General features: G+C 35.5%; 6 protein-coding genes across 11 annotated transcripts; 2 read left to right on the forward strand and 4 right to left on the reverse strand.

The window, feature by feature from the left end:
• Positions 1-443: 443 nt before the first annotated feature.
• On the reverse strand, positions 444-1577 carry LOC126698498 (uncharacterized). Its single transcript, XM_050395771.1, has one exon. The coding sequence runs from the start codon at positions 1575-1577 to the stop codon at positions 444-446; it is 1134 nt and encodes a 377-aa protein (XP_050251728.1).
• A 7864-nt stretch (positions 1578-9441) lies between these two features.
• On the forward strand, positions 9442-19973 carry LOC126713559 (very-long-chain aldehyde decarbonylase GL1-9-like). Of its 2 annotated transcripts, none has more exons than XM_050413316.1 (3): positions 9442-9684; positions 9882-10233; positions 19012-19973. In XM_050413316.1, the coding sequence occupies exons 2-3, from the start codon at positions 10003-10005 to the stop codon at positions 19552-19554; spliced, it is 774 nt and encodes a 257-aa protein (XP_050269273.1). In that variant the 5' UTR covers positions 9442-9684; positions 9882-10002; the 3' UTR covers positions 19555-19973. The 2 variants fall into 2 exon arrangements, with proteins under 2 accessions (XP_050269273.1, XP_050269274.1); XM_050413317.1 differs by having other exon boundaries at positions 9465-9688.
• A 12450-nt stretch (positions 19974-32423) lies between these two features.
• Positions 32424-35572, forward strand: LOC126713560 (co-chaperone protein p23-1-like). Of its 2 annotated transcripts, XM_050413318.1 has the most exons (7): positions 32452-32595; positions 34152-34256; positions 34370-34556; positions 34639-34804; positions 34921-34958; positions 35044-35101; positions 35229-35572. In XM_050413318.1, exons 2-7 carry the CDS (start codon positions 34237-34239, stop codon positions 35336-35338), a joined length of 579 nt encoding a protein of 192 aa, XP_050269275.1. In that variant the 5' UTR covers positions 32452-32595; positions 34152-34236; the 3' UTR covers positions 35339-35572. The 2 variants fall into 2 exon arrangements, with proteins under 2 accessions (XP_050269276.1, XP_050269275.1); XM_050413319.1 differs by lacking the exon at positions 34152-34256 and having other exon boundaries at positions 32424-32595.
• Positions 35573-40100: 4528 nt separating this feature from the next.
• LOC126713561 (pentatricopeptide repeat-containing protein At1g34160) lies at positions 40101-42593 on the reverse strand. The gene has a single exon (XM_050413320.1). The coding sequence runs from the start codon at positions 42450-42452 to the stop codon at positions 40719-40721; it is 1734 nt and encodes a 577-aa protein (XP_050269277.1). The 5' UTR covers positions 42453-42593; the 3' UTR covers positions 40101-40718.
• Positions 42594-44687: 2094 nt separating this feature from the next.
• Positions 44688-49949, reverse strand: LOC126713563 (probable F-actin-capping protein subunit beta). The gene is made up of 8 exons (XM_050413321.1): positions 49605-49949; positions 47805-47875; positions 46886-46999; positions 46580-46662; positions 46428-46501; positions 46160-46279; positions 45282-45377; positions 44688-45053 (listed from the first exon to the last, which is right to left on the reverse strand). Exons 1-8 carry the CDS (start codon positions 49731-49733, stop codon positions 44973-44975), a joined length of 768 nt encoding a protein of 255 aa, XP_050269278.1. The 5' UTR covers positions 49734-49949; the 3' UTR covers positions 44688-44972.
• Positions 49950-52379: 2430 nt separating this feature from the next.
• Positions 52380-66344, reverse strand: LOC126713564 (uncharacterized). 4 transcript variants are annotated; one of them, XM_050413323.1, is made up of 15 exons: positions 66190-66344; positions 65972-66031; positions 65685-65805; positions 64528-64600; positions 63922-63967; positions 62562-62672; positions 60541-60622; positions 58669-58765; positions 56338-56398; positions 56103-56233; positions 54874-54991; positions 53984-54107; positions 53663-53779; positions 53463-53537; positions 52380-52690 (listed from the first exon to the last, which is right to left on the reverse strand). In XM_050413323.1, the coding sequence occupies exons 1-15, from the start codon at positions 66259-66261 to the stop codon at positions 52647-52649; spliced, it is 1332 nt and encodes a 443-aa protein (XP_050269280.1). In that variant the 5' UTR covers positions 66262-66344; the 3' UTR covers positions 52380-52646. The 4 variants fall into 4 exon arrangements, with proteins under 4 accessions (XP_050269280.1, XP_050269282.1, XP_050269283.1 ...); XM_050413325.1 differs by lacking the exon at positions 52380-52690 and adding an exon at positions 52732-53336 and having other exon boundaries at positions 65685-65816; positions 66190-66257; XM_050413322.1 differs by lacking the exon at positions 52380-52690 and adding an exon at positions 52735-53336.
• Positions 66345-71318: the final 4974 nt, after the last annotated feature.

Genomic DNA, 71318 nt, shown 5'->3' on the forward strand with positions numbered 1-71318 from the left:
TCCACTTCCACCACTTCTGAACCGGCTTGCACTAGTAACCTAATTTAACCCTTCGGGGCAACAAGTTTTCCATCAAAACCCACCAGAGGCGAATCGTAAGCTGTCAAATCTTCAGGTTTCAAGTGCAATCCTTTGTATAGGTCAGGATACATGACTTCTACACAACTACCTTGATCCACCATTACCCTCTTCACATCATACCCCCCTATCCGAAGGGTGACTACTAAAGCATCACCATGTGGTTGGATAGTTCCGATCTTGTCTTCATTCGAGAAACTCATTGAAGGTCGGATCTCTAATCTAGCTCTCTTCGGCTAGGAGTTTGGGTTCTCAGCTGACGACTTGGCCACAGACATCACCCTAGCAGGTTGAGAGCCAGTCCTTCCAGGTGCAGCAAATATAACATTAATCGTGCCCAATGGGGGCCTTGAAGAAGCATTCCTCTAGCCTTGTGACCTTGACTGGTCTCCCTGTCCATTGGGTCGGTATAGAAATTGTTGTAGCTTCCCCTCCTTAACCAATTGTTCCAGATGGTTCCACAATGTTCGACAATCTTCAGTGGTATATCCTCGGTCCTGATGATACTGGCAATGGAGGCTTTGATTACGCCTTAAAGGATCTCCACTCATCTTGTTTGGCCATTTAAAATACGGCTTGTTCTTGATCTTCTCCAAAACTTGATGCACTGGTTCTTGAAACACGGTGTTTACTACTTGTGGGGCTGCAAATCCAGATTGTCCGGCAAAATCTCGTCGGGGTTTGTTATTGTTGTAACATTCCGACCTGAAATCCCTCCTCTCCTGAGGGATAACCTTGCCTTTCCCCTTATCTTGCAGCTGGTCCTCCTTAACCTTCTTATACTTGTCAATTTGATCCATTAATTGACGAATACTGGTGATAGGTTTCCCCGTCAAAGGCTTCCTTAGACCGTGCCCTACAGGCAAGCCAAGCTTGAAAGTACTGATGGTCACGTCCTTAAAATCACCTTCTATCTCATTGAACATCTCCCAATATCGGTCCGAGTATGTTTTTAGAGTTTCACCCTCTCTCATGGATAGAGATAGCAAAGAAGCCAAAAGCCGAGGCACTCTACTGCACGTAATAAAACGGGACCCGAACGTTTGGGTGAGTTCCTTAAAGGAACTGATGGATCCTGCCCTCAGACCATCAAACCACATCATCGCCACAGGCCCCAAACTGGACGGAAAAACCTTGCACATCAAGACTTTGTTCTTAGAATGTACCGTCATTTTTTGATTAAAGTGGCTAACATGTTCAACAGGGTCTGTTCTGCCATTATACAAGGTGAAAGTGGGTTGAGTGAACCGCCGAGGAAATCTTCCTTCCTCAATCTTGTGGGTGAAGGGTGATTTAGAAACTTGGTTAAGCGTTTTATTCATAGCATCATTTACCAGGCCTCTCAAAGATAAATTGTTGTTTTTGCGACTACAGCAGTAATCTTCGTCATACGAGAAAGATTCACTGGAGGGGAGTTCTTGACCTTTGCCTATAGTCTTAATCCTCCTCATCATCAGAAGAGTAGTCAGAATTTGAGGGAGCTCGCCTTTTGCGCTCATGGTGTAAGCTTCTCTTTAGGTGATCAATCTCCTTCTGCATGTTTCTGGCATTTTCCTCATGAGAGATATGATTTTTACCTCGAGACTGACTCTTGCTAGTGTGTGTAGTGCGCACACTTCCCTCCCGGTCTCTCTTTCACTCAAGTTCGTGGAAATGATCTTGATGTTGAGAGCCCATAAATTCTGCTGGATTTGGACCTAATCCTACCATCATTGAGCGTCTGATTCACTATCGCACCAGTAGTTCCCACAAACGGCACCAATTGTAAGGACCCGACTTGAGTTCCTAGCCCAACACGTGGACGGACTTTGGCCTAAGAGGCCCAAAATAATGAATTTGTAGAGGAATGGGTTGAAAAACTGGGTTTTAGTTGATCAAACAACGATATAGATAGACTTGATGACAAAAGGATAAAAATGGACTATTATGAAATGAAGAAAGCACGTCCTCTGCGAAATCTGAGGACAATAGTTCTAATATAATGTTCTTAGAAAGTGTTACAAATTTGATTGTAGATCGCTACAGTATTTCTTCTCTTAAATTTTCAATCCCCCTTTCTTGTTCTTTTTCGTCTTCTTTTATACTCCCTTCCCTTTTCACCTCCACCGTCCACCTGTATGCTAGATGGTTAGGACTGATACTTGTCCCATCAGCCATTCTCATAAGTCCTCAAGTAGTAGTTATAAGGCTGAAATATACTGTTCAGGTATCACTTCTACATTAATGCGGCCAGGGGATTAGCTGCAGTGCATTTAATGCGGAGGCAGTAGCTTTCTCCCCAGATATTTTGGGGCTCATCCTTATCTTATATCTCTGTAGTGCTTGTCCGCCCCAAATGAATTTCAGGGATTGTCATCTTTGTTGTCAATCCATTTTCCAGGACCTCGGCCAAGTTCGGCCGAGGAAGTTTTCATCCTTGGCACACTTTCTGGAGCCTTTAGGACCAAACCCCTCCTTTTATTCATCAGCGCAATCTCCTCTGACGAAGATATCTCATCCTCGAGCGGATCTTTGTTCTCGGCTTGGGCTATAGGCCCAATATATGAATAAATAATGCACTTTTGGGCCTAAGGACCCTACACTTTCATTTGGTGAGGTGAAGCAAAGACATATGCAATAGCAGTAACCTTAAATTTCAATTATTACAAGCTTTTTTATCTTGTAAAAAACGGTTAAAGAAAGTTTGGTGGTTCATGTACATCAATAACTTTTTAAAAACATGAAAAACCATAAAATAAAATAAAATTTTCACAAAGTAAAGGAGAAGAAAATAACAGAAGAATAGTTCATACCTCTACTCGGCTTTAAAATATATATATATAAATATATTGGGGTTTGCACTGCTTTTATAGTGTTCATGATTAACCACGTAAATTTGGAGATAAATTATCAACGTTTGAGTTTGAGATTAAGTTGAACTTGTTAGAAAGATAGAGTTTTGTTCTTTGTTAAATTTGGACTAAACAAAAATAATCTTATTTAAAAAAATGATATTGATGTCTACCAAGCATCTTAATTACTACGTTGTTTGTATAAAAAGTTGCAATAGAATTCTTCTATTATCCAAAGAAGTTGAACTTTATCCTTAGTTGATGATTTTTATATTTATCCAAATAAAGCCACGTTTAGGATAATCTTAATATAGGATTTTATTCAAGTTTTTTATTTTTTATTTTTATCAATGTTTGAGTTTGAGTTTGAGTTTAACTTGGACTTGTTAGAAAGATAGAGTTTCACTTTTTGTTAAGTTTGGACTAAACAAAAATAATTTTTTTAAAAAAAATGATAATGATGAGTTTGAGTTTAAATTGGACTTGTTAGAAAGAATGAAAGATAGAGTTTACAAAAATAATATTATTTAAAAAAATGATAATGATTTATGGTACACCCTTCCTTAGGTCAAGTGCTTATAAAACAAGGGTAGGAGGCATCTTTCCCTGATATGGGATTGAACAAATTCGTGAGGGTGGCATCGGCTCCTCGGCCCATTCCCAAAGCAAACAATACTTGATTGGGGAAAGATTCGTTCTTCCCACAATTTATTTTTTATATTTTAAATATTGTGCTGATGTGAAAAATTGTGAGAATTTCAGAGGTTTCGGTTATATATATAAATATATATATTATACCTTCTAACTGTGCCTAAAATTCAATTAGACTTTTAGCTTAGGTCTAAATAAATAAAGTCCAAGCATTCATAAATAAATAAATAAAGTTTAAAGGACTAAATTAAACGAAAGTAAAGTTACAATATTTTGAATTAAATTTGTTTGTTTCTATAAAAAAAAAAAAAAATCAAAATGAAAGGGTGCAATTTGTAATTTAGCCATATTTTTATTTTGGAGAAGATGGGGGCCGAGTAGCATCAATGGTAGTACTACTTTTACCTTTTAAAATACATAAATTAAACTTTTTCCTAAATGCAAAAACACCATTTGTGTTTAAATTAGTTGAAAAAACATCTCCTAAGGTTTAAGTCAGTAGCAAAAACACCTCCTAAAGTTTAAGGTCCCGTTTGGTAACAATGTTTAAACAACGAAAACTATTGTTTAAACACCATAACACGTATTTTTACATACTTTTTCATCCACGCATATTTCCACAAAACTTAAACAACGTTACTAGAAATTTCTTATCAAACGGGCCCTAAGTCTCTCTTAAAACTCCCAGAGGTTTTCTTATTTGCCAAATTAACACTATGAGATAACTTTCATTAGCTATCATGGACAAAAATATCACAGGACCAATGGCTCGAATCAATTGGCAAGTCTTCTTAATGTGATCGTGTAATGATCACATGATATTTTCATCCATTAGAGCTAATGAAAGTTAGTCTCATTGGTCAATTTGGCAGATTTGAAAATCTCGGGAAGTTATAAGGAATAACTAAAACTTTAAGAAGTGCTTTTGCAATTGACTTAAACCTCATAGGGTTGTTTTTTTCATTTTAGCATCAAAGTTTGGATAAATTACAAATTACATTCTTTAATTATGTCCAAAATTCAATTCAATTGTGTAATTTTTATTTTATTTATCTCTGCCTTATAACTTTTACTTTTATTCAATATAATCTTGTTGTCTATTGGGTCACATTGTGTCCTTATGTGTCTTAAAAACGACTTGATTTTGGTATTTATTGAGTTTCTTAAAGTAAAAAAAAAAAAATTATTTTTTCTAAAAAATAATAAAACAAATTGATGGAATAACCAAAAAAAAAAACTTTTCCAATAAAAAAAAAAAAATCCACTATGATTCCTTTCAATTTAGCCAAAACCCAACATCATCAACACACATATTTTTCACTCTTTCTCCCCTTATGACTCGCTATTCTCGAGGGTCTACCACAATGCAGCCATAATAGGTAGCTAGACTTAAAGTTTCTTAAAGTTTTCGACAAGTTGTAAAATGATTTCTGGTGTCGGTATCGTATTTTATCCAATCTCGATTTACATATAAAAATTTCAATTTAAGCATTAAAGATTTCAAAACTTTGCATTTTTACCTTTAAAAATAAATAATTACATGAAATAAATTAATTTGTCCTGATCGGATGTTGGATAAATTAATTTGATAGTTTATGAGCCCAAAATCCCAAAATTACATCACTTTGCCCAACTTTGACCAATTTTGACTAAGTTTATCAACAGTCAAATTAGCCCAAAATTCACCCAATCCCAAATTCCATCTTATTTTAATCAATTTTAGGAATGGATGATCCAAAAAGTTGGTACTTTCATGAAATAGAATCAATTATCTATGTCTTAGAACAAACAATTAGTCAATATCATCTTTGGATTGAAAGATATTGCATGTACAAGAGTGACGAAAAATCACCTATGCAAATTTATGCGCTGAACCACCCTACTTTTCACTGGAATATCTTTGTGACCACATCACCAAATGATATAAAGTTGGAATCTTTGGAATGTAGAATGCAAGATTTTTCCAACGGAAACAAGAACACAAAATCGGAGTTCTAAGGGGCCTCTAAACAAGTGCTCAAACATAGGACCTAAAAATAGAAAAAATAGGTCTAAAAGATATTGTAACATAGTAGAAAGTAGAAATTTAGGGATGGGAACTTGACCTATCCCCACCATGCGCCTAGCTCATGGTGGGGATGCATAAACCTCATCCATTATTTTCTTTAAATTCTCTCCCCTCTCCCATTTACTAGAGAGTCATATATGCATATACACTTAGACTCTAATCCTCTCTTCCTCTCTGCCATATTAGAAAAATAATCCTTCATTAAATTTCCATTTTTCTTGAGTAAGTCTCTTAATTACTTCATTAGTCTTAGTACTCTTTTATTAAATAATGTCATGCCTTGCTTTGGTACTGTAATTAGCATGTATAGATGAATATGATTGTATGATTAACATGTTATTTCTATTATTCCACTCTTAGAGTAATGTATTAATTAAATACTTTGTTCATATGTGCTTACATGTTTCCACATGTAGCTATATGCATACATATGCAAACCCATGCATATCCATTTTGAATTGAGCATTAGCATTGGGGGTTTACACCCCCTAGTTGCTATTTTATTGCTATTTTTTTTTAGCGACTATGAATAGTGAGTTCTCAAATATACAACCTACTATTCATGGGTTGTAAACATAAAAAAAAAAAATATATATATATATATATATATTAGAGAAAGAGAGAAAGACAAAGAGGAAGAGAGTAAAGAGAGATGAAAGATAGAAACAATTTTTTTTTTTTTAATTATTTGATTGTGTAGTTTATATTATTTTATTAGGCAATATGAAAAATAAGAACTGAGATGTTGGGTGTATTATTAAATAAGTTGGTAAAATAGATAAAGTAGTGTTTGAGGATGTAAAATAGGTATTTTTTTACATCCTCGGATGTGAATGCTTAGATCTATACCTCCACATGCTTCTTTGTATGATTTATTTAGATGATTTTGAGTACAAAAATGATGATTTAAGTATGTAATTAGTTTCTTGCCCATTGGGTTATGCATGTATTAGTAGATTTAGCTTGAAATACAAGTTAACATGCTTATATAATGACGGGAATGAGATAGTTTAATACTTGAATGATGGTGGTTGTGTCTATATTCATCTTTTCTTATACAAAAAATTAATTAATCTCTTTACATATTGAAAGATTCATGGGTATGGAGTTAGTTAATGCGTAAATAGTTGCTTGATAGTGAATAAAATTGTCCATGTTTTGTATATATGATTAGCTTATATATTAAATTCATTGGATTTGATATTGAGAGCATTTACCATCCATGTATTTTTTTTAAAAAAAATATTCATTTTACACTCTAAAAAGTTACTTTATTTATTTTAACATACCATTTTACAATTCACCAAATATCTCATTTTTTATTTTTACATACAATCCAATAAAATAAATATAAAACTAACCAATTTCTCTCTCCTCTCCAATCTCTCTTCTCTCTCTTCTTCTTTGATCTTGTCCCTCTTCCTCTTTGTCTCTGTCTTTTTCTCAACCACCCACCACCCAAACCAAAATCAACCCAACCACTGAAACTTAGCCACCACCACCAACCAAAATTGAAACCACCACTAACAACCAAAGTAACCACCAAAACCAGCCACACTTCCAACCATAACAACCATAATTGCCACCACCACACCATAATCAAGAATGACCACCAAAACCACAAACCCACTAGAATCTGCCACAAACTCGTCCACCACCCACCACAAACCTATTAGACTCCTCCATACAAACATAATAACTAACCCATGCAGCACCCACCACCCAAACCCAAACTGAAGACAATCCAGCTGGTTTCCACCACTCCCACGTTGTTCTCCACCATAGAGGTGCCGATGCCTAGGTTTGAGAGAGAGAGAGAGAGAGAGATACAAGTTTACAACACATGAACAGTAACTTCTAATGCCCTAAGATGTGTAGCTATATATTAAACTTGTTATGTATATAATAAATGAGTCATGAGTATGTGATTTAGTCCTTGATTTTTATATAATTGATTGAGGGTTTTGCCAAGCCCCAAAAATAGAAGAAAAAAGGGTTTGTGGACCTATAAAAGTACCCAGGTTAACAAAATATGATAAGCCCAAACCTTGAATAAAGAATGGCAAGCCCAAGAATGGGTAAATCCTTAAATAAAGGAATGATAAGCCCAAGGATATATAAATAAATCCTTATATAAGGATATAACAGACCAAAGCAAATAAGAAAATGAAGGGTTTGCGACAATATGGCCTATGAAGAACCAGGTCCCACCACAAAATCCCCAAAAAGAGGAGATAAAAGACAAGATGACTCGAAAGTTGGCCCCGCAAAAGCTAAAAAGCTAGCACGATAAGCTTGAGGGCTTGAGACTCAACCACAAAATCCAAAAAGGGAGGTGTCAGCCTTGATGTGTGAAGGAGGTCCAACTTTTGAGGATCAGACACGGTGGCTTAGCCGTTAGGGAGCCCAAAATAGCTAACAAACCAACAACTTTACCAAATGAATTCCCTCCATAAGGCATCTATACCATTAAGAAGAAAATCTCAAAATTGCTAAGTCAATGCCATTTCTATTGGATTAGGGCCAACAAATGCCACTCCACCTTGTCCTCACAATTTTGCAAAATGGACCCCACTCACAAGTATCACACTACTAGCCGTCTCAAAGGAAAACACCAAAGAGGGACCAAGGGTGCTTTCAATGAGCCCTAATGCCAAAAATGGCAAAAGTGGTTAGGAAGCAACAGAACTAGGGAGTGCAAAAATTTAACCTCTGTCACACATTCTCAAGTATAAATAGGGCACAAGGCCCAAGGAAAGGGATATGACAAGAGGAAGGGAGTGCATTACTCAAAAGAGAAGAAAGAGAGAGTAAGATAGGAGTGAAAATAGTAGGCAAAGCAAACCCCTTAAGTAGAAAATAGAGGGTTTTGTGGAATAAATTAGCCCACTCCTTTTACTGTGAACACATTGATCCTAGATCCCAAATTTAGTCATAAGTTTGTGAAAGTTGGGGTCTGTGGGCTTTGTGACTCACTCCCTTTTGTTCTCTTGTAATGACCAGATATCTGTTCGAATAAGATAATAGAACTAATGTATTATCCAACATTCCTCCATCACTTGCACTTTACCTGTATCATTCTTTGTTTGTTTAGGAGTATTTTGTACTTGCGTGTAGATTTTTTTTTTTTTTTTTTGGCTGAATGTGATTTGGTATTATGGAGTCCTTTCATCCACAGTAAAACCAAGTGCAACTCACCCATATTTCTTTCTAGGCATTAGGGAAGATAACTCAATCTTCACTATTGGACTTGGGTTAGTCAGATCCCTTATTTGACTAGTCAACTTGTTCAGTTGGATTTGTGACATAATATAAACTTTAGGGTGCGACTTGTGTCCAGTGGAAACTTCCATTGGACATAAGCCCTTCCCTAAACTGTAACCTTTTGTTTTAAATGGATGTTAATGATTTATTGAAGAATTCTACAAGGTAGAATATCCTAAGAATTTTAAAAAATTTTGATTCTTGTTGAATGATTTAAATTATATATATTTATTAACTTTTTCTATTTTTCACTTCCAAGTGCAATACTTTTAAAGCCTCCACAGATGTATGTAAAAGAGCATGATAAACTAGTCTAATTACAATGAGTTTATAAATTGAGGTGTGAGGTGTCCCCAATCACGTAAAGGCAATTCAAATATTCAGTTATAAAATTCACTTATTACATTCATTCAGTTCGTAAGCTTTATACATATAGTAACAGTTGGAATAATTTTACCATTTTCCACGTCAGAAACACTTTATGCAAGTTTCAAACGTGTGTAACGGGGAATCAATAAAGATCATCTGAGCTGGAAATATCTCTACACATATTTAATCACCACAAAAACAAAATAAATTAATAAAAAAAGAAAAGAAAAAGAGCAAAATGATTTTCTTTTCTCCCAAACGAAGATCGGTTTTCATTTTCTCATACAAATAAATCATTTGAAAAAAAAAAAAATTACAAACAAGCATTTCCAATTGTTGATCCGATTAAGCTCTAGATCTGAATCCGAATCCCAACTTTTATCTCAACGGAAAAATTTCAGAGAATACGGCATTTTGATCTCGGTAAGTCTTTGAATTATTTTGTTTTGTTTTTTTGGTAAAAAATAAAATAAAATAAAATAATTTGTGCGGGTATTGTTTGGTTGCTGAGAAAATGCTAGGAAATGAAAAGAAAATCAAAACTTGAATTTCAGGTTCCACATTACAACAAAGTGTCATTATACGTAAGATTTAAAATCACAATTTATATTCTCTTACAGGGTGTAGAACAAGAACATAGAAATTCTAGATCTTGAGGTGTAATGCGGGTTCAGAATTCGAATTCCTTGAGTTAAATTTTGAAGCTGAAAGAAATTGATATTATAATTTCCGAGCATAGCCATGGTTTTTTGGGAAGGGTATGTGAGCGACGAAGCAATGGGGACTTTTGCCCCAATTGTGGTGTACTGGTTGTACGCAGGGTTCTATCAGCTGCTGCCTCCATTGGAGAATTTCCGGTTGCATACTAGAAAGGAGGAGGATGAGAAGAATTCTGTGCCGCTTTCTGCTGTTGTTAAGGGTGTCTTGCTTCAGCAGCTCGTGCAAGCCACCGTTGCGCAGGCGCTCTTCTTGGTTGGTTTTTCAGCTCAATTCTATTAATTTTGTGTTAATTTGTTGCCATTTGTTTCAAAATTTGGTTGCTTTTTTTTAAAAAAAGGCTTAGTATATGTGTGATTTCATGTTTAATATTGGTTTCCTTTTACATCATGCTGCTAAACTAAGAGACGAGAGCATTTTGCTTGAGCTAAAATATAGGTTTACTTCTGTTCTGAGGAGCTTGGGTTTTATTGAGTGGTCAAGTAATGTGATTTCATCTCTGGAAAGTTTTAAAGTTATGCTTCACTTTGAAAATATAGTATTTTAAAATACTGCATAATGTGCTCCCCTTGCTCCTCCCATTGTGTTCTAATAAGACATCAACTTATTAAATAATGAAGAGAGAAGAGTTAACTACTGACATGTCTTGGGATGCCATGATAACATTTCCTGTCAAAAGAGCAAGGATAACAAAACAACATTAGAGGCATTATGATCCGAGTTCAAAGCTCTGAATTTGTAGACTGCATAGGATATAGAATAAGTGGAAAAGATAAACCATGTTTGTGGAAGAAGGTTTCAAAGCTGTACTGCAAATGAAATGATGAGAAGAAATTTTAACGAGGTCTTAAAAACCTTGTGAGTGTTTATGGGATAATCATGTTGAGCTTTTCAGTGCTAGATATGATCATCACACCTACTTTGGCAGCACGTGATTTTTTACCCTGTTTGCCAATCAGATTCTTTTTGAAACTAGAGAGAAAGAGGACTGGATCACCAGGGAAGCCGGGGAGGGCGGGGGGGGGGGGGGGGGGTGTATAAAAAAACATATGTAAGGAAGTGAAATAGGATGTACAAGGAAAATAATGATGATAATTTAATCATCCACATCATTTTCATCCTCCCCATACCCTCAAGCAACCTTAGAGTATAAGCTGAAGCTTTAGCTGTGTCAAATTGAATTTCTCAGTCTCCCCAAGTTTTCCAATGCTTAATTTAATGAATAATCAACTTTGAGTTTCTGATCCATGTTGCATAGTTTGCTTTGAGTATTGCTCAATCATTACACCCAATTTTTACTGCATTACCCAATATGGCATTAATATAACTCGTAGTGTCTGTCTTTATAGTACATGTTGTCCACATCGAACCTTTATAATTGAAAATTACTTATTATAGGTCTTCCCATCAGCCTTAAAATCTGCTTTTGGATGCCTAGTTTTTCCATCTCTTGCATTGACCAATTTGGCTTTTCTTGGGATCAGACTTGTTCTTGTGGTAAAGGATAAGGCTGAGATTTCCCTGAGATGATGTCCTCTTCAGGGGGCACTTTCTATTGGAATATCAGATTTATTTGACCGGTTCAAGATTGGGAGTTAGAATCAGTTGCCTCCTTTATGGATCGTATAAGTATGCTGTTTCTTTGAGAAGAAATGAGGTGGATAAAATATATTGGAAATTTTCTCCTCAGGGTGTTTCTAATGTTTGCTTTTATTACAAGGCTTTACAGTCAATCACCTGTCCTTTCCCATGGAAATCTTTGTGGAAACCAAAGGTGCTTACTAAGGTTAGCTTTTTTATTTGGACAGCAGCTTTACAGAAAATTTTAACTGTTGATAATTTAAGGAGACGAAAACTGGTGGTGGTGGATTGGTGTTACATGTGTAAGAGGAATGTGGGACTATGGATCACTTACTTCGACATTGCATAATAGCTTAAGAGTTATGAAATATGGTGTGTTTCCTTTTTGGGTTTCACTGGGTCATGCTACGTAGTGTGGTGGAATTTATAACAAGTTGGTCACGGAAGTTTCACAGACCCAAAACTAAGGTGTGACATAGGACAACTAGAACAAAACTGAAACAATAATAAAATAAAGAGATATGACCTAGGAGTCAGCATCTAGGCCTTGCTTGGAGTCAGCACCAAGCGGGAAAACCACTAGGAGTCAGCACTTAGGGTAGACCTGGAGTTAACACTAGACCAAAGAAAGACTAAATGGCCATTTTTTCATTCATCAAAATATCAACTAACTCTCAAGGAGTACAATAGGTTGCTTATAAAGGATTGCTAAATCCTAGTTCTAATTGGCTAGGAAACCCTAATTGCCTTATTAAAAAAATAACCTTACTTCCAAATTAAAATACTAATAGCCCAATAAACTAATAAAACCTAAAACATAAAAATACAATTGACTTGCAAACATAAATAATACTAAATAATAATCTTCTTGCGTCTCCCTCATCAAGGTGCTTTGGAGTGTGATCCCTCATTGTCTTATGTGGATCGTATGGAGGGAAAGGAAAAGGAATAATCATACTTTTGAAGAGGATGAAAGGTCGATTCATGAGTTGTAGCACTTCTTCTTTCAGACTTTGTTTGAATGGGCAAATGCTTTGGATGTTGTTAATTTCATTTCTCTTCCTGATATGATGGATTTTTGTACTTTCATTCCTGTTTAGTTTTTTTTTTTTTTTTTTTTTTTTGCCTTTTAGCACAATGCCTGTGTGCCTTGTTTTATTTTTTTTCCTTATATTGATTTTCAATGAAGTTTATAACTTATCAAAAACAAAAGGGTTCGTTCCATCTTTTGTAGAAATTGAATGACGTGTGGGCGCTAGCAGTGTTGGAGGCATAGAAACTGAACTTGGACTTACTTTAGAGATCCTATGTTCTCACTAATAGAAATTCCAATAGCTTTCATGTTCAGAACAGCAGCCTAGATGTTATCTAGATTCTAGAGTTGCTTCAATCTTCCCTTATATTTGGCAACGGTAGACTGAATAGTTTGTAGTTCTTCTTTCATACAGTCAACGTCATTATGTTGGTCTCAGTATCTTGAGGGAAGCGTCAAAGATGGAATTTAGTTTAATGTGTGGCACCATTGACTTTGATGAACATTCTATCAAATGGTTGATAGGAAACAAAATTTCGCTAGGAATTTGTAATAGGATCATTCATTTTGGTATTGGCTGAGGTAGGAAAATGCTGGATAATTTGGTAAATAATGCGTTTAAGATTTGAGATGTGTAAAAAGGATTTTAATGGCTTTTGGGTAAAATTTGCGTAGAGTAGATCAAGGTTAAAAGTTGTGAAAAAAAATTGCATAAAGGTGTAAAAAAGATTGATGAAATTCCAGCTTTGATTGTTTGATGGAGGCATAGAATCAAAGGTTTGAAAGATGGCATCACTGTAGTTTGAAGTGGTTGAAAGAAAATGCAGATGGTTTAACAGATGAAGAGGAAAAGAGTAAGCGTAATTAGCAGAAGACAGAGCACGTACAATATGAAACACTAAAACGAAGCTTCAAGCTATCAGTTTCAGTTTCATGGCACAATCTAATAAGATAATTCATCCCAATTATAGATTGGGTAACACTAAGAAAAAAACTAATGCTATTACTTAAACCACATAAATCCTACTCATAATTAAAACACCATTTTTGGAAAACTTAAATGAAAACTACTTATTGACTCAACTAACTACAATGAACCCTTACTGATCAAAAAAAAAAAAAAAAAAAACTACAATGAACCCTTCATCTTGGAGTAAATATGCACCTTCTTTTCCATAGGCATTTTGATTGGAATTGGCCTGTATCTTAGTTTGGGCTTAGATATTGAGTCTATCTGACTGTAATACATCATTATATGTAAAGTTATGAGTCTTGTAGGAATGGTCGTCTTTATGATGTAGGACAAAAAGAACAGAAACCAGATCAAATTTGCAATTCCTGTATAGATTTGACACAGGTTTGTCCCAAGCCCAACCAAGTTGTTTTTGAAGTCCAGCAAATAAAGCCCATTATTTTGAATGAATTAAGAAGATGAATGAGTTATTTTGGTTTCCCCATACCTGGTATCAAGATTGGATTTTGAGAAATTTGGGTTAGGATTCTGGATTTTAAGGGTTTATAGGTGACAAATCTATGTTCATTACTTATCAAAAAAAAAAAAAAAAAAAAAAAAAAAACAAAAGAGTGACAAATCAATGTGTGGTTGCAATGTAAGTTGCTGGAAATTTAAAAACGGAAAAGAAAAAGAATATTCCTCTAGGCATCACACCTAGAATTTCAAGAACTTTGTATCCTATAAACCTCAAATAACTCTCCATAGTTTTTTGACAATTTAGAAAACGTATTATTCTTCTCTTGAGTCTTGAATAGAAAGCATTACGTTCATATAAATATGTGACTAATATAAGAGTTGGACTCCTAGGGCTTTTATTAGTGAGCCCAAACTGAAAACTAAACTCAAATAAAACCAAAATAAGATTCAATGGACTATTAGAAAAGCCCATCTCCAGAAACTATAAAACTACAAATTTACCCTGAACACTTAAAATTAAATAAAAGTATAAGAAATCTGACCAGAACAGCGAAATTGTTCATCTATAATGCCCAAAAACATAATAAAATATAAAAATCACCATCCACTAGCAAGCCTATTCAAGTTCCCAAGTACGATTATCCAAACAAAAAGTTGTTCCCAAGTACCTAGGCATCGTTTGACATGTGCTAAATTTTTTTTGCTAATTCAATAGTTGGAGGTGAGGGGATTACGTTTCTGTTAGAAACAGCAAGAGGTGTCGATTGAGTTATGAGGCTCTTGTCGACATGTGCTTAATTAATGCTTGCAAATTAGATTTAGCTTTTGGACGCCTCTTATACGTTTTTATTGGTTGCTGCCGTGGTCCTCCACCACTTTACACCAGGCATCATTTTTTTTTGATAAGTAACGTAAAAAATTTTATTAAAAAAACCAGTGGCACAAATCAAGAACCTAGATTACAATGATCATTAAGATTGGGGAAAGAAAAACAAGAATAAGAAGGCAAAACTAAACTCCACTCAAGGAGAGTACGGAAAAAGAAAAACTTAATGTCAAGAATAGATTGTTCACAATCCTTGAAGCATCTAGCATTCCACTCCTGCCATAAGCACCAAAACAAAAAATGCAACACAAACCTCCATAAACCTATATTTCGATGCCTACCAAACTTCCCTTGCCAAGAAGCTAACAACTCACTAACTTTATACGGCATAACCCAATGTATACCAAACAAACAAAATACCATAGACCACAACTCATATGCTATAGGACAATGAAGAAGAAGATGATTCCCCGATTCCCCACACCTTTTACACATAAATCACCACTCTAACACTGCAATATGCCTCTTCCAAAGATTATCCGCAGTTAAGATCTTATCTAAAGGTGGGAAAGATTATCCGTGGTTGTGGAGATACGGGCATGAAGTTACTCATCTTTGGCAGAGAGTTATATCCACTAAATATAGGGAGGGTCAACAAGGTTGGAGTACTAAAATTTGTAGAAGAACTTATGGGTGTGGTTTGTGGTGTAGTATTAATGAAGGGTGGGAAAGCTTTTCTAAGCATTGTTCCTTTGTTGTGGGTGATGGTACTCGGATTCGTTTCTGGCATGATAGATGGGTTGGGGTTGATCCCCTTAAAATCCTCTACCCTGAGTTATATGTGATTTCATCTGATAAAGAAGCTTGTATTTCTGATGTTGTGAGTCATCAAGAGGGGGATGATGTTAGATTTTGGAACTTGAGATTTTATAGGGATTTCGAAGACTGGGAGCTTGCTGCTTCTTTTTCTCTTCTTGATTTTATTCAAGCTCATCTTCCACGTGGAGTAGGCAGCGATTTTTTGTGTTGGGGTCTTAATGGAAATGGTAAGTTTGATACTCGTTCCTTTTACAATGAGTTAAGGGCAACTCCCAACTCATCTTACCTTGGAAGAGCATTTGGAAAGCAAAGGTTCCCAAAAGGGTGGCTTTTTTTCTATGGACGGCAGCTCATGATTGCATTCTTACATTGGATAATCTTATGCTTAGAGGTCACCCTTTGGCAAATCGGTGTTGTATGTGTCGGTGCAGTGGGGAATCTGTGGATCATCTCCTTATTCACTGTCATGTGGCGAATTCTTTATGGGTTTTTATGCTTCAGGCTTTCGATATTCAATGGGTCTTGCCTAGCTCTATGGCGGAATTATTATTTTGTTGGAATCATTGGCTTGGGAAACATGATTCAGATATTTGGAATTTAATTCTAGGATGTTTGATGTGGACTTTATGGATGGAGCGTAATCGTCGGTCCTTTGAAGATTTTGAGAAGTCTTTGGTTGAGTTAATAGGCCTGTGCCAGAGAAGTCTTTTTGATTGGTCTCGGTGTTGGGGTTTTACAGAATGTTCTTCTTTTGTTCAGTTTTTTTTTTCTTCTCTTAGTTTAGTTTCTTGATTGTTTTCTGTTGTGTTCTGTTTTGTGCTTTGCTGTGTTCATTCTCATGAACACGTTGTATGTTTCTTTTCCATTTTCATCAATAATAATTCTTATATTACCTATAAGAAAAAAAGATCTTACCTAAGACATCATTTACACCAGGCATCGTTGCATCATTTGATTGCAGTTAATGCAATTTGAGCTTTCATAGTATCTAGCAGGATGCATTTGTGACAATGTAGGATCATTATATTCCTAGGCTTAAAGCCTAAGCATGGGTTTGAACATCTACCTTGCTTGATTGCCTTAAAAGGAAGGTTACTATTAAGTTATTGAGATAAAGGCTGCATAAGACAATTTTATTACTTATTTTAAAAGAAAAAAATGATGGACAAGAAGAGCTGGGAGAAGAACTAAAAAGAGGGGGCTTGAAGTGAATTCAAACTTAGAACCATCTGATGACCTGCTATAATTTTAAAATTTTGCCACATATACAGTTAAATTTGGGTTTTGGTCACAGGATTCATGTAACTTAATCTTACTGGTTTGGATTGCATTATGGTCCGGAAGTGCCATTTTGTCACATATGGGATTTTTTTTGGGATAAATTACAATGCTTTCTCATTAGTAGTGGTCTAAATGGACATGTCAATCAAGGAAGTAACATAGTCTATGACTTTAAATGGAATAGAATGGAGAAAAAGAATACATTTGGCTGACCCTAACTAATCCTGTTGAGGATCCTTAGCCGACCTCAAAAATTTGGGACTACAAGCTTTGTTGTTGTTGTTGTATAAATTATAATGCTTTCTCCTTACTTGATAGGATCTATCTTCCTCCAGACTAACCAGCACTCTAAGTTTCTCCAACAAATTTGATTTCTTCAACCTCACATCTCCAAATACCTCTTGTTCTTTTTTGCCTATAAACATTGGATTTCTTATTTACCCATCATACGTGGTTCCAGTAGAGAAATAAACTTTTGCCAAGCCACCCTCCACTCTTTTACAAATATATCACTATTCACCAACTTCTCCTATGAGTACCCTAAAATTGTTCAAATTAATTGATGATGCATGTGCTAGTATCATAGTATGTGCCTTGACTTGTATGTAATGACAACTTTTTGCATGGTTGCATCAGTTATCAATTCTACTAGATTTATGCTTTGTTTGTGTAGGCGGAAAACATTTTCTCTATTTCTAGTGTTAGGGACTGAATTGGAAAACAAGCCCAATGGAGCAGATAATATTTTCAGAAATGTTACATACTCAACAAAACCATCCCAAATAAACTCCACACCACAAAAAACTCTCCCAATGGTGACTTTTCTTTGTTTGTCTCCCCTCTCCCCCCACAGACCAACTGTTGCCACGTTGACTAATTGTTGTCTTTTTGAACAATATTTTTTGCTTAAATTAGTTGAATTTTTGCTTTATTTTTGTTGTTGCATAGATTAATTTAGGATCAAATTTCCCATTCGAGGCAGCAAAAAGAAAAGAAAAAAAAAAATCCTATTTGGGGTCTGTTTCATGAAAGAAAGATTTTGTCATATCATTTTTGGAATTACAAGAATTTTTAATGATTATCAATGCAAGTCAAATGAGAGAAGATGTTTTCTGACTCATTTTCAGGGTCACAACCTAACATGGGAAAAGAAGTCAGTTTTCTGGAAAATGTTTTCTCGAAAACACACCATTTTTCAGAAAATATTTTTGTCAAAACAAACAGAGTGTATTATTAAGTAATTAAAGGTTCGCATAAATCTGTCTGGATTACAAGTTATGCTTTTACTGCCTCATTATTCTCCTCAACCATGCTAAAGGATATGATCACATCTGTTTCAGTATGGACACAAGTTCACAAGCAAATTTTTTTTTCCTGTCTTTCATATCTAAGCCAATGACCTTTAGGTCAAATGATATTTCTTGGTGTTTCCAACAGAGACATCCAGGGTCTGAATCTCCCTCCCACACTTAAAAGGGAACACACACACACACATATATATATGCACACACACACAACCCCATTGAATGTCATCTTTTTGCAGATTGTAAGAAGATGTTAACTTCTTTACCCCCTTACATTTGAATGTATCTTACCAGTATAGTGCTATGGATGAAAGGTTTGATATGCTCTTATTGTTGACATGGCATTGTGGAGATCACACAGATTGCTTGATCTACTTTTTGCTTTTGCTTCATCTTTGGAAAATTTACTAAACTCAAATTGTGGATATTGTATTAAAGAAAACACTATCAATTGATTCAATTTAAGAAACCTCATAAAAATTTCATCCCTTTATGCTTTTTGGATGATTTATTGAGTAGCATTATTATTTATGTGAGCCTGCCTGCTGAGTAATCAGCGAATTTGTCAGAATTATACAACTAGATACCAACCAAATCATGTTGATAAATATGTGGCTGATAAATCATATTAAGAAGTTGAGAGCTGGTAACTTCACATTTTGGTATATCAAATCAACTGCTAGTGAAAACATTATTTTTTCCTTTTTGGTTCCTTTACTGTTTAAGTTCGACTAATGTTCTTGCATTGGTGCTACAGCTGACCTCGAAGGCTAATGCATCAGGGATCACGATTCAGCCCTCCATTCCTGTGCAAATTGTGCAGATTGTTGTTGCAATGTTTGTCATGGACTCTTGGCAGTACTTTGTGCATCGCTACATGCATCATAACAAGTTTCTGTACCGCCACATCCACTCTCAGCATCACAGGCTGGTTGTCCCCTATGCAATTGGGGCCCTTTACAATCATCCGCTTGAAGGACTCTTGCTGGACACTTTTGGTGGGGCAATCTCTTTCCTCGTCTCAGGGATGACTGCACGAACAGCTGTTTTTTTCTTCTGCTTTGCTGTTATTAAAACTGTTGATGATCACTGTGGTCTTTGGTTGCCTGGCAATATTTTCCATATTGTCTTCCAGAACAACAGTGCTTATCATGACATCCATCATCAACTCCAAGGACTTAAGTACAACTACTCTCAACCTTTCTTTCCCATATGGGATAAACTTCTTGGAACGCACATGCCATACAATCTAGTAAAGCGACCTGAAGGGGGTTTTGAGGCAAGGGCAATGAAAGACTAGAAGTTCACTAACAATTTTCTCAGTGTATTACTTTAACCTCACTCAGACAGGAATGATTTTTGGTTGAGGATGAGCCATGTGTTGGGAAGCTGAAAGAATTATTAGAGGCTACATTGTAGGCATCCAGTCGGAGATAATTTGATTTCATTCCTCTTTTGATTGCTCAACACTATTTTCAGTCGGTTCTTGTAGCACCACCAATCTATTATGAATTCTAATTGTGTTATTCTATGTTGTCTATTATGTAGCATATTTGCTTCCTTTGTCATGGACTGTTAGGATATTCAGGACTATTGAGATTGGTGTACTTGCCATGTATGTTGCTTTAGATAGCTAGAAATTGTTTGCAAAATAAGGAATTTGTAATTTGGAATGCTTTAATGATTTGAATTCAGGCTATCATGCCCTGGTTGTTCCAATTCGCCTTGTGCGTCTTCTTTTAATTGATGACCATGCTGAATAGAATTTATTCCATTTCATCTCATTTTTGTATTCCTTGTTGCCTTCTTCTGATTAAAGCTAGTAGACAAATTAGCCCTGTCGAACTGTTTTTTAATTTTTTTTGAATGACTGTTTATGTTTAAAATAGGAGAGATTAAACATCAATTTCTATTAACCATATAAAAAGAGTCAAGAGCCTTCGGAAAAGTGTTTTTGGTTTAATCAAGTTTTGTAGTTTTGTTGAGCCAAAACAGTGAGTTTTGAAGGAGAAGATGAGAAGTTTAAACGGTAAAGGCTGTTGTGTTTAGAAACTGCTCCATGTCAAAGGAAAATTATTGAATACTCCGAAAGTATCATAAATGCATATTCTTCCTTCTCATATGAATTGTGGGTCTTACCATAAATTTAATTAGTGAGATCTATAGTTATGTGAGAGGGGGAAATATGCATTTATTATACTCCGAGAGTACTCAATAATTACTCCATATCAAAATGCTAGTTTAAATGTGTTGAAAAAATTAATCTAAAATCCTAAGACCACATAAAACACCACAACTTATGCAACAACTGTCTACATGGCAGACTGTGAATGGTGGATAAAAAGTGATGGATCTATGTGAAAGTGATAGACTATCAGTCATATTCGGTAGGGTAGTTGTGGTAAAAATTGTAGTATCTTATGTGGTACTAGAATTACTTAAATTTAATTAGAACGAGTATTATGTCTTCCAATAAAGTAATTGAAATTCGAAAGTGAGTCCCCTACCCAAGGACACTTGTCACCTTAGACAAAAGACTAGGTGGGCAATTGATGGGGAATATTTATGACATAGCATTTTGTAGACACCTAATTCTTTGCCTCCCATTTAACCTCACTTGCATTGCATTCCATATAATCACCATCTCATGTCTCCAAGACAAGATTGTAATTTTGATTCTTTGAACTCCAAATAATTTTCATAAAACAAATCTAGAGATCATAACGATCAAAGCAATAGTCCATGAGCATTAATCGGACCATTGAATTAAAAAAATATCAAAGTAACAAGTTTTAACAGTAAAATGCACTAGCATTAAACCAGTCCCGGCCATAAGCGATTATAATCTCTTAATTCTAATTGGTTTAAACAATGTGTCATATTCCTATTGGCTGAGGATAGAATTTATGGTAAGGTTGCATGCATCCAATTTAATCCAAAATCAAAGTATTTATTGATTCCTGACAAAATAGGTAGAAATTGATTAATTAGACAATTAATTAATCAATTAAACCTATTTGAAATTAATTTGCTAACCTTAAGGACCAAGAAAATCAGGAAATGAAGTCAAAATTCGGAAGAATCAGCTCCCATTTGAAAATGGAAATAGATAGACCCAAATAGGAAAAGATCCAGGGAGGATCTAGACCAAGTGCCAATTGGCACTTGGACTAGAATCCTCAAATCTCCTTCCTTTTATGCTTTAGCTTGCTCCCTATTCTATTTGACCTTGATTACTATGTTTTTCCTTCAAAAAACCTAATTTTCTAGGAATCCCACATTGTTTGGAGACTAAACCCTAGCTCCCATACATTTAGTATAAATACCCCCTTCCACCATCAGGCCTAAAACACACCAAGTATCCCAGAAACTCTTAGAGCTTCTTAGTAAATTGAGATCTCTCTCTCTCTCTCTCTCTCTCTCTCTCTCTCTCTCTCGTTAGTAGTAGGAAGGTGCATTTGGTGTCTTGGACCTACTGGTCTCAATTTACTATAAGGGATGGTTTGGACCTCCTAGTCTCAAGCTACCAACTTCTTGCTTACAAACCCCTCTAGAAGTATTGTCTAGCTCATAGTGTGTTGCATGCAGGTAAGGTTTCTTAAACTTCTCTTTATTTTTATGTCTTAGCTTTTTAGATCCAAGCATGTTCAATTTCTAGGTTTTTCACATGTTCTTGTTTGTTAGCATGTTAGATCTAAGGTGTTCATGGCCTTGCATGAATTAGATTTTTTTTTTTTCAATTTCAAATAAACAATTTACATGTTCTTAGATTAGGGTTTTCAATTCAATCACATTGTTCTTGTGCTCTTAGATCAGGGTTTTTCTAGTATCAATAACATGTTCATATGCTCCTAGATTAGGATTTGTCACACATCACACACATATTCACAATCTCTTTCAATATCCAATATATGCATGCCTAGAATAGGGTTTCATCATGTTTTTGGATGTTTAACCTTTCAATCATGCATTTTGCATGGTATAAACTCTTGAATGATATGATATGATCATTAGCCATTATAGTCTAGAAGACTGGTTTCACCAAGCAGGTTAGGTGCCTAACACTTGTTGGAAATATATCATAGAATAAACAAGTTTAATATGATAAATACTATCTCAAGTATTTTATCTAGAATGCAAATTAGCAAGAACATATATATATATATATATATATATATGTGTGTGTGTGTGTGTGTGTGTGTAAATATAGGAACAATCTCACAGTGCTATAGAATCACGCTGCAAAAGCATTGTCCTTAAAGGTTGATTCGTGTCACTCGGAGTAAAACTCAATGCGACTAATTCTCTTAGCCAAACAACCCCCCCAAGATTAGAGTACTATAGCATCAACCTTCAAGGTGGACGCACTTTCACTCACGAAGGTTCAAGAATAATCTTCTAATATTGCATTTCCTTAATACAATTAAAATTGTAGAAAAATATGTGGGAGAGTAAGAGATTAGAAATGGTGTATTTGGAAATGTAGAGCAATAGAAAACGCCTTTTAGGAATAGTGTAATGATAGGTATTATATAGGCTATTTATGACAATAATGGTGTAGGGACAATTCCCGCAACGAACCGCAATAGTGTTGGGTTCGCGCATGAATGGGCCCATACAATATCATTTGTAGAGAGTGGGTTCGAAAGGCTAGGCCTTGGCTACCCAGCGGTGGGTTTTGGTGGTGTTCATATGTGATTAAAGTGTCTTCACCCTTGGAGTCTTTCTCCTGGAGGTGGACTGGGAGACCCTTCCTTCTTCGCCAGTCTTCCCAGCCCCCCTTTCTAGATTACTTATTTTTTCTTTTATACTAGCCTGCATTCACGTTCCTTCGTCCATGTGTAGGGTTAACATTTCCAACACTGATACTTGTCCCGTCAGTCCAAGACAAAAATCGTAGGGAGTGGTTGATAAAGCTAAAGCATACGGCTCTGTTGGGTGCAGAGCTAGGTATGGGGCAGGTAGTAAAGGCAGCCTTTCCTAGATATTTTAGATTTTCTTTCAAGTTTGTCCCTATACCGTTTTTGCCCTTCTTCTTGGTGGAGCTTTGGGTCAGCCGAGGACTGCACTGTCCTCGGCTGCTTCTCCGGGCCAATTTGTGCTTCACGTTATTGAATTTTGATTGTAACCCTCTTCGGCTTGGGCCATAGGGCTCCCCATGAATAAATGGGCTCGGCCCATAAATTGCTGGGCCCCACAATAGCCCCTCAAAACCCTGCTGTCCGACTTCCTGGTTGGAGAGGGGGGTTTTGATAATACCGAGCCTTTATTATGGCTCATTTAATTCAGCCCTTGACTGACGCTGGCGACTCTTCACCTGCCCAGGGAATGTACCGGTTTACAAGATGTTCCCCTTGATTTGCGCACGATGCGTTTATGCCGTTTGGTTATCTGAAGCGCGTCTTTAATATCTTCCCTTTACGAGACCTCCCAGGTTCAACGGTTTTTGATGGCGTGGGGGAATGAAACAGGCGTATTCATGTTTGCAGATTTCCTTGGAGATCTGAACTCATTAAGTACTCTTTTTTTCGTCCCCTATATAAAGAGAAGAAACAAGAGTTGTTTCTCCCACAAATGAATCCCTTTACTCCCCCCCAAAATTTGAAACCCTTAGATTCCTTCCGGAGTTTACTTTTATTCCCCGGTTACACCTTAACCTAAAATACACTCGCCGTGGTAATAAGTAATGAAAAAACTACTCCCCTCCCAGAAACACCATATTCCAACGAAGCTCGAAATGGCTCGATCAGGGCAAGGATGGCGGAGACTCAAGATCTGTCTCGCCTTTCTTTCAGCCAAAATCCGAAGCAGGGACTCGTCACGTCACATTTTTGGCGTGCCTGAGCCGAGGACACACATCATCAGTACTACTCGCTCTCTCATGAGCATATCTAATATGGCACCAGTGTGTTAGGAGTCAGGACTGGGGCAGGGACTAAGTGCCCCTGCTTCTTCCTCTCTTCGTTCACTAGCGCCTCCTTTTGCCTCTCTTTCTTCCTTCTCACCTTTTCCCTCTTCTTCTCCTCCTTCTTTTACTCATGTCCTCCATCTTCCTCATTCATCTCCTCCATCTTCCTCATGTCCTCCATCTTCTTCATTCATCTCCTCCATCTTCTTCATTCATCTCCTCCATCTTCCTCATTCATCTCCTCCATCCTCTTCTTCCTTCTCCTTCATCTTTTTCTAAAGAAGGTTCTTCTCTTAATATGAGCAATACTGAGGCAGAAATTGGAGAGACTTTAAAGACGAGTTTAAAAGACACCTGACTGTTTACTTATCCGTATTACGGATGTTATTGTTGCTTCGGCAGTTCACCTTTTGTATAGGCTTGTTTAAGCCCTTCTTTGTACGTTGTAATAATTTTTCATATTAATAAAAATTGTGATTATTTTGCTTCGCATGTTCTGTTTCTATGTTTTTACAAGTTTACAAGCGCTGCTCGGCCCAATAATATAGCATTTGAACCAATGACAACTAAGGCCAAAATACTTGCTAATAAAAAGATGTCACCAAAACTTTAATAGAATTATTTGACACAGCAATGCCTATCTGTGAATAACGATACTTACCCAAAACAATGCCGAGATTAGAATTGGATGCTCTATGCGGTGTAGGAGATAATCATCCGAAGACATATCCCTCACAAGAATGAACAGTCCCCATAGGCTACCAAATAGTGGGGCGTCTCGCCATCCTCCTAACACTTTTATCGGCCTTAACATTTTACAGTACTTGATCCGAGGGCTTTCCCCATCCGAGTAATGGGCGTCCCAATAGGTTTGAGTCCGAGGACTTCGCAACGCCTTGGTTCTGTCCAAATCTTAGTTTTATCATCTAGGTAGTTGGTTTCCCCAGAGGCTTGGGTCCGAGGACCATACAAGGCCTTAGTTCTGTCCAAAACTTGTATTCTCTTTGTAAGTAGTTGGTTTCCACAGAGGCTTGGGTCCGAGGACCATCTCCTTTTTCTCAGGTATTTCGCGAGGTGCCGAGTAGGAGGTTGTCCTCGGCAACGACTGTTCCTCGGCGTGGGCCATTGTCCCTGGGCCCCCATGCAGAACGGGTCTGGGCCGCGAATTCACTAGGCCCACAACTTATAGGGTATTTCTGTAGTCTTTGGTCACGTGGTACTTTTTGGCGTCCCAGTGTTCGAGGTGCACCTTCCCGAGACTCCTTTAATCCCATGGTTGCAGGTGGCGTTGGAGATTGAGCCAGAGCCATCTTGTCTGTAGCGTTCCTTGGGATGCTGCGTGAATTAAATGCCACCACCTTATCTCTTTAAATAAATAGGAGAGAAAGTTGCTTCACCTACGCACCAATTCTTCAGTTTCCTCCCAAATCACAACTCCCATATCTAGTGCTATCCCCCTTTAGCATAACATGTTTGAGGCGAGGGTTGGGGAGAAGAAACTCTCTCCGCCACAAAGGCGCCGTGTCCTCCTGAGACTCAGAATAGTGAGGTATGGGCAAAGAAAGCATAAATTCAAGAGAATACTCCGCTTCGACAGAGGGGAAAGGATGTTTCTCCCTCTTCTAGTCAAAATCCGAAGCAGGTTCTGTTCATGCCAGAATTTTGGTGTGTCAGAAGAAAGATCCTCCGCCATCATCGTCTCTGCCCTGTCGCAGGCAAATTTTTGGTGAAGGCTTCTCAACTTCCGGCTCCCTGCACCTTTCCTTCAGCGGTGTGAGGCTCAAGTTGGGTTTCTTTTGCTGCCTGAGTTATGGGCATGTAAAAGCATTGAGGAAGAACAAGGTTTTGGAGCAGTAGCCAACCTCTCCTCTGATCCACTTCCTCGGCTTTATCTTATTCTCTTGTATCTTTCTTTCTTTTTAGTTATGTAGTGAGCTCTGACATAAGCTGATTCCAGCTTTTCATTGTACGCTGTACTGTTTCTTTGTTTTAGTAAAAATGGAAATTTACTTACTTGTTTTGAATACTGCTCTTTTGGCAACACCACTTTGTGAATGGGTGTGCTCCATGTGTTTGTTTCTCCTCGGCGATATTTAAAGCAAGAACCCGAGATAAGGGTTGGACGTTCTGTAATAAGTGCGAGAATACTGTTTGAGAACGACAAATTCTAAATAATTCATCCGAGGGGGTGACCGAGCATTGAATGACTTCGCTTATGCTTTTGGAAACATGTTGCTCCATTCCGTACTAGTCCCTTTGTTGTTAAGGATCCGAGGGCAAACTAGAGAATCCATGTAGTTCAGGAATTAACCCAATTGTTAATGGAGAGTTTTCCTCGGGGAGATCCTAAGGTCCACGTAACGTAGTTTTTCCTTTTAAGTGGTTGGTTTCCCCAAAGGCTTGGGTCCGAGGACCATACAAGGCCTTGGTTCTGTCCAAAACTTGTATTCTCTTTGTAAGTAGTTGGTTTCCCCAGAGGCTTGGGTCCGAGGACCATACAAGGCCTTGGTTCTGTCCAAAACTTGTATTCTCTTTTTAAGTAGTTGGTTTCCCCAGAGGCATGGGTCCGAGGACCATACAAGGCCTTGGTTCTGTCCAAAACTTGTATTCTCTTTGTAAGTAGTTGGTTTCCCCAGAGGCTTGGGTCCGAGGACCATACAAGGCCTTGGTTCTGTCCAAAACTTGTATTATCTTTTTAAGTAGTTGATTTCCCCAGAGGCATGGGTCCGAGGACCATACAAGGCCTTGGTTTTGTCCAAAACTTGTATTCTCTTTTTAAGTAGTTGGTTTCCCCAGAGGCTTGGGTCCGAAGACCATACAAGGCCTTGGTTCTGTCCAAAACTTGTATTCTCTTTGCAAGTAGTTGGTTTCCCCAGAGGCTTGGGTCCGAGGACCATACAAGGCCTTGGTTCTGTCCAAAACTTGTATTCTCTTTGTAAGTAGTTGGTTTCCCCAAAGGCTTGGGTCCGAGGACCATACAAGGCCTTGGTTCTGTCCAAAACTTGTATTCTCTTTTTAAGTAGTTGGTTTCCCCAGAGGCTTGGGTCCGAGGACCATACAAGGCCTTGGTTCTGTCCAAAACTTGTATTCTCTTTGTAAGTAGTTGGTTTCCCCAGAGGCTTGGGTCCGAGGACCATACAAGGCCTTGGTTCTGTCCAAAACTTGTATTCTCTTTGCAAGTAGTTGGTTTCCCCAGAGGCTTGGGTCCGAGGACCATACAAGGCCTTGGTTCTGTCCAAAACTTGTATTCTCTTTGCAAGTAGTTGGTTTCCCCAGAGGCTTGGGTCCGAGGACCATACAAGACCTTGGTTCTATCCAAAACTTGTATTCTCTTTTTAAGTAGTTGGTTTCCCCAGAGGCTTGGGTCCGAGGACCATATAAGGCCTTGGTTCTGTTCAAAACTTGTATTCTCTTTTTAAGTAGTTGGTTTCCCCAGAGGCTTGGGTCCGAGGACCATACAAGGCCTTGGTTCTGTCCAAAACTTGTATTCTCTTTGCAAGTAGTTGGTTTCCCCAGAGGCTTGGGTCCGAGGACCATACAAGGCCTTGGTTCTGTCCAAAACTTGTATTCTCTTTGTAAGTAGTTGGTTTCCCCAGAGGCTTGGGTCCGAGGACCATACAAGGCCTTGGTTCTGTCCAAAACTTGTATTCTGTTTCTTAATTTATCTACTTCCTAAAGGTTAGCTCCTCGAATAAGGTGGGGGAAATTAGCTTGATGTTTAAAGCCCCTAGACTTGCCATGCCACTAGCATTACGAGGCGTAGCCCCTAGTAGGAAATTGTGTCGGAATAACAACAATGTGTCGCCGGTCGTAAAGGCATCGTCGTAGACCCTTGTTCGACAGAACTCAACTCCACCGCCGCTCGAGCTAAGGCGCAAGCCTTTCCCACAGACGGCGCCAATTGTAGGGACAATTCCCGCAACGAATCGCAATAGTGTTGGGTTCGCGCATGAATGGGCTCATACAATATGATTTGTAGAGAGTGGGTTCGAAAGGCTAGGCCTTGGCTACCCAGCGGTGGGTTTTGGTGGTGTTCATATGTGATTAAAGTGTCTTCACCCTTGGAGTCTTTCTCCTGGAGGTGGACTGGGAGGCCCTTCCTTCTTCGCCAGTCTTCCCAGCCCCCCTTTCTAGATTACTTATTTTTTCTTTTATACTAGCCTGCATTCACGTTCCTTCGTCCACGTGTAGGGTTAACATTTCCAACACTGATACTTGTCCCGTCAGTCCAAGACAAAAATCGTAAGGAGTGGTTGATAAAGCTAAAGCATACGGCTCTGTTGGGTGCAGAGCTAGGTATGGGGCAGGTAGTAAGGGCAGCCTTTCCTAGATATTTTAGATTTTCTTTCAAGTTTGTCCCTATACCGTTTTTGCCCTTCTTCTTGGTGGAGCTTTGGGTCAGCCGAGGACTGCATTGTCCTCGGCTGCTTCTCCGGGCCAATTTGTGCTTCACGTTATTGAATTTGGATTGTAACCCTCTTCGGCTTGGGCCATAGGGCTCCCCATGAATAAATGGGCTCGGCCCATAAATTGCTGGGCCCCACAAATGGTTTATAGTTATTGATTACTAATAACCCATAAAATCCCAACGGCTATATAATCTATATAATTCATTATTGCCTAACGGTTATTTTACTTATAAATCCCCAACAGCTAGAAAATAAATAATAATAAAAGTGTTTGGAACACACATCCACACCAACAACACCTGCGCAATCCGGTAACCTAGCCTTCGAACTTAGATCAAAGGTTAGTAGATTAGACTTATCCTTGTAATCTTCTCTTTCTAGACTGTAAGTAGGAATCAAAAGATTGTGCTTTTGTTTTAGATTGTATCTAGGACCAAAACAATTTAAAATTTTGTTATTATCAAAGATATGTACTTTCTATCGAATAATCAATAACAATGGTGTATTTTTTCAATTCTTTTAGTTTCTTATTTTCTTTATTAAAGTAATTGGAAACTCTATTATAAAACTCTTGATTTAGGAGGAATAATAATAACAGTAGAACCTCTCCATTGTCTCTTGAGAGGCAATTATAAGAGTCCACTCCATTCGTGTGGGAAAGTGCCAACGACCACTGAAAAGGTTTTGGGAGGCGCGATCTCTCACACATTTCACATTACCCTATATTAAAAGGATGGTGTGGTAGGTTGGACCGATAAATCGCTTAGTTTGACCACAACCTCAAATGGAAAGACATTTTTATTACCTCCATGTTTTATGCCACAAAACCTCTATTTGGGGATAACTTTGGAATTAAAGGGAAGATATTGGGTGAAACCAAGTCCCAGAAATCTCAGAATAATCCCTTTTCCATTTGCAACATAAATAACGATATCTCCAACCCTTAAAAGTATTGACATATTCTCAGTTTTTAAGGCACTTTTCCTTCAATCATATCTTCTCTCTCTCTCTCTCTCTCTCTCTCTCTCTCTCTCTCTCTCTCTCTCTCTCTCTCTCTCTCTCTCTCTCTCTCTCTCTCTCTCTCTCTCTCTCTCTTGAAGGTGTTCACAGATCGAGTCTAACCCATGATCGACTGTATTATTAGTTGGGATTCATTATTTATTATTTTTCATAACCACTACCTAAAGTTTGTAATGTTGTTTTTTCTTAGGTCATTCGCTATATAATATATATATATATATATATATTTTTAAATTTTCTTGGAGAGACTTTGTTCCCTCTATACTCCTTTATATTTATTTATATATTGTAATAAAATTCTGTCTAATTTTATTTTTAGGCAAATCACACTTTTCTATCTTAAGCTATTATCTAGATTTCACTTAACATTTCACTTAACCCTATGAACTATTGAAATGAAAGATTGACTCCTAAAGTTATAATTCTATTTTAATGTCCTAGAAATCTCATAATAATCCCTTCTCTATCTTTAACATAAATAATGGTATCACCAGCCCTTAAAGGTACAAACATATTCTCAGTTTTTTAAGGCACTTTTCCCCTCGTCATGTTTTTTTTTTTGTTTTTTCTTGAATGTGTTCACGGACCGAGTTACGAAGGTTAAGTGTAATTGGGGTTATAATTAATAAGGGTCCATCACGTTTCAATACTTTATGCTTTATGGGTTTAAGTGTAATCAAGTCATTATTTAGGATGAAAAAATTGTAACTTACCTTTCATTTTTAAGACTAGAATTGGGTCATAATTTAGGCTTTGTTTGGGAGTTCATAAGGAAATAGAATGGAATGGAATGAAATGATCATAAGGGAATGAAAAAGAATGGAATAGAATAGAATGTATTTAAACAAGGGAAAAGAATGGAAAAGAACATAATGTAATGGAATTAAGTAATCTTGATTGGATGTTTTAAAATAAAGGAATGGAAATGATTAACCCTATGAACTATTGAAATGAGTGATTGACTCCTAAAGTTATAATTCTATTTTAATGTCCTAGAAATCTCATAATAATCCCTTCTCTATCTTTAACATAGATAATGGTATCACCAGCCCTTAAAGGTATGAACATATTCTCAGTTTTTTAAGGCACTTTTCCCCTCGTCATGTTTTTTTTGTTTTTTCTTGAATGTGTTCACAGACCGAGTTACGAAGGTTAAGTGTAATCGGGGTTATAATTAATAAGGGTCCATCACGTTTCAATACTTTATGCTTTATGGGATTAAGTGTAATCAAGTCATTATTTAGGATGAAAAAAATTGTAACTTACCTTTCATTTTTAAGATTGGAATTGGGTCATAATTTAGGCTTTGTTTGGGAGTTCATAAGGAAATAGAATGGAATGATCATAAGGGAATGAAAAAGAATGGAATGGAATAGAATGTATTTAAACAAGGGAAAAGAATGGAAAAGAACATAATGTAATGGAATTAAGTAACCTTGATTGGATGTTTTAAAATAAAGGAATGGAAATGAATGGAATGTAAGTAATTTTGTTTGGAAGTAACATAGAGGCTTTGTTTGGGAGTTCATAAAGGAATGGAATGGAATGATCATAAGGGAATGAAAAGGAATAGAATTTATTTAAACAAGAGAAAAGAATGAAAAAGAATGAAATGGAATGAAATGAAATTCAAGTAACTTTTTTTATTTATTTGTGGAATTAAAGTAACCTTGATTAGATGTTTTAAAATAAAGGAATGGAAATGAATGGAATGTAAGTAATCTTTTTTGGGAGTAATATAGAGGGAATGAAATGAAATCATATTATGACAATATTACTATTAGACTCCTATTTCAAAATAAAGGTTTGAATATATAAGGATATTTTGGGAGTTTTAGTAAAAAATTCATTAAATCTAATTTCATTCCCTTTCATTCCTCCCAATTTCGGGGGAATGAAAAATTGAGGTTTTAAGAGAATAGATTGGAATGAGTATTCCCTTTTACCCATTGCATTTCCTCCTACTTAAACTCTCAAACAAGAGAATAAACTTTTCATTCTCTCCATTAAAACTCCTAAACAAAGAAATGGAAGAATATTCTAAAATTATTTTTTTCATTCATTTCCATTTCATTCCATTCTCTTCTCCCAAAAGAGGCCAGAAGGAATGGAATAAAATCATTTTATGACAATATTACTATTAGACTTCTTTTTTAAAATAAAATGTTAAATATATAGGGCTATTTTGGGAGTTTTAATAAAAAATTCATTAAATCTAATTCTATTCCCTCTCATTCCTTCTAATTTTGGGGGAATAAAAATTTGAGATCTTAAGGGAATAGAGAGAAATGAGTGTTCCCTCTTACTCATTACATTCCCTCCCACTTAAATTCCCAAACAAGATAATAAACTTTCCTCTATTAAACCTCTCAATTAAGGAAATAGAAGAATACTATAAAATTATTCTTTTCATTCTATTCCAATCCCTCCTCCCAAACGAGAACTTAGAATGAAAAAAATTGTAATTTGCCAATCATTTTTAAAATGGGGGCTCTATATATCTATGAATAATGTTATAGACACAAACTATTTTACAACATTTTTATAAATTGCTGATGTGGCTTTAGTAATTTTTAAATAATTATTGATAAACATAAATGTGATGTTAGTAGCGGACCCATATTAAAACTAATAATAACTTGCCACATCAATAATTTATAAAAATATTGTGAAATAATTTGTGACTGTAGCATTATTCTATATCTATTTACCTTTCACCATTCACCATTTCACCAAGCAACTCACCAAAAATCTCTTCGCGGCGCCTAGAGCCGAATAGAAGCATCCAGAACACATTTAGACCGCACTTAAAACTTAAAAATGAGATTAAAAAAAAAATTAAAACTAATTAATTAAAACTAAAATCACTCTAAAACCCTTTATATATACTCCGCACATCAATCCTACGTTTTCTTCTATTCCGCATTTCCTCTGTTTCTCTCTCTCTCTCTCTCGCTGTTTGTCTCTTCGTGTGTCACTGTAACCTTAAAGCCGTTAAGATGAGGTATGTTTCTTCACGCTCTATGCAATCGTTTAATCTGTAGCATTTTTATTCATCATTTAAAAAAAATATATATATATATTAAGGTTATAGAAACCCTAAGCTTCGATGTTTCCTAGGTTGTTTGTGTTTCTGTTTGGTTACTGAGAAAGAAAAGCTTGAACAATTTTTAAGTTTAGGTTTACCTTTTTTAAAAAAAAAAAAAAAAAAAAAATTGACAGTTGACTGAGCTAAACTGCTAAACCAGGTGGTTGTAGACTTGTACTAGGCTCCCTTGGATTTTTATTTTTGGCTTATCTTATTTGGGAAAACAAACAGAAGTTAGGGTTTGAGTTAAGTTGATTGATTAGGGAATGGTTTCATTTTCTATCACTATTTTTATTACTGAGAAAATGAATGGCAATGAAAACCAAACGAGTTTCCGAGTTTCGTGCTGTTTTCTAGGAGTTTTGTATGGCATGTATATATATATATATATATATATATATTCTTGGAAACCAGACGGAGGGTTAGGGTTTAAGATTGTTTTATAAGCTCAGGGTAGGTTCCCTCTGTGTGTGTGTGGGGGGGTCCTACAGTTGTGGGGGACTAAAGACTGAGAGGGATAATGTATATATCTGATACACAAGATATCTTCTCGTGCTAGGTTCCATAATTGATTTTATTGCATGATGAGCGCACGGGTGAAATGCGTTTGTTTTCTTCTCGTTGATTTGTTGTATGCAGAAGTTACTGTAAATTGCTGCATTGATGCTTAGAATTATGATATTGCTTTTGTTCTAAATTAATTTTGTAGTGTTGTTATATTTGATTGTAAGTTTTAATTAGAAGGCTGTGTGGTTGTTTGGTTATTTTTTTATTCAGCTAAATGCTAAGGATTGAACAGAGCGTTGATCATCCAATCCCTATGATGATTTCATGAACAACAAGCTTTATAGTTTGGCATTGTTCTATTATCTGTGTTAATTGACTTATTTATGTTGGAAGTGTTGATTCTAATGGTAAAAATCATTTTAATAAATTGGACTCTGTTATGTTTTAAAATTTTTGGTCAAAATACAATGTTACTCCCCAAACTTTAGCCCATGAATGATTTTAGTTCCTGAAGTTTAAAGTGCTTGTTATTAGTTCCTAACAAACTTAAAGTGATCACTTTTAGTCCCTATGGAGTGATAAATTGTCAGTTTTTAGTTTGATTACATCAACTAAGGGACTAAAATTGATCATTTTAAATTTCTGGAACCAGTAATATATTTAAGCCAAAAAAATTTGAGAGTAAAATCTCATCATGGCACGAGAGCTAATATGACCTATCTATAGATTTAAGAAAAAGAAAGGAGCAATAGTTTAGAACTAATATTTCATTAAGCTTACAGCTTGCTCTTTCTGTCTTGTTGTTGCTTTTAAGTGTTTTGATATGTCAGCTAGAATTTGATAAAAAGATATTGGAATTTTTTTCTCTTTCTTTGACCTCTTCTTCGTTCACAATACAATACTTCTGATTCCACAACCATCAGTATAGTCAAGGTGTTCTGATTTGTAGTGATTGGTGAAACTAGGTTATGTGTGCTTGTATCTACAACAGATGAAAGGAAATGGAATTGCTAACTGACAAGTCTATGCAAAGATTGTATATTCAAGAACATGGTGACTGCAGAGTTGAAGTATGTTTAGAATGGCAGATGTTGAAGACTAGACTAATTGTGTCTGTATAATAAATGAGTTTTTCTATAAAACTCTTTCTTGTCCTAACTTCTTTTCAATTTCCAAATTTCAGTCGTCATCCTACCGTGAAATGGGCCCAGAGTTCTGATAAGCTTTTCATTACGATTGACTTGCCGGATGCCCAGGATGTGAAGCTTAAACTGGAGCCTGAAGGAAAATTTTTCTTCTCTGCTACCACTGGAGCAGAAAAGATACCTTATGAAGTTGACATAGATCTGTATGATAAAGTTGATGTAAATGTATGACACAAATCATAATAATCTCTCCTTTTTATTGTTACATCCTTTTGAACAACATTTGTATTAACATGACATTCTGCAGGAGAGCAAGGCTAGCATTGGCTTGAGAAATATCTGCTACCTTGTGAAAAAGGCTGAGAACAGGTGGTGGAGCAGATTGTTGAAGCAGGAAGGAAAACCTCCTGTTTTTTTGAAAGTTGATTGGGATAAATGGGTTGATGAAGATGAGGAGGAGCCAGAAAATAAATGTGAGTCTCTTTTTGTTACTTTATGGTTTGTTGTTCATACCGTTGATTTTTATTTTATTTTTTCCCTTGGCTATTATAATTGATTTGTTACTCTAAATTGTCATCTTGTTTTCCAGTGGGATCTGATACGGACTTTGGCGACTTCGATTTTTCAGTAAGTCCTGATATTATCACTTAAATATTGTTTCATTGTATTTATTTAGTTAGTTATGCATTCTACTTGTGCCCTTTTATTTCAGAACCTGAACATGGGTGGTGGTCAAGGCTTTGACGCTGACGCTTCAGGCAAGGATGATGGTAAGTTTAATAATCCAGGCATATACAGTAATCCTCTCCTGCAGAATTTCTCTGTTGGAACTGGATTTGAATTTTGATCTCCTTTGTTCAAATAAAAATGATCTCAAGTGTCTTCTATTACCTGCAGAAATTGATGATGATAGTGACACGGAGGAGGAACCATCTGCTGGTGGTGAGCCTGATGCAGAAGATTCTCATGGTGTTGAAACTGGTGGCAAGCCTGATGCAAGAGCTTGAATCTCTGTTTGATGTGTTTTGCACGGCTAAGCTGATGTTTTGTCACGCAGTTTAATGCTTTAACTAACGTACAAATAGTGAATGTTTTACTTCACATATCTTGCCTTTTTACCTTTTGCCTGGGTGGGGAGGGGGTATGTTAATTTTGAGCTCTTGGTGTTGGCAAGCTTTAAATTTCTGCTCTCGTAGTGTAAGTATTCAAGCATGAGTTATCGGGCTTTGGTGTTTTCATAATTTCTGTTTGTTTACCATCTTATTTTCATCTTAAAAGGGTGTTTGGTGTGGATTTCATTAGAGTTTTAGTACAAATTTAATTCGAATTAACATTTTGTAAGTATTTATCTTGACATTTAATTTTCACACATAATTAAAAAAATTAATTTATAAAACTATTTAAATGACTCAGTAAACCTGAAAATTTAATTGTTGACGTCTTATAAAGATAACAAGTTAATAAAGGAAGGATTGAACGTTAAAATGAAGTCAGAACTGAACAAAATATGAAAACTATTTTTGCAAGGAATATTGCATCTTCTAGATGATTATCTTTTCAAGGATTGTTATACTATGGGCCTGTTTGAGATACTGTTATTTTAGGGGTAGCAAAATAAGTCCAAATTCAATTGCCCGTCCAAACCCACCCAATTATTAGTTGGGTTAAATGGACATCAACTCAATTAGACCTAATAATAATTGGAATTTAACTAAAAACCCATTGAACCTCATTTAACTTAATAACAATAAACCCAAACTCAACCTAGCCCTTTCCACCCAAAAAAAAAAAAAACCCAGCCCTCACTTCAAACATTTCAGGGTTAGGTTTTCATTTTCCCCCTTATTTTCTCGGCCTCTAATCACATTTCAGGGTTAGGATTTCATTTTCCCCCTCAATTTCTCGACCTCCAATCACTTTCTCGGCCTCCAATCACTCATCTGTAAGCTTTGAATCTCGGATTTGGACCTTTTGGTTCGACAACCAGTCCAAACCCAAACAAGGTGCGTCGTGGGGCAGATCGAGTGCTGGTGGCCAAGCTTCATGCAACCAAACCTCAACCGTCGCTAACGACCACCGCAAGCCACAGAAGGTTTCTCTCTCAAGCTCAGCCATGCCGGAATCTCACAAGTACGGCCACCGTACACAGCAGCACAAGTCAATGGAGTCTTCACCACTGATGGCCGTCGATCTCTCTCTCTTTTTGTTTTATCCTTTGGTTGATTTGGTGATTAGGTTATGAAAGCTTGAGAATTTCATTTGGGTTTGGGAAATGAGGGCTTGTAGATCTGTGGGTTTTGATATGTGCCCTGTTGAAATTGTTTATGTATTTTCGAATGGGTTTTTAATTTGAGTTGTAATTTTTTTAGTGTTTGTTTGGATAGAAATTCTTAATTTCTTGAGAAAATTTTGAATGCCCAAAATATTGTATTTTAAGTATTTTGGTTGTTGGTTTTGCTCATTAATTATTGTGTTGAGTTTCTTGGGAAAATTTTATGTTTGGTTACCCAGAAAATGTTGGGATTTTTGAAGATTTTAGAGTAGTCATTTTCACTTTAGTGGCATTTTGGTAATTTTGATAATTGGGTAATTGGGTGGGTTGGGGTTTACCCATAATAATTGGGTTGGGTTGGATTTGGGTTAGAAGCAATTAGTTAAATAGTTTTTAAATGGGTAAATGAGTTTTATATGCCCACCCCAAACCCACCCATTTGTCACCCCTAATTTATTTTGTTGAAACTGAAATCTTTTTGCTAAAAGTATTATAGATAAAGGTAAAAGTTAGCTGAAATAGTATAGTGAGATTTATGAATAATATAAAAAATGTAGTGAGGTCTATGAATAATAACAAAAATAAATTAAATAGTAAAATAAATTGATAAAATTAATCATTTCAATCAGACACTATATACTTTCAACTCAAGTTCTACTTCTATAGATAATGAAAAGAAAAAAAAAAATTATTGAAATGGGTGAAGAGTTATAAATTTGTCTCATGGGATTCTGTTGACGAGGACTTTACCACGGCCTGGGAATGTTTGGGGAGTCCAACCTAGTTCTAATGTTGTGTTTGGTTAGGGTTTTGGAAGATGGAAAAAGGGGAGTTAAATGTGATTTTCTTTATTATTTATTAGGTTGAAAAGGAAGAGGAAAAAAAAGAAAATAAAAAAGGTGGTTGGAGTCTATCATATTTTTATTAAAAAAAAAAAAAAAACTAGCATTAATTAAAAAAGAGGGTACTTCAACTGCAATACAACTACCAAGGAATGAAGGAAACTCTTCCATCCGGACCTGTGTACAATCAACGATACAGCATTCTACCATGAAAGTTTAAAATGCTATAAATCGTAGAGTTAATTGCTCACCGCGATGTAGGTTACCATTGGATCTTCTCTTTGAGTTGACCCTATCACAGTTTTGCCATAAATCCTTCGACATACGTTCTTTTGTGACTCTTATCACATTCTAACATATGAAAAAAAAAAAAAAAATTATAATTGCCATAAAATTGTGAAGTAGCTTAATGTGACATGAGTTACGATGGGATGCAACAAAGTTATGGTCATGTTTTGCCTTCTTGGTGTTTCCCAAATGCTATGATTTAATGCTATAAAATCATTGAGTTACAGTGACATAAGTTATCATTGAACTTAATAAAGTTATTATCATTTGTGACCATGTTAGTGTCTGTTCAAAATGGTTACGAAATTAAAAAAATTGAAAAAGAAAATGTTAGGATGCAACATAGCGCAGTAACGGATTTGACAAACACAATTATATCATTTGAAAAACAAAAATAGAGCTGCCATCAAAATTGTGAAGTATTGCTTAATATAGCAGAAATTTCCATTGAATGTGACAAAGTTATTGTTATATGTTATTCTATTATTGCTTGCCAAAAGTTGAAAAAAAAAAAAAAAAAGAAAAAAAAGAAAAAAAGAAAGAGGCTCCTCATGGGATATGGCTAAGCCTACCATTAGATTTGACGTACCTATCTTATATCATCAGGGGGTGGAGTCAAGATTTTTTGTTTCGAAAGCCAATTTGCAGTATGAATATATTAGTTAAGAGTCAAAACAAATTATCACACATGCCTAAACATATACACATATAAACCTTAATATTTTAATACTAGAGTAGATCATAATTTATAAATATATTGATGTATATTCAAGAGATAATTTTTAGGAGAATTTAACATTTTTTTAAACTCCAATGAGTATACAAAAGTTGTATAGTTTGATATTATACATGTGCAAAAAAATGAAATTGAGAAAACAAAAACTACCTAATCTTTATAACTACTAGATCAATTAACAAATTATATTTTTTTTAGGAGTATCATTAGACTAACTCAAATATTTGAGGGAAACTCCTATTTTTGTACCTAAATCTTAAATTAAAAAAAAAATTATACAGAAAATAAAAGAAAATTTTAAAATTTGGGGGTATGGCTGTAGCTCTGCCACTGTATGTCGCCATGTCATAGTCTAATATTTAAAAGTAAAAAATAAATAAATAGTAGAAAAAAAGTTGAGATGTTGCTCAATAAGAAGTGAGTTACTGGTAGATATAAGTGAAGTTATTGTCATGTGTGACATTTTTACATGACATTATTATCAAGTAATTACGTGACATTGTTACTGTGATTTGGTATACTTGTTATTCTTGAAAGTGATTAAAGGTAAAAGTAATCATTGTATGGCCGCATAAAAAATGCTTATTCATGTGTAATACAGAAGAACCTTGATCAAAGTATATTTAATTTGGATTAGAAAATTAATGCTTTTCCTATGTAGGCTTTTTTTTTTTTTTTTTTTTTTTTTTTTTTTTTTTTTTTTTTTCCTTTTATGAATTATTCATGAAAAATCTCGTTTTATCTTCAAACACGTTGAAAATGACGAATTTCATAATTAAAAAAAAAAAAAAAAATTAGGGCCATAATTATTTTGCCGGGAAAAGATAGCCTAAGGGAAAGATTACATAGCTAATATGCTACGCTGTATTAAACACTAACATGTTCAGTTCGTCTACCTCATTGCATGAAGTAAAATGATACATATTGCATGAGGGAAAGATTACATAACTGCGTGTAAAATGAGGGGGCGGGACCTTTAGACCAAATCCAGAATGTAGCAAGTACTTTGACGTGAACAGATGAATGCTAATACATATGAAGTTGTTAGATATAATTTAATTTTAAACTGTATATGTGCAAAGAACCAAGATTGTGCACTGCCTCGTTAAAAATAAACATCTATTTGATCCAAGTCTCTTTTCAATAACAAAATTGAAATTTACCTCCTTCAAAGAAAAGGGAAAAACAATGCAATGCTATTAACTTCACCTAAATTTTAGGAATTGTCTTAGAAACTTCACTTACAAGAACTCAAGAACAACTGCATACCTTTCGATTGTGTTTGCTAGGGTTTATAGAGATGAAGCATCAATGTAAGCAAATGGAAATGGAAAAGCATGTAAAAACTTACAAGACTAGCACAAAATTCTGCGTGACTTACATAATGGGTTGTTAAAACACATGCTGGCTATTCTCTATTTCTATATAAATTGGAGTTACATCTGACACTTTTAACTTGTAGGAGACAACTTTAAACAAAAAAAAATGTAAGAAATCTTGTCTAGTTCTGAAGCTTTTGTTCCCCAAATCTCTATTTGAGTGGGTGAACGCTTCTGGTCTTATTCTCGGTCCAATATGCATGAGATGCTTGCCTTTAATCAATGAAATTTTAATAATAATAATAATAAAAATAAAAAAGAGCTTCATAATCAAATAACATCAATTTTCTTCAAGGACAAAGTTTAGTTACAAAATTATCAAAATTCACTTTCAATAAAAAAATATTGTGTAAGGTTGTAGCCTAAGGCTACAACTAATTTTGTAATTAAATTTTGTCATTTCTTTAATTGGTAAGTTACACATGCATTCAATGGGTCTTGAACCCACATTCTTATCCTGCACTTAGAGCTTATAAGGGAGGAGGTGCAAGTTCAGCTAAAGCTAATTTGCCAAATAGCAGCCATATTCTCAACCATGCCGTAGCAGACTGTTTGCAAGTCTACACACTGAAGTCCATTTCAGATAGAGTTTTTCCAAACATGTAGAGCAGACCAACCTCCCTCCTGCATGCAGATGATACCTTCGACCCTAACCTCTCTTGAACTATGTTCATTGTCAAAAATTATAACATCAGTTTATGAGATAAGATTTTGTGTCTGCCAGCTGCTGGTTTAAGTAAAATGCTCAACTTTTGTATCAGAAAATCAGTTTACAGAACCTTCATCACCAATTTTTCACTGATTTAAATTGATGAAATGCCACCCTTGCGCCCTAGCAAATCACTGGTTCAATTTCTGAATAGATCAAGGTCACCAATAGTCTCTGCAAGAACACAGACCTTCTTTAAATCTGTGAAATCGAGCTCGATCTCGCACAATGATTTCCCTATCATAAATCTTCGATATAATTTTGATCACAGCATGACAGTCCCCACATATCCGAAGGTTCTTAATTACTTGAATTGGGGTACCCTCACTTGTGCTAATCAAACCAAAAGCCACAGCCAACTTCTCACTGTGATAACACAATGCATTCTCCTTCTCCTCCTGTCCTATATCATGCAACACAAAGTTAGTCTCAGCCACATACCCATAGGCTTTAACCTGGAACTTTATCTCATCTAGCTTCGCATAAATCTCACACCAATTTGCGTGGCTCTGGTCACCATTTATAAATTTATGTATGACACCATCCACTTCAATGTAGCTAAATCCTGGTATCTTCTTCACATCTCTACTCTTCATGGCTTCCCTCACCCTACCCACATCATTCCATCTCTCACGAGCTGCATAAACATTTGACAACAACACAAAATCTCCACAACTCTTAGACCCCATCTCCAGTAGCTTCCTTGATGCAAATTCAGCCATTTCCACATTGCCATAAGTCTTGCAGGCACCAAGCAAACTCTGCCAAAGAACCACATCAGGAAACATAGGCATATAGTTTATAATATCATAGGCCTCTTTGAGCCTCCCAGCTCGACCCAACAAATCAACCACACTGCCATAATGCTTAACATTAGGTCTTACCCCGGACCCCACCATTGAATCAAACAACCTCACCCCATCTTCCACTAAACCCGCATGGTTGCACGCACACAGAACAGCAAGATATGATACTGCATCCCGGTGTACTCCAGTTATACCCATTTGCTCAAAAAGCTCAAGTGCCTTAGCTCCATCACCATGCATACCAAACGCCATAATCATGGTGTTCCAAGTAACAAGACTCTTCCTACCACCCATATTCTCAAACACCCTATATGCTTTATCAGCAAACCCGCATTTTCCATACATATCAATAACTGCATTACAAACTTGAACATTCATATCCAGCTTCTGTTCCATGATATAACCGTGAATCTTTTCGCCTTCTTTCAAAGCACCCAATTGCGAACAAGCCGAGAGAGCTCCAAGAACAGTGACTTCATTAGGCTTCCAACCCTCCACCCCCATTCTCTTAAACAACGCTATAGCTTCACTGGGTCGGCTTCCTTGAGCCAACCCAGAAACCAAAGCATTCCATGACGCAATATCTCTCACAGACATTGCATCAAACAGCTTCTCCGCACTATCCAAATCGCCAACTTTTGCATACACATCCAACAAAGTAGTCTGCAAAAGAACATCAGCATCAAACCCAAATCTCAAAACTTGAGAATGAATCTGAATAGCCTCAGAACGAGCTAGCGCACGTGCACAAGCCTTGAGTGTAAAGGAACAAGTGAGAGCGTCAACTCTGTAAGAATAGCGAGACATGGTTCGGTACCATGACATGGCTTTGGAGGGTTCAGGACCAGAGGCGAGGCCTCGAACGACGGCGTTCCAGTCATTGGTTGATGGGTTTTGGATTTGGTGGAATATGCGGGTGGCGTGAGATAGGTCACCGGCGGGTGAGATAGAGCAGAGCTCGAGGAGTTTGGTGCGGTGGGAAGTGCAGAATTGGAAATGGCCACTGGTTATGAAATGGGCTTGGAGTTGTTTGATGTGTGCGAGAGTGAGAGAGTTGCATTTTTGTATCAAAGAGTCAAGATAGGCCATGACAATGCCATGCTACGTTTATCTGGGATTGGGATTTGGATTGCATTAACTTTAACTTTGCACTCTTGCTTCTTATTTGTTTATACAAATGCATGAATCACCACCGACTTATTCTACAATCAAAAACTAATAAGTAAAAGCCCGTCGTCTAGTAGAAAGAAAGACATTAACATAGGCAAAAATAGCCAAATACATTAATTTTCGAAATTATTAGTGTTTTACCACTGTTTGAGAAATATTCTAAAATCGAGTTTGCGAAACTCAATTTTGACATGGAACTCGAGTTTACAAAAATCGAGTACCCTGAAAAATCCACTTAGAACTCGAGTTTATGAAACTCGAGTTCCTAGTGGTATAATGCTTATTTCCTCTGACAGTCAGTTTGTTGGTGGTTTAATTGGGTGAAGTTGATGTAATAAATAAAATAAAACAAAAGTATTCAACTGTATGTCTTTTCAACCTCATCATGAAGCACGTGTTAGTCATGCATAAGTGAATATCAATAGGTAGTGAAAGTGTCGAGTTTCATAAACTCAATTTTAAAAAAAGTGGTACATTGCTGAATATTTCTCAAATAGTGGTAAAACACTAATAATTTCAAAAATTAATCACAATATTTACACTAACAAATAAGAAAAACAAAACTTTTCCTAATATGTTCTAAATTTTTCTTAAAAAAAAACCTAGCAAATAATCACAATATTGTAAAAACATTACTTGAGAGTGTTGTGTGAGATGAGTGTTCTGTGAGTGCAAGTGAGTTTAGCAAAGTTGTTTCATAGAGGTTTCTGAAGAGAAGAGCTGAGTTTTTGAATATAGAGACTAAGTTTCTGAATATAGAGAATATATTCACAATACAGAGAAGCTATGAGACCCCACGGCAAGGAGGGACAGGTCCAGTTGGGACCCACGGACACGTGGAGGGCTGGGGACTGATGCTGCTGTGGGGGGACTGTTATGCCCACGTGATGTTGCTGCTGTGGGGAACTGATGCTGTTGTGGAATGGGAGTGATGAGACAGGAACTGATGAAACTGATGTTGCCGTTTTTTTATACAAAGAAATCGAGTCCAATGAACTCGGTTTCTAGGCTTAGAAACCGAGTCCATTGGACTTGATTTCTCGCCTACCTGGACATTATGGCCACCTCAGTTGCTAGCAAAATAATAAATAACAAACCCAGAAATCGAGTCCTCTAAACTCGAATTGCTAGATATTAAATAAGTTTGAAACATTTCCTAACTAATGATATTGTTCGGGTTTTGTAGTTATTTTCTAAAAAATCCCCACGTTTCAAGCCGAACTTGTTTCGTCTGTACTCTCTCCATATTTGAAGCAAAGAAACTCACCTACTAAAGTAATAAGTGAGAAATTGTATCTTTCTTACAAACACAATTGCAAATTGGAGAGGTACATTTTGCAAACCCGCAAATTTGATTTGGACTCTCTGTAATGAAATCAAAATCATGAGCAATTCGTCTACCACTACCACACTATAGGAAAGCCAAGATACTCCCTAAAATCACACTATAGGAAAGCCAAGAGATTCCCTAAACTGAATACCTAACGTCTGGCATAATTGGACCATAACGCAGTTACTAATTTAAGTAGAAAAGAAGACTTTGGGTTAACTCAGATTAACCCATAAAAATCCTCCATTACCCTATGAATGCTACTTCCACAATCATTAACCAATGCTTTGGCAGAAGACACGAGGTCTCCGGCAAAGAAAAGGTGAAAGATGAAAAAAGACCGTTACATGAGGCCTTCAGTTGCCTTTTTGAGTGGCTTCAAAAGATTTTAGACCTAAATAGTAAATACTCCATACACGAAAGTAAGAAAAATAAAGAAACAAAGTGTCTCCTGATCAAATATCAAGCGTAGAAGTGAACGGTTCAAAGTTACCCTCATTTAGAAAGATGGAAATGATGGAAGAGTGATACAATTCATGATAGATTCACACTTTCTCAACTAATCAAAAACCTTCTCAAGGTCAACCTTAGTAACAATGCTTTCTTGTAATCCCTCTGTTTTTCTTCACACAATGAAAGCTTTTTGACCAAAAACCACATTATCCTTACATCCTTTTTGAAACAGACGTTGATAGGGGGAAAATGCTTAAAAGGAGAGGTCTAAAACGGGCAGTGAGGAATTTGGAAACATCATGCACAATATTACATAGACTAAAGGAGAGGTCTAAACTTTCAACCTTTAAGGTGTTGACAACAACAATTCATATCAGCAGAACTTTGTAAAGAATAGCATAGAAAGAACACCAAAAAAGTTTCCGATTCGATGAGCATCTATCTTTTAACCAGCATCTATCTTTTAACCACGCATCACCTTACTTTTCAGACTATCACAGTTTTACAGATACTGCACAAAATTTTATGTCTAACAACCCCAAATAAATAGAACACATATGAAGTACAAACAATCTGCCAGTAACAACACACTGCCAAGCAAATTTGGAAAATACAAAGAATTTCAATTCTCTTCTCATATGCCATTGAATCCCACATCAGCTATCAGGCAGTCTCATCACCACTTCAGCAGGTGGTCGTAGGGTGCACACCATCTCTTTCGTCTTCCCAAAATATACCTGCAATATGTAAATTTTGTAACTCAATGACGCACTAAACTATCTTGTAATTCCATGACCAGACATTATCTTGCATTTCCTACCATAAGAGGATTCAGAGGCCATAAGGCCCCAGTTAACAATCACAGTGCACAACTGAACATATTACCATCGACACAAAAAATATAGATCTGTATGGAAATATCCAGAGCAAAACTTGAAAATATGAAAAAGCAGGACCCATAATACCTGATCCAGTGAATTCCTCAGCTTACTCTCCATTTCTTCTATCATCCTTCCCATATTACAAAGATGACCCTCTGCAACTGAGAGGCTCATATCCATCTAAAAAAGAAAAGGAAGAAAGAAATTTTAGGAAGAAAAAAGAAGTGATGGAATTCCCCCCCAACCCCCCCCCCCCCACAAAAAAAAAAAAAAGAAAACACAGGAAAAGAAAAGTAATTCCAAGACACACACAGGTAAAACAAATACTACTCTCTCTCTCTCTAGAATTTTAAAGAAAAAAGATCAATCATATAATCTTTTAGTTCTGATAGGTATTCTCTGGTGGGTATTTTAAAGAAAAACAAAAACTATATATATTTTTTAATATGAACTTGTTATAAAGCCTATTCTTAGATTAATTAGTAGAGCCTCCTACCAGCTTAAAAGATTAAAAATTCAAACTGTGCCTAGCTTAATTCATCCCTAATACAGCTAAAGAATATGAAATTGTCAAAGACAACAAAATTTACAAACTTTTCATGCTCATATGTTCTATATTATTCTCTATTATGTTCATGCAGCACACATTTAACAGTTTTTATGATTTGGTTACAATGATTTGAATTCATTATGCGTATAATAACTATATTTATATTTTGGTGCCTTGCTTTCGGGTGACCACCTTTTTGGTGCACTTCAAGCCATTCAAATAAGGCCACTTTTCAACTTCGACTACACTACATAAATTTAATCATCCAGTCTTTGCAAATTCACTCAGGCACAAAGGTGAATTTCTCTTTCATTTGGCTTCACCAGACCTTCAAATGAATTCTTTAACATGCAAAAAGTATGGGGAAAAATATTAAACTCCATAGTATAAAACAGAAACAAGTATGAAGTACCTGTCGTCTGATTGACCCAGACAAGCTAAATGTGCCTGATGACTCGTTATCCGTAGTCAAAGATAGCATGACAGTACTGGTTAACCGGTAATGAGCCACTCCCTCCTCCTCTGGCCCCACCTAGATAAAAATGAGTTGCAGTATGACTGAAGGAAGACTGACAGAAATATGTACAAAGAAAAAAAAAAGGATGGTGGGAAATTGCAAGGACATCCTACATGGACACCACCACATCTACAATCTACAGTCCATGGAAAACAAACTTTACCTCAATGACATGTATAGCATCCCATCCTCCCTCCTGCAGATAACCCCTTCGACCATGCCCTGTCTTTGAGCCATCTTCATCCCTCAAAAATAGTAGCAAGTCATTAAAAGATACAAAAGTCTGCTGACTGCCAGTTCAGGAAAAAAGCTTACCTTTCTTTATTAGAAAGCATGCTACAAAACCTTCATTATCATCTTCCCACATATAAACTGAGGAAATGCCACCTTCATAGTACCTACCATATCATTGGTTAATCGAACTACTACAGTTTTTAGAACACGATAAGTAGTTCAATAAGAAAATTCATAAAAATTGTGTAGAAGATAAACCTGAATCTAGTTTTATTTAAAATCAGACAATTGGGGAGAGATTACAAAGAAATAAGTTTTAATATTCAAAAAAAAAAAAAAAAAAAAAAAAAAAAAAAACTAAAGGACGAGGTAAGTAAAGGACCTCACTGGTCACGATAAATTGCAAAGATGTCATTCGCTTCAACTTCAAGTTTCCTCAACTCTAGTGATGGAAGGGTTCCGTCCTCTAATGGTGGATGGTACTTATTTGACCAAGGTGATCTACATGGAAATAAAGTAACAGAAAACAATATAAATCACCAGTCACCACTTTAGCAAAGTCCTTTTCCTCCCCCAACACACACAGCGATAATGCACTGTGAGAGGGAACACTGATAATAATATATCCAAAGGTGCAAAGAATTAATGAATGTATCCAAAGGTTGAAAATACATCAATGACTCTTCATGCAAAAATAAATGTATTGGTAAGTTACACACGCACCCAGTAGGTTTTGAATTCATGACCTCGCCCTCCACCCACTCTTGTAAGAGGGGGAAGTGCCATTTGAGCAGGGTCATCGGCTATTCAAATAAATCTATCATATTACTTAATGTGTGCATAAGAACCACATAAAGTACTTGTGTATAGAAAAACAGTATGGTAGCAACAAGTGATTTAAATTATAAGTCATGATGAGCTTCTCTGATTGAAAACCATGCTACTCCTTTCAATGGACTTCGCTATGAAAAAAGGCCCTTGGAGCTGCAATGATCTCCAAACCAAATATCCAGATCCATAATTTCTTTGATAGGTAAATGATTTTTTTTTTTTAATCTTTTATTTTAATTTATTACAGACAGAAGAACAAGTACATCAGTTCTTTCGCTCACTGAGTATACTGAGTGTACACCCTCCTAAAGTACAAACTCCAAAGAGCTCAGTATCCAGGTCCACAAATTACTGGCAGATGTCTTAATCTACAAAAGAGTGTGCAAGAAGATTCACCAAGTAGGCAAACTCAATAATCTACCATGCTATAACCTAAACCAAAACTTTTCAAAAGCATTAAAAGTTGAGTATCTACCTATAGGAGTCGGCATCTCTGTTGTATTCACACAAAATAAACTCCTTCCCTTGATCCACATCGCATAAAACCTGTTTAGTCAGTCCAAAAATATTTTTTAAATGAAGCAATAGGTTACAAAATACTCATATTTGAGAAAGCAATACATTATTTATCCACAAAAAACAAAACTGGCTCCAATAATTGTTTGCTTCATTGATAAGTAAGAAAGAAATCTTATTAATTATAAAATTAAAAAAGAAACCTTATTAAAAAAGATAAATAACAAAAAGCTCAAATGATAGAGCATCCTAAAAAAAATACAACGAGAAGCTTGAGTGATACATAAACTCAGCTTAAGAGTTCCCACGCACCCCCAATAGTACAACATTCTAATAAGACACACAGAAAACAAAACTTGAGTTCATTAACATATTTATCCATGCCCTCAAAAGTCCGGCTATTCCACATTAGACAAATAGGGGTTACATTCCATGTGATATTGTTCCTAAGTTTCCCATACAACCCTTTCAAACAGCAATAGACATCAAACACCCTGTGTGGCATCATCCACTTAACCCAAAATGCTGAGAAAAACAGAGGACCACAAATGTCAAGCAACTGAACGATGAAGCAATAGAAGATTCACTGTTAGCCATGCACATACACACTGATTGATCAATGGTAGATTACTCTTAATAAGATTGTCCATGGTCTGTGGAATCTTATAGATGGAACAAAGTGAAGCTTAAATTACCAGAGGCAAAATCATTATATGGTACGTGACCCAAAAAAAAAAAAAAAATCATTATATGGTAATACTTGACCATACAAAGAGAATTGCAAAGTAACACAAGAAGTGAGGAAAATCATAAGAAGGTAATTATTGCAATGTTGGAACATTCAAAATTTTTTGAAATCACACCCACACAGACGAGATCAATCATCAATCAACACAATAAGAATTAATATAAAATAAGATTAAAATATGATAAAAGGCAAGCCAATGAGCTCTAACTCAAAGAACACCTCCTTCCCTTGGAAGAGCGAGGTGGAGAGTCAAGTCGTGGGTTCAAGACTCATTGGGCGTGTGTAACTTACCAATAAAAATAAGAGGACAAAGGGCAATACATTGTGATATTCTCATTTTTCAGAGCCATAGAACTTCCAATTTAATGAATCTCCTACAAGTCTTTTTCGTTAAGTGAATTTAATTTTGACCCAACAAAAGAAAAGCCCTCCACTATTTAGCTATGCAGACTAATATGGTTCATTTCTTTTCTTTTCTTTTTTTCTTTTTTTTTTTTTCTTTTTCCAATTTTGGTTATGAAAAACCTAAAATTATCAGTTGGTTGCATGTGACTAAATTGTTTGGACTCCTTTTCAAATTGACGGGAAAAGGAAATACATAATCATAATAGAGGAACTATTAGAAAGTGTGGTTGGAGGTATTCACAAAAGGATTTTCAAACCCTCCCCAATAATAATTTTTTTTTTTTTTTTCATTTTCAAAAAATGTCAACGAAATGGATTTCTGGGTATGAATTAAAAACTAGTTATATCTAATATATCTATGTAATTTTTTTTTTTTTCTTTTGAAAAGATCAAATAGAAAATGGTATATTCTCAAAATTCAGTCTTTAAAAAAAAAAATCAGGAATTTGAAGAACTAATCGATAAATGCCAAATAATCTGAACCAATTCAAATGGCAGATTACACCAAACCCTAACGAAAAACAGAGAGAGAGAGAGAGAGAGAGAGAGAGAGAGAGAGAGAGATCCATAAAATATGCAGCAAAAAAAGGAAATGAAAGATGAAACCTGGAGGGGCTGATCAACTTGAGAGAGGAGATCGGAAGAGTGATGGGGCAAAAGGGTGAGGAGTGCTGAGAGTGCTGTCTCCGTTTGCTTCGGAGGTATTCTTCTCATCAATCCCATTGCTGCTTCCATTTCTCTCTCTCTCTCTCTCTCTCTCTCTTATTATTCTGTGTGTTTGTGTTTGTGTTTGTGTCTGTGACTCTATTTTTATGTATGTATGTATTTTTTCCTTCCTTTGTCAAAACTCAAAACTCAAAAGAAGGTTCACTTTGTTTGTTTGATCCGAGTTTCCCTCGCGGGAACCCACTGTCCCCAGCTACCTCAACCTCCACTTCCTGTTTCCAAATTATCACCCTCACCCTTACTATTTTATTATTATTTCTTATTTCTTATTTCTTATTTAATACCGCCCTCTAAAAAATTCACCTCAAAAATATAAACCACTTGTTCATTTGTATCTTTATTGGGAGATGTCCACCTAATAAATTGATAAATTGATAACAATAACATGACCAAAAAAATAGTATTGAAGTGATAAATGAATATTATCCATCTTGATTATATCAAGACCCTTTATGATTATAGGTTTATAGCTCAATTTTACATTTTTAATAGAGGGGTAAAATTTTAAATTTTTCCTCTTCTAATTATCAAATTATTAGACAAATCGAGTAACATAAGCTTGTAACAAAGTAATGTATTAAAATTGTTGAAAATATGGTGAAATTGATTTGATTGAAATTGTGTAGTCTCATGGTCTAGAGTCGACCTTAAAATGGCTCTTTGGGGCTAATGGCACGGCACGCGCGCACACACACATATACATATACATATATATATATATATATATATATATGACATCTTCACTTTAACCAAAAACTTTGTTGACTTCACCTTCACCATTCTCAGTGGTGTTGATTATTTATGGTATGCAAGCTGCTTGTCATGGTTCTCATAAAGTTATTTCTCACATCTTTGCAAGCAATGTAATAGACCTGCTCATTTACTAACTAAACATGTATTAGGCATTGATGATTTTTCCATTTGGAAGGAAGAGAATTCTTGTTCTATAGAACAAGCCCTTCTCCATGATGTAGTTTCTGTTTTTTGTTTGAATAAAAAGTTTAGTCTATTTATTCAAAAAAAAAAAAAAAAAAACTTTGTGGACACACACTACTACAATCAAAATATAAACATCATTCTTCTACCAAAATCTCATAATGGCATCTTCACCTGTAAATTTCAATGGGCTAGAGACCGGAGTACAAGATTATATGTCATTCTCGCTGATTCTATAAAAATTAAAAAAAAAAAAAAAAAAAAAAAAAAAAAAAAAAAGTCACTCTCACTCGTGCTGTATCAATTACTGAACTAAAGATTTTGATTCAATTCATCCATTCATTTTATGTGAATGGATTTATGTGATCATTCATATCTTGCATGTGGACTCTACCTATTAAATTTATAGCACAATTTATATTGCAAATGACAAGTCCAGTCATATCGTGGGTTTTTTTTTTGGGTAACCCTTCATATCATGTTTTAACACACAAGTCTTACTCCCCTCAAACGTCTAATTGAAGATAAAATGTGCGGCTTGCTTTTACCAAAATCCCTGTGTGGGGGGCTAAGTGCATGGTGGGGCACCTCATGCTCATCATTTGCATTGCAAACAGATAATGAATTGGTCTTTTTTTGTTTTTTTGTTTTTGTTTGGCAATCCAAAGCTCTTAGAAAATCTGCTTGTTTTTTGTGCATAATTTTTTGTGTGCCATATCCCTTAGGGATGGCTCTAACTAAGACTTTTGAATCTAAGATATCATAGATCTCATGAGATCTTAAGAACCACTGGACCAATTCCCTATTTGGATAGATTTAACAGTGATGAGTTGTGATGCATGTTAGCACATACTCATTTAACCCATTTGTACAGGAAAGTATAGTGATGACTGATGAGTTGTTTTGGGACCTTTTGGTTCTACTTTTCCTAAGGCATGATAGGCAATGAAGAGAAGAGTTGATTTGAAGGCAATACAAACAGAAAAAAGCGGAGCAAAGAGTTGGGAAATAGCTTTTGTCTGTGCTGGGTTGTTAGCTTAGTAGGACCCACTCACGGGCCCAGATAGTGGGTAAAATGATTTCGGCTTTAGGCCCATATTGACCGTGATTCTTTTTTTTTTTTAGAAACCATTTTTTTTTTTTTTGAGAAACTATTGACCGTGATTCTGTGAACTCTACGCTAATAATATTTGTAATGCTACAAAGTTTCCACTTTTACGGGGTACAAGAGAAATGAACGATAGGCCCTTAATATGTTTTTTATATTTTTGCAGTGGCTAATTCTCAAATTCGAATCCACGACCTCTCGCTTAGGCACATACACATACACGGTTCGATCTCCTATGTGTTTTACAGATTGGTTTGCAATTCACTGCTTGACTTCATTAACTCTTTTTTCCCCTATTTTTGCTGAATAATTAGACCACTATATTTGTTTGGGTTGTTATTTGGGTGGAAACAAAACTTCCAAGTTTGTTTTCTCTAACGAGCTAAATTTAAGTTTTACTATTTCTTTCTTTTACCCATTTTCAACTTCAGAAGTACCGAATGTTTCAATGACAAGATTCATAAAATGATTTGGCATGTTGGCGGGTTTGGTAGGGTAATGACCTATGAAGCCCTGGAAATGGAATTTACTTGAACAATTTTGCCATTCCCACACACAGTAGAAAAATTGCGCTATTGATATACTGACGCCACGGAGTATGGATTCCAATATAACAGAAAATTAAAGATTTTCTTGCTTTGCCTTCTTATAGATATTACAAAAGAATTTTTCTTGTTAACACGTTTATAACATATTTCAAAAAGAAAATCAAAATAAAAAGAACAACCTCTTGAAAAGACATCAGCTGCCAACTACCAAGTTTCATTTCAAAAAACTTTAATCAATTAGAAAGAACCTTGTTGTGCCCCCAAAAAAAAAAAAAAGACCAGCAATAGTAGGTACACTTTCTTTACTTTCCAAAACGTTTTTGATACATCCTATGTTTTGGAGTTCAATTTCATCCTTCGCTCTTCATACGATGCTGCAACCAGTTGAAGCAGTACTAAAAGTTAGAAGAAACCCTTACCATGTGTCAATATAAATATTACTGATGATTAGTGTTGAAGACAAAGTAATATAATATCTGCGCGCTTTTTTGCGCTTCTTGAATATAATATCTGTGCGCTTTTATGACAATTATGAATTCAGGCACAGTTGCAAAGAATTATGTATCTCAAATCTCAACATGCTGCCTCTCACATTGCATGGCATCCCTTGAGTTAAGCTAATAGAATTTTAACCAAGGTATCATTTCATTTCTATAGAAAAGAAGAAAATAAAGCATATAATTTAAATTACACAGATTATAAATGTTATGAGTGAAATTGTTTTGTACGGGAAATAAATTGTAAGTGCAATTGTTTATTTTTGTTTTGTGGGATTAACCTATAAATAATACATGTGTACCAGTTTTAATTAACTTCTAATCCTAAATACAAAATTATTCAATGACTAGATAATGAGATTGTCTTGCTAGCTGGACAGTCTAGGACAACCTCTGAAAGCAAATTTCAACCAAGATCCATGAACAAATTATCTTATCAAGAAGCAGACTAGAGATCGCACAATCAGACATAGCTTATTCCTTTTTCCTATTAACAATGCACTACGCCATATCCAACCAGTAACTGAAAATGACATTTTTGAGAAAAACCAGGTAATAACCATTCAGTCACATCAAAATGAACCCTTCTTAGCCAAACACTTTGCGAATGTTTATGGTAAATTATAACTTATGGTAAATTATAACTTACGTTCAGTTGCCCGTGACATGAGTCGAACATAGGAAGCTTTTTTCTTGGATGTTCCATTATTTAATGAGCTCTGATCTGAAAACATGAAGGCAGTATCAGCAATAAAAGATTTACATGAGTATATATTTGCAACCAGCAATATTGCTTGGTGGTAATGTAATGAAGTCATACAGTTCCAGCAAAAAAGATAGTAATATTACTTTCAGCAGCACTTGATATGGGCAAACAGCTTAGCAGAGCTTCATGAAATATTGCAGCTTGGAGCTGGTAACTGCGGCATTGATTTGCAAAGTGCACATGCAGAGCTTGTCTGGCATCTAGGGAAATAAGCAATTCAAACATTATGAAGTAATTAACACTACTGCAAACAGCAATGTCAAACACGGCAAGCACATGATAACCAAAAAATGAGTAGAAATTAGATGTGAAAGAAGTGCATGACTGGTCAAGATATGCTACCATTCCTAAAAGAGGAATCAAGTTCACACAATTAACATGTGTATCCTTTGTGCTATAAGTACCTGCTGAACAAATAAACTTGAGACTTTCAAATTCACAAGAGTGAAGAACCAATGGAAGCTCCGGAGCTATGGCGTACTGAGGTTTCCTCATTGTCCTGTCAGTATCCAGTAATGCATCAATCACCTACAAATTTCAGTATTTACAGTGAGATTCCTTTTTTTATTTTTTTTATTTTTATGCAAATGTGAGTTTCTTTCTGGTTTTAAAACAAATACAACTTCCAAGAGGTAGAAATATAAGCATCTTCATTCATTGAGATTTAATTCATCAATGCTGCAAATGGCGATCGTAAGCAAAAAGCCAGGTCTCATCCTTCGAAAGAGCTTTCAATATCTCTTATGATGATCATTAATTCATGAACTTATACATTTGTTCTAATTGACTACACATGCAGTGTGGACCTTAAGAAACAAACAGCAACAAGCTAATTCCATTATCTGGATTATCAAACAGAGTGTTTCATTATAAGGATAGTTCATTCATGTGTACATAAATATAGAACAATATCCACAGTGTTTCATCCTAATGGAGATCCACTAGAACCTAAGAGATTTAGGTCAACTCAAGTTGAGTATTTAATGGATAAAATTATGAAGAATAGTTTAACATTGAGACAGATGCAACTCATTGAAAACAGAAGTGTGTGCATGCTTTGAAAGATAAATGTCAAGAGTATCTGCCAACTATTGTTGGCCATCATCACAGTATATTTGTGGCATTTCAGATTTATGAAAATGCCAATTGTGAAGATCTTAGATGTAAGAAACAAAATTAGTTACAGGTAACATACTATTCTTGTGTCCATTGAATTTATTCAATGGCTTAAAAGAGCTAAACTAAACTAACAAGCTTAGGAAACCAATAAATTGTGGGGAAATTTGGTACGTACATCAGCAGATTCAAGACCTTGGCCAATCAACAACAGTACAGACACCATGCAACGAACTTGATGCCATAGGAAAGCAGTTCCTTTGATTTTAAATGCCCAAAGTTGATTGCCATCATACCTGTAGGGAATCAGAAAATTTTAAAAGCAATAATTTTTTATATATATAAGTAAGAATTTTACAAACAATACTTCGACAATTTTTATCAAAGAAAAGTTCAATGGTATTTTTCTGCTTCGTGTAATGTTGACATGATTACATAACCAAACTAAGGTAAAAATAATATACACAACATTTTTTTATTGGTAAATAGTTCAGGTTAAAAAGAATATACACAACATATTAGAAGGAAAATTTCAAAAATAAATATCATGAGTACTAGCAACAAGAGTTTAAACAAAAAACTCTAGGATACAGATTAAAAATAAATCAATCAAACAGAAATACACACATATGTATGTGTGCATATCATGCTTACATAAATCTCAAAAGGTACTGTAAAAATATGCACTTTCCTGTCTGCCTGATAACTCTCAAAAGTGAAATGAAAGGGCGAAGATATTTTCGCCTTGCCTGGAAAAAGACCAGGACATGTACTTTTATATATATGACAATAAGGAAGCAAAATTAGCATTACCTCTAAATTGGATCACTAATTATAGAGAAAATTACACCATTTTCTATGTTATTCGCATGGAATGCTCATAATTAGTGTCTAGATTTTGGTTATCTTAAATAATTAGTGCAATCAAAACTGGTGAGCTGCTAAAAATCTACTGACAAAGCCTCGGTTTAATCACTTGCAGTTAGCTACGCACTCCTTTGTACATTTCACATGTATTATTATTTTTTAACTAAAATTCCCAGAATTAAATAAGCTACCATGTAACTATTATCCAAACAAAAACTAATTAGCCATGGCTAAAATGGCACTTCCTACTCTCACAAGAAAGGGAGGGTGAGACCATGAGTTCAAAACCCATAAAATCTGTGTATAACATACCAATAAAAAAAATTATCTAACAAAAATGTAAACCAGCAACAGACTACATTCTTTATTGTTGTCCCTTACTCTTAGTGCCTCAACAATGTTACTGTTAGTACTACTTGCAAGCACAATTGTAAGGCCATCACAATAGAACTCAATTTCATCTATAAGGGCAAGAAAATTTGAATTAACTAACTACATTAAACAAGAATTGGGTTGGAAGATTTGTCTACCAATGTTAACCTCACATCAGAAGGAAAAATTTCGAATGACGTGACATTCCGCCTGTAGTTGTGCACATTTACTGCATCCATTTTACAAAAATTTCTGAAGTCATGTTCCCCAACAAATTTCCTACCAGCACTCACCATATCCTGGTCAAACATGATCCAAAGAGATAAATATTTCTCAGTTATTTGCGAAGCACCATAATGGGTCCACAACATGTTGCAATCCTAAAGGGCATATATTTGCATACCAAGAGATTCAGGTTTTCCCTCCAAAAGAAATATTTATACTCCCTGCTCAAACAGCTAAACCTGCAAAGAAAAGCAACAGATTAGTCTAACAAAAAGAAGGCCAGTATAGAGACCAGGAAAATGAAACTACATAGGCACCAGCTCAACCATTGCCAATTGTAAAGAAAGCAATGGTTATACTTTGCAAATTGAATGCAAATCTATATAGAGAATGAAGCATAGGAAGAATGTAACATCTTCACTTTGTATTTTTGATTAGTAATAAATTTTTGTTAAAAGAAAGATTAGGTTAAATGTCAACTTGTAGAATGGGTTGGTTTAGTTGTTTAAACTGCTTTGGGCCTGAAAGGAACTTTCAGGTGGGCTTCAGGTTGATTTGATAAAACAAAATGCTGCTTGCACTTGGAGGATCCTGTGTCCTCTATGGTATGTTAACTGAGGCCAAGTATGAGTAATGGGGACCTAGATGACCTGTGGGCCAGGCATGGTGGATCATTTCACAGCCCATTTTTCTTTGTTATCTACTGAAATTTGAAGGCTTCTTATAAAATTTGAGTTGGTGTATCTTGAGTTGAGCCGAGATCTTTGCCACAATTTTAGTCATTTTACCCCTCTTTGCCTTATGTTTCCTGGTAACCCTGAAACCTCTGCTTCTGCTTCTGCAAAATTTTTCCTTTCCAAAACCACTTGCCTATGCGCCATCAACCGCACACTGTGTTAGCCCCATGCACTGCTCCTTCCAAAGTCACACAAACTCCAGGTCCTCTCCTTGCATCACTCCCAACAACTTTTCCTCCTCGCTTTTCAGAATTAGGGCCTTCATACAGCCTATGAGACATTGGCTAGTGAGGCTAAGGCTGGGGCTGGGTGTTAGGCTCGGCCCTGAATCTTGTTTTAGTTAAAGGGTCATATTAACGGGTGCCCTTAGGGAATTGTTAATAAACCATTTTAGAAAAATTTTGACATCACTTTTATAAGAAATATAAAAAGCCGTCAAAAAAATTAATTGTTTTTTTCTTTTCCCATAAAAAATTTCTAAATTTTTTTCTAAACCAATGCTTTTAGGGCATCCGTGAACTTTTCCCTTAGTTAAATAAGGGAAGTTGTTTATATTTTTTGGTGGCGCCTCCAAAGGTTGGTCTTTGCCATCTCCAATTAATCCATTGAATGCTGCTCTTTAAAAACACCTCCAAGCCTAATAATCTCAACCTTCTGGTATGATGACTATTCCGCATTTGGTTCCTTCCCCAAACTCAGTTACTGCAGAAAGTCTTACACCAATGGTGCAAGATTGCAATCCCTGGCTCTTTTACTGTTCCGGTGAAACGTTGGGTTGGGTTTCTTCCCAACAACTCGATCAATGTTGATTTCAACCATAATAATCCAACCCTCCCCATCACCACAGACCGCATGCAGCCCCTGCCTCTCTCGATGATCTATAACTTGAACAGCAATCCCCCATCTTCCTGCATGATCTCGAAGGATTTTGAATCAATTTGAATAAAATTTTGTACATGCACGATGTTGGAAACAGGGCTTTTGTGATTTCAAATAAAAACACTTAAAAGTAGCACACATCTTACTTTTGTATCTTGATTAATCACCAGATTGATGGTTTTCACTAAGATATTGTCAAAACATGAATTCTCAAGAGTAAACCAGTGCCATGCTCTTGTTTGCAATCACCATTAAGCGAATTATGGCTCACTACATCTACAACACTTGAGGGATCCACTACATGCCATATGGCCTCAAATTAGAATTCAAATTGCCTGCGATACCCAGAAGCCAAAGAGAGATCTAATGTTGTCAAGGAAGCAGGTAAAAGACCTAAACCAGATTCCTCCTAGTAAAAGACATGAGACTCAATCCAGATCTCTAAGGTCAGTACAAAGCATCTCCTCGACCCACAAAGTTTTGAGGTCACTTGGGCCCTAGAGATAAGAGTCACGATTTAGAATGTCCCACTCTTTTGGATATTGCACCCACTCCATAGCCCTTCCAAGCATACCAATTTCACATATCCAATGGGACATGTCACATGCGCTTCATCGTCATCTGGAACATGTCCATCTTAAAATATCATGCTCAAAACGGTCTCTTATTGATTGAACTGATCCTCAAAGATTCTTAATGGCCCACCAATGGCATGACAAATTATTATCAACTGGGAGACTACCAAAACAACCCTTTGGTTTTTGTACTACTCACTATATTTCAATTTTAAAGAAGAACAACATATAGCAGAACAAACTCCTTTTGCAAACTAGGAAATTCATTATACAAATTCACCATGAGAACAAGGAAAATTTCCAGAAAAGTAGACAAACCTTGCACTGAAGCCAACTGGAACTGGACACCACCCTAAAACTCGAATATCATTAGGAAGGGCTCGATTTAGCACTCTCACATAATCAATTTCTCCTTCTGTGAAAGATATAAAAAATTAGAAAAAGAAAGGCTAACCATAGTTATTATAAATTTATATGGTTTGAACATAATATCAAAAGATGTGATAGAATAATAGTTAAGCAATCAAATTTATTTCCTATCAACTTAGACATCCGGGACTAGTGGTAAATGGTAACTAACTTATCATGGTATCAAAACAGTAGTCCAGAACCTAAATCTTGTCTCCACCTACCTCCCTTTAAACTTAAAAATTTCACATATTAGACCTCACTTATCGATGGGGAGTTTGGGCCACACGAGAGATTTTTTTTAAAATAATGGTAAAATGATTAAATTTACCTAAACCTAACAGCTTAAGTTTTGGGACTAGTGATAATTTTTTAAATTGTATATAATCTAGCTAGTAAAGAATTTAAAATATGGCTAAACTATTAATAAACAAGTGAAAGCCACACTTTAAAATCTCAACCACTAGGCAACATTCATGGATTCTTGCCTAAACCAAGGCTTCATGCCACCATTTTCATCTGAGCCTCATCTAACTAAATATATGAATACCGTCTGCCATCATTTGTAGACCATAATCTTCCAATGAGGAATACAATTTAAGGTCAAAAGTATAGCAACTAAGAGATCTGGGGTTCAATCTGCGCCTACACCAAAAACTGATTGGTATCTTGGTCTAATGATAAAGAGCTATCATCAGAAGTGGACGCCATAGGTTGAAACTCTCTCTTAAAAAAAAAAAAAAGGAAGTAATGCAGGCACAAAATACATTAGTTAATGATAATAATAAATCTAAATCTTTACATTTAGCTATTATTAAGATTCTATGATAAAGACTTTAAGAGAAAGAAAACTTCAACACATCGTTCCAACAACCTACCTTACCATAGGAATAAAAGAAAAACCTTACTTAAAGGCCATTAGCCTCTCTTTTTTTTTCTTTTCTTTTTTTTCTTAATTTAATTTTTGCTGATTGGGGGACAAAGTTGTTTACTAACCCAATGTTTGGTTTGAGGGAAGGGAATGGAAGAGAAGAGAAAAAGAATAAGGGGGAAGGGAAAAATGTGGGCCCAAGTGATAGGTTTCTTAACAAATTTAGCTCATTTTCTTTTCTCTCATGCTATCCAAACATCGGAAAAGATTTTATTTTCTCTTCCTTTCCCTCCTCATCCTCCCAAACCAAACATAGTGTAAAGGATCATATTGGTAGGGGAGGGGGGTGACAGGTAGTAACTTTTCAAGCATCCAATATCTTCTCACAATTATTTATTTATATAATTCAATGATAATAATGGTGCCGTTCATTGATTTAATTGGTAGATAATAAATATTACAAAGAAAAATTAAGATTATCTTATTCGAAGTATTTTAGATCTACCATGTGCTTCCAGTTAACTTAACTAGTAAAGTCTCTGATGGCTGAATAAAAAATCTGGGATTCGATCCCCGCCTATACTAAAAATCGATTGGTGTCATGTTCTGACGATAAGAACACAATCATCAGAAACGAATACCATAGGTTGAGACTCTATAAAAAAAAAATAATAATAATAATAAATAGAAAAGATCTACCATGGGACCAAGTATTTGGTCCAATTATTTATTTATAATTTTTTTTTTTTTTGATTTAGCAAGATTCCGAACCTCCACCACATTAAGGTTGCATTTTTTCATCCACTAGAAGCAACATTGTGAGATTCTGAAACTTAAATAAATTATATTTGATAACCAGCAAAAGCTCAATGTTCTACATTAGAGTAATAGAAAAGGATATTTTGGCTGACCATATTGATCTTCTAAAACAATATCTCCAGAATTGTTCACACCAGTTCCCTTGAGGTTTGATCGTAAAAAGAGAGCAATCACCTGCATCAAGCAGTTGCCATCTTCTCAATCATCCATGTCACAAGAAAGTGGACAAATTTACAGCATACTAGTATAAGAGCATAACCCATAAAAAAGAATGAGCCATGTCATCTTACAAAGTTTAGGGATACGATTTTTGAAAATGTTGTCTCAACCACTATATAGTTTGGTGGGAATTACAAAATCAGTACAACCAAATTTCACTGCTTGAAGGACATACTATGATAGCAAGTATAACAAAGAAATTAACTATTAAGAACACCCTGATGATAGATGCCATTCATTCAGTAGTTATTTACCTAGGAGAAAGCATCAACTTGTTTAGCTCAAAAGCCAATGAATGCTCAAAGAGAAAAATAAACTAAATCAAAAGATGAAAAGATGATATTAACACATTTACTAATGTTAGAATTATGGTTCAGTAATTAAATTCACTATTTTCTAACAACTTATATTTTTGGAACAACCGATAATTTATCATGGTATCAGTGCAACAGATCATGAGTTTTTGATCCTTAGCTTTACTCTACCTCCCATTTAAAATGTTAAAAATTCCACATGTTGGGCCCCACTTATTAAAAGAGAGTTTAGGCCCACAAATGAGGGAAATTGTTAGAATTATGGTTAAATGATTAAATTCACTATTTCCTAACAATTTAAGCTTGTGAGACAATCACTAATTTATTAAATATATTAGCAATTTTTCCACTAGTATTGTTTTCGCTCTTCCCTTAAGCTATACTACCAAAAGTCTTGTAACTCAACTAGCACCTCCTATTGTTTCCAAAGAAAACGTCCAAGGTTCACATCCCCCTCCCCCAACTAAACTATCAAATTGTGAAGAAGGCTATACCATCTAAAAAAGCTTTCTATACCATGCAACCAATCAAAAAACACCTTTGGATTGCCCTCCTCATAAAAATCACTAACTTCTAGTATAACAACTCCATCCGCATCAACCAATCTAGGATCTCCTTGAGACCAGACCAATAATGGATGATTAGATTGATTCCCTTCCATAAAGCCACCTCCTTGATGTATGAACAAAATATTGGACTGTGTGGGGGCATCCAGCTAGTGCTTGGTCCACAAGAATTTACAGAAGAAAAATGTATTGATCTTAGGGGAAGTATAGGGGATGAAACTGGACCTGATTAAAAGGATTTGAAGTCTTGATCAAGAAAAATTATCTTATACACCTAACCTATTGAGCGCAACTCTCACAAGCATGTTGGCCCCACACTTGTGGGACCCACATGCTTGTGAGAGGCATCTCCATAGGATAGGTGCATAAGATACTGTCTCCTTCATCAATGGGGATTTTCAGCAGAAATTTTGCCAAGAATGATGGCTAACAGCCTATCCAAAGTTCCTTTCATAATGGATAATGTTTCAAGCTTTACTTTCATTGAATTCACCCTTTTACCACAACTTTTACTTCCATTGAATTCACCTTCTTACCACAACTGGTTGTAGTCTTGAGAAAAAAAAGCTTAAATTGGGACTCTAATTCCACATTAGTCACCAGTATCTTGGATGAGAAGTTTTGTCAAGCGATTGGCAGAAGAAGACTTAAGCAAAGACCCATAAACTAAATAAGACTCACTTATTAATAAAATAAATCCCAATGCCCATAACTATGGTCCATACCCAACAATAGTAGAATTACTAAAATACCCTTGACTCTAAAGTAATTGAATAAAACATAAAATAAAATATAAAAACCTAGTTAACTACCATGGACACTTATTTTTGGGCTTTGCCTTTACCTAGGCTTCCAAAAAGGACATTGCTTATCCAAACATGCTATGGTTGCACCATCAACAAAACATCAAAAATATTAAGCACAAGTACTTGAATGATTATAAGAATTTTTGCTACCCAAATTCTATCAAAAGAAAAAAATATATAAAGAAAAAATCTTTTTGCACCAACTTACCTGTCCAACAGAGGAAACCCCCTTGTCTGTTCTACCACACCTAGAGTACTGTGACTCCTTCTTGTCACCAACTAATAGCCTTGTTTTCTCAAAAGCTTTGAAAATTTCAGACTGCAAGAAAAATTTGATAACATGACTTAACAAAAAAAAAAAAGTTTGATAACATAAAGAAGTTCATGTGGTAAGCAATTAAGTGTAATTAATTTATGGACCCATATATGCCTTATATCAACTATAATTTAAGCAATTGTTTTCTTGTTTCCTTAAAACATCATATTTAAAGAGCCAAAAAAGTGAAATATTGATCAGTTATTCACCAAGTACAACCGTCACCATAAATCGGAATGTAAAAGTGTGATATCCTGTGCTTATCAGTCTAATAAACTATTTATAAGATTCACTGTCTATTATTATGATTATTATTTTGGGTGAAACTAATTTTTTATCATGAAACAACGTACTCAAATTGGTAATACCCAGTAAAAAACTATTCTTCATAAATTATCCATGGAGATAATGTGTTAATTATGTAATAAATAAATAATTTTCTTTTCTCATTAGAGAATCACTCACCTAACTTTTACTTTGATAAGGCCCTTTAGATATTTAGTGGGAACTTTTGGAATTTGTCAAAAAGAATAAGGGCATAGATGTAAATTCCTGGTTGGGTCAATCTCTCAATGTGAAATTAAGGGAAAATAGTGGGAGCAGTTTAGTAATTTTACCCAAAAACATGCGTCACCATTTTTCTCCTTCCCATCTCACCCATTTCCCCTTCTTGGCCAGTCACAGCCACCCCCCCTCCCCCCCATCTTCATCTCCTTCAACTCTCTCTCTCCCAATAGCTAACTACAGAAGCCACTACCGTTCACCAAGACCCACCAATATTTGCCACAAAGTTTGAAGAAGTGATTAAAATCTGAATTTTTTTGCATGGGTTCTGGTGGTAGTTACCTAACATATATATTAGTTCTAACATTCTTGAGACCACTAAGCTAGGAAGCAAGGACACTTCATTTGGGATGTTGTATCCATGCCTTACCCTTGTTGTACCAGGCATGTCATATTATAATTTTTTAGGAATTGCTTGTGTTGCCATGTCATACCCGTGCCCGTGCCCATGCTTCCTAGCCACTAAGTAAACCATATCTATCATTCTTTTTATATTTAAATGTCATCAATTATCACTAGCCAGGCTACAAGAAGACCCTTAAGTTACAAATTAAATCCTGCATGAAAAGGCGTGATTATACTTCAGTTATACCTTTTGTGGATCACTAGTTCATAACTCTGAAAAAAATAACAATCAAAAGAATAAATTAAAAAAAGAAAAAAAGAAAAAAAGAGAGGCAAATAATACCTCAATAGTTGGTTCCATATGCGCCTCTGAAGCAAAAGCATAGAACCTGTCATGTAGCACATTAAGTCATTTATATCTGTATTCCACTGTCATAATGAAAAGGGTGAGCTCTTCTAACATAATAATTATGATAATGATTAAAATTCCCATGAAGGACACTGCAGGAAAGAGGAATATCATTTAGTTAAAGCCAAAGCTTCTTGTCTTTATGCAGCCTGCAAGCTTTAAACAGTAAGAGCCTAAAGATACGGAATGTTGTTTTAAAAATACAAATTTTTAAGTTATTATTAAAACACCTTCAAATATACGTATAAGATTACTGCATGTTTCCCAAAAAAGAATAAATAGACAAAAAGAAAGAGAGAAACTCAGCCTTATTAGTTATTATGAATATCTTTTACCTCTAGTGTTGGCTAGTTAGAAGGTAAATTGATTTTGTACAAAGGGTTTTGTACAGTATTAAGGAGAATCAACATTTCTTTGATAAAAAAATTATGTTTTCCATCTTTTTCTTATTATGTCATTGTAAATTATATAAGTAAATATTGGTCAACAGAAAATATATTCCAAATGTATCAAGCTGAATATAATGGCTACATAATTTACCTTTGCCCAAAATACATAATTTTTAGAGCAACGTATCTCTTGCAATGGTGATTCAGGTTCCTTGTGTTATAACCTGCACCAGAGGTGAATAAGTAAATCTAAATACAGACTTTTTTTAAAGGAAGATAATTTATTGGAATGTTTAGATACAGACGTTGTCACATAGGCACCCAGTGTTCAGCAAACTGACACATTTCACAAGAAGAGGACAGTATAAACAACAACAATTTCATTAAACTTAAAACTTGAAACCAGTTTATAAGAAAACAAATAACAACTATAATTAAAAGAAAAGGAAAAACAGAAGGAGCAGGGAAAAAAACAGTTACAGAATTTCCTGCAACATATCTGCAAACAAACTAGTTCTGCAATTAAAACTATGAAGCACATATTTTTTTCTTTATGCCAATGCAGATTGCAGTTATTTTTTATATTAAATAGCCAATATTTTTGTCCTGATATGTGAGTTTTTGGGCCCCAAGGGAAGGGGGAAGGAAAGATTCAATCTAATAACCTCTGCTTCATGAGGCATGGTCCCGAGCTGATTTTGCTATCCCTTGGGCTTAAGCCAACATTGGCCTTGAAAAATAAGACACCCACAAAGATGATGAATAAGAACAATAAGAAGCAAATAAACCATGAAGATATCATACCTCATCTCAAAAATAAGGACTCTCTCTCTCTCTCTCTCTCTCTCTCCATATGTCAAAATTTGTGCTTAATGATGATACTATTTTTTTTTTGGGGGGGGGGGGGGGGGGGGGGGGGGGGTCAGTGCACTTTCCTGAATCATTCTAATGCAGTTCTTGTAGCCACAAAATAGATGGGTTGAAAACATTAAAGCAAGAAAATTTATGTAAAACCCAAGGGAATGTCAAATGCAGGCAACAACCACCAATCTGAGACATTCTAGGCCATATTAAGTTTTTTATCCACAACCAAAACTTCATAATTATAATTAATATTCATCAATGTCAAATTCTTTCTTCTTAGCAAAAAAAAACTATCAATTTTATGGTGTAACTGTGTAAGTGTTATACATAATTCTTTTTCAATCACATTTTTGTGCTTGTTAAAAAAAAAAAAAAAAAAAACCGAAGTGACAGCTAAACAATGTATTGGACATCATTGGATCAATGGAGTGTGGGAAACAAAACCTGGGATTTTCACTGCTAAGTTCTTGACTGTGTTCCTCTTACCACCTGTTTTTGACTCCCTTCTTTTCTCATCAAAACAATTACTACTATCTACAACAGCTCTGTCACATGCTTCCTCTATCTGCATCATCACTACTACATAATTAATCTTTTTCTTCTTTTCAGTGTTTTTTTTTTGTTAATTGTGCAACAATGTTTTACATTGAAATCAAGAGCAACAATACATAATATTACCAAAAAATAAATAAATAAATAAATAACACTATTAGAAGTTTAGAATTGCAAACCTCGTGACAACGACAACTGGAAAGTCGAGATGAGAGCATTGTATTCTCTGCCTCTAATTCCTGGTTTATAGCTTCCAAATTAGTAACTAAAAAGCCATAAACTTTGTAGACACTATTAATTCAAAGAACAAAAAAAATTGAAAAAAAAAAGTTGTAGTTTGCATAATAACCAAACAGCGCCTCTGACAAACTTTGAATACAGCAAAAGTAGTATGTACCTTAACTCTGTGTTGAAGAGAGTGTACGAGAGATTGCAGACTAGCGATGAGGTCTCTATCTTCCTTCGACATGGTGGCTCCCAAATTGCTTTGGACTTTGGACTCTCTCTCTCTCTCTCTCTCTCTCTCTTTCTCTGTGGGAACAAAGAGTTGCGAGTATGAAGAGGTAAGAACTTAAAAAAAAAATAAAAAATAAAATAAAAATAAAAATAAAAATTATTTATTTATTTTATGTAAGTAATTGGATTTTATTGAGAATGAATTTGGGCTTAAAGTTGGAAATCAAAATTTGAAGTACCATTAGTAAAACCCCATGTAAATTTGTACAATACATTTCCAAACCCCATGTAATTGAATTTTAAAATATTTTATATTAAATTATCTATTTTACACTACATTTTATTAAAATATTAATTTTTCTTCATTTTTTAATTATCTCTCTTTTTTAATACACAATAATTTCAAATATCCCACACTAGTCAAATTTAGCCACCGTCAAACTCTATAAATTCACTGCAGTGTTCATTACTAGAGTAACGTCACTATCACTAAAGCATTTCCTACACAAAGCATATTTTGCATGCACAAAGGTTAGAGTCTTTTGGGTTAAAATTGCAAAATTTAAAGTTAATTTGCGTTATAGCTACTGTTCGAAGTTAATTGGGAAAGTGAGGAGAGAGGCTGAATTTCGGCAATGGCGTTGCCGAAATTCAGCCAAAAAAGCAGGAGAGAGAATAAGGATACCGAAATTCAACCAGAAAGCAGGAGAGAGGAGAGAGAATAACAAAAAAGTAGGAGAAAGGAGAGAGAATAACCAAAAAGCAGGAGAGAGGAGAGAGAATAACCAAAAAGCAGAGGTAGAAAATGTAGAATTTCGGCAATTGAGTGCTCTTAAAATAAAAAATAAAAAAAAAGCAATAACGGCAATGTCATTGCCGAAATAGGGGAATAAATTTTTTTTTTAGCAATTGTGATAATGGTATTGTCGAAAATGGAAAAAAAAAGTGGTTTCGAAATCTCTATAAGAGTAAAAAACAGGTTTCATGTCCATAATATTTTCACAATAAATCACATATAATTAGTCCACAATATTTTCACAATAAATCACATATAATTAGTTATTATTAGTTAAAAAAATTTGTGACAACTAATTGTGGCAATGACATTGCCAAAATAGGAAAAAAAATTTGTGGTAATACCATTGTCAAAATAGGGAGAAAAATAAAAGTGACAAACTACTTGAGGTAATTGCATTGTCGAAATAGAAAGAAAAAAAATTGGAAATACGATTGCCGAAATAAGGGAATAAAATTTTTTTTAGCAATTGTAACAATGGGATTGCCGAAAATGTGAGAAAAAAAAAAGAGAAGAATTATGGCAATGGGATTTTCGAAATAGGAAAACAAATTTCGGCAATTCCATTGACAAAAATGTGGGAAAAAAAAGAGAAAGAATTGGGGAAAAAAAATTTCCCTATTTGGATTACGGCAATAGCATTGCCGAAAATGTGAAAAAAAAAAAGAAAAAAAGGAGAAAAGGATTACGGCAACGGGATTGCCGAAATAGGAAAAAAAAAATTTCCCCTGTTTCGGCAATACCATTGCCGTAAATGTAAATAAAAAATAAAAAAAGAAAAAAAAGAAAAAGAGAAAAGGATTACAGCAATCCCATTGCCGTAATAGGAGGAAATATCTATTTCGGCAATAGCGTTGCCGTAAATGTAAATAAATAGATAAATAAATAAAAAGAAATTGGGGAAAAATTTGGAAAAATAATTTCCCCTATTTCGGCAATAGCGTTGCCGTAAATGTAAATAAATAAATAAAAAGAGAAAACAGCAATGGGATTGCCGAAATTGAGGAAAAATTAAATAATTTCCCCCTATTTCGGCAATAGCGTTGCCGTAAATGTAAATAAATAAATAAAATTAAATTAAATAATTGCCGAAAATGTGAGAAAAAAAAAAATTTTCCCCCACAATTTCGGTAATGCCATTGCCGAAATTGTTGGGGAAAATTTTTTTTTTTCCCACAATTTCGGTAATGCCATTGCCGAAATTGGGGAGGAAAAAAAAAAAATTTTCCCCCACAATTTTGGTAATGCCATTGTCGAAATTGTGGAGGAAAAAAAAAAAAAAAAAATTTCCCACAATTTCGGTAATCCCATTGCTGTTTTCTCTTTCTTTTTCTTTTTTTTTATTTATTTACATTTACGGCAACGCTATTGCCGAAATAGGGGGAAATTATTTAATTTTTCCTCAATTTCGGCAGTGCCATTGCTGAAATTGTGGGAAAGAAAGGAGAAAAGGATTACGGCAATAGCATTGCCGTAAATGTGAGAAAAAAAAAAAGAAAAGAAAAGTACAAAAGGATTAAAAATAAAAAGGAGAGAAAACGGCAATTGGATTGCCGAAAATGTGGGAAAAAATAATTTCCCAATTTCGGCAGTGCCATTGCTGAAATTGTGGGAAAAAAAAAAGAAGAAAAATTGTGGTAATGGTATTGTCGAAATAGGGGGAAAAAAATTTGTGACAAATTAATTGTGGCAATGGTATTGTCGAAATAGGAAAAAAAATTTTGTGACAATCTAATTGCCGAAAATGTGAGAAAAAAAGAATTGTGGCAATGGTATTGCCGAAATAGAGGAGAGAAATATAAAAAAAGTACGCATATTATTCTTTCAATATATTTTTGACTGAACGAGTTTGGTTTGTCACGTTCTTTTAGAAATAGATAAGGATAGATTCAAGTACACTGGTACATTGAATCTTTTTCTAAAGTGCACGCTGTAAACAAAAACAAAAAAAAAAAAAGTACATAGATTCTTATAGAACGAAAAAATGACTAATGTGCACGCTGTAAACAAAAAAAACAAAGAAAGTACGGATTCTTACCATAGAAAAAAAAAATGATTGATGTGCACACTATAAACCAAAAAAAGTAAAGAAAGTACCTAGATTCTTACAATATAGAAGAAAAAAAATTATTGATGTGTACACAGTAAACCAAAAAAGCAAAGAAAGTACATATATTCTTACACTACGGAAAAAAAATGATTGATGTGCACGCTTTAAAAAAAAAAAACAAAGAAAGTACATAGATTCTTACATTTACATGTACGTTGTAAACAAAAAAAAAAGCAAAGAAAGTAAACCAAAAAAGACAAAGATTCAATCAACCAATCACCTCAACTCCTCATCTCATTTGATTTTTATTCTCTGCAGAAAATATATTTTGCCACACCTCAATCTTTAACGTGATTCTTTTTTGTCTACTCCTCATCTCATCTCACCTCATCTCCATTCTTTTTTGTCTGCTCCTCGTCTCATCTCCAACATGATTCTTTTTTGTCTGCTCCTCATCTCATCTGACTTTTATTCTCTGCAGAAAATAAATTTTGCCATGCCTAAATCTTTCTTTTTTGTCTTTTTATTGTTCAATTGGTAATAAAAGAGAAGGGAAGTACATAGATCCTTATAGAAGGAAAAAATGACTGATGTGCACGCTGTAAACAAAAAAAACAAAGAAAGTATACAGATTTTTGATGTGCACAATATATATTGATGTGCACACTATAAGGTGTTATTGAAACCCTAAACTATAATGCACAATATATATATAGACACACACAGACACAAAATAAATAAACGTACACCCCAATCTAACTTGCAGTGCTAGAAAACATCATAGCATATGGAATTAGTACCATGTTCTTTCAAATAATACAAACTAACAATATGGTCCAACTCCTAAAAACATAATTAAAAAAAAAAAAAAAACAACAGTCCAACCAATCCATTGAAGTAGATTGAATACTTATGTTGGGTCATTTAGTTTAGCCACTAGTGGAGCCAGCCACAGTTCGAGTGGGGCATGTTCTTCTATTATGGCCTTCTTGCCTACAGAGACTGCACAATGGCCTTGGTTGATGCTCTGCCCCTTCGTCCATTTCATTTCGAAGCCGAGTTGTTCTTGGTCGACCTTTTTCACGGCGCAACTTGACATTAGGATACAAGACCGGGAAATTAGGCTCATTCCAATGTACACTGTCCGGAACTATGCGAAATCTAGGTGCATAACAAGCAACTTGTTCTTCCAAATGGTAGCAACGGTTGATATATCGTATTGCAGAGATGCCTTGATATTTACACACGGCAATGACATGTGAGCAAGGAATCTTATAAACCTGCCATTTTTGACAACTACAAGTGTTCTGCCTCAAATTTACCTCATGACGATGATTACCCCTATATGCAGAGTTAGGGTTTATTGGTGTTCTGACTTCAAATAGACCATCTTCATGACTGAACACGGTAACTGAATGCTTTGGAGCCTTTTTTTCCCATTTATTGAATTTATTCTTTGCCTAAGCTGTAATGCGTTCACCGGCAGTAACCTCTGCACATGCCTTAGTATACCGATCGGCAAAGTAGGCGACACAACGATAGTATGTAAGTTCAACTAATGCAGTTATGGGCAGATTTCTAGCACTCTTTAGAATTCCATTGAAGCTTTCAGACAAGTTTGTGGTCATTGCCCCATAACGATGTCCACCATCATATGCTAACGTCCACTTTTCCACCGGCATTTCCCTTAAATACTTCTCACCATCTGCACTTAATTGAGTAATTCTATCCCTGGTGATTTGATACTTTCGTAACTGATTCTCCATGCCTGCCCACATTACCATAGCCTTCAAGTTTTTATTCCCAATTTGTTGATTGAAATTGCTAGCCACATGGCGAAGGCAAAAACGATGATACCAACGTGTTGATTGACATATAGTCCGTATCGCTGCCATTATACCAGGATGACGATCAGATATGACACATAACCTTTCTCGATTAGTGACATTAATCTGAATACAACGCAAAAACCAATACCAGCTATCATCAGTTTCCTTCTCCACAATGGCAAAGGCAAGTGGAAAAAGTCTGTTGTCACCATCCCAAGTTGATGCAATCAGTAACGTACCTTTATACTTACCATATAGGAAAGTTCCATCTATACTAATCACTGGCCTACAATGTTGAAAACCTTCAATTGATGGACCAAAAGCCCAGAACACTCTCGAATATCGCACAGCCTGGCATAGTAGCAGGTATTGTTCTCCAAATAACCCTGCTGTCC

The sequence above is a fragment of the Quercus robur genome, chromosome 2 (assembly GCF_932294415.1).
Source record: "Quercus robur chromosome 2, dhQueRobu3.1, whole genome shotgun sequence".
Taxonomy (NCBI): Eukaryota; Viridiplantae; Streptophyta; class Magnoliopsida; order Fagales; family Fagaceae; genus Quercus; species Quercus robur.

Bases quoted from the DNA above. Each gene is read 5' to 3' on its own strand.
- LOC126713561 (XM_050413320.1), bottom strand. From the start codon at position 42,452: ATGGCCTATCTTGACTCTTTGATACAAAAATGCAACTCTCTCACTCTC.
- LOC126713559 (XM_050413316.1), top strand. From the start codon at position 10,003: ATGGTTTTTTGGGAAGGGTATGTGAGCGACGAAGCAATGGGGACTTTT. The intron at 10,234-19,011 runs GTTGGTTTTTCA...TTGGTGCTACAG, and splicing joins TTGCGCAGGCGCTCTTCTTG to CTGACCTCGAAGGCTAATGC.
- LOC126713563 (XM_050413321.1), bottom strand. From the start codon at position 49,733: ATGGAAGCAGCAATGGGATTGATGAGAAGAATACCTCCGAAGCAAACG. The intron at 47,876-49,604 runs GTTTCATCTTTC...CTGACTAAACAG, and splicing joins AAGTTGATCAGCCCCTCCAG to GTTTTATGCGATGTGGATCA. The intron at 47,000-47,804 runs GTAGATACTCAA...ATTTCCATGTAG, and splicing joins AGAGATGCCGACTCCTATAG to ATCACCTTGGTCAAATAAGT.
- LOC126713560 (XM_050413318.1), top strand. From the start codon at position 34,237: ATGGTGACTGCAGAGTTGAA. The intron at 34,805-34,920 runs GTGAGTCTCTTT...CTTGTTTTCCAG, and splicing joins GGAGGAGCCAGAAAATAAAT to TGGGATCTGATACGGACTTT. The intron at 35,102-35,228 runs GTAAGTTTAATA...TATTACCTGCAG, and splicing joins CGCTTCAGGCAAGGATGATG to AAATTGATGATGATAGTGAC.
- LOC126698498 (XM_050395771.1), bottom strand. From the start codon at position 1,577: ATGAGCGCAAAAGGCGAGCTCCCTCAAATTCTGACTACTCTTCTGATG.
- LOC126713564 (XM_050413322.1), bottom strand. From the start codon at position 66,261: ATGTCGAAGGAAGATAGAGACCTCATCGCTAGTCTGCAATCTCTCGTA. The intron at 60,623-62,561 runs GTAAGTTGGTGC...TGCTTGATGCAG, and splicing joins GGGTTTCCTCTGTTGGACAG to GTGATTGCTCTCTTTTTACG. The intron at 53,538-53,662 runs GTAATATTACTA...TCATGTTTTCAG, and splicing joins CATATCAAGTGCTGCTGAAA to ATCAGAGCTCATTAAATAAT.